Below are 72,089 nucleotides of genomic sequence, written 5' to 3' on the forward strand. Positions count from 1 at the left end.
CCGCAGACAAATTCCTTGTGTGTTTTCTGGACATAATTGGCAAATAAAGATGATTCTGATTCTGATTCTGAATGAGGCATTTTTCTTCTGACTTAGTAAAGGTGCGTTTCTTGTAATAGGAGGAGGTCTGTTTTAAGTTTAGTGGTATAATCCATAACCTTAATTCTCTTTGCCTGCGATCGAATGCCATTGACATTCCAAGACACGAATGTTAAGTGTGACATATAATGGGTGTGTGTATCATAATTCTAAATAGATTTGGTATGATGCATTCTTTGTTGTTGTTGTTTTTCTGACAGTTTCCAGGAGTTTTTTTTTTTTTTTTTTTTTGGTATTGTGTTGACGAATGTTATTTAGAGAGGTTGATAGAGATGCTATATTTGAGTACTGCAAAGCCAGGGTACATAGAAGGGTAACGAGTAAACACTGAACAGAGGAAACAAAGTGACAAGGGGATAATATGGTGTGTAGTGGTGGTTTGTGGTGCGCAAAAAGAGTTTGGAGCGACTTGTGCGTTTAGTGTGTGTGGAAGCAAGCAGAGCAGGAAAGCAGAGAGATAGGAGTGAGGATTCGTGCTGGTGGCATGCGTGATTCCGTTTTGTTTTTGTTTGTCTAAGCAAAAGTGGAAAGAATGAAACAAATTAAAATACACTTTTGACAATTTATACCGACAACAGATCAAAATTAGAGCCAGGGCGTGACGTTGGCATCACGAAACAGACATGTAGCTTGTCGACAACTAACCACGCTCGTTTGCCTTTGTCACGGAAATTCTTCATCAACGGGTGTAAAACTCTACGGCTCTCATTAATCTCCTTGGGGAACTGGTCGTTCATTCCAAACGAAGGCCCTTTAAGATCCCGACATTTGGATTTTACAAAAACCTTTTGCTGAAACTGTTCAAACTTTGCAATGATGGGATGTGGTCGGTTTCCTGGACGAGGGCCTCCCAAACGGTGGACACGGGGAAAAGTAATCTTGTCGACTGTATCTTGTTGTATCTTGAGCGCGGACATCATCAAACTTTTAATCCGCTCCTCGGGGCCTTCCGGAGCATTGTCTGGAATGCCTGAGAAAATTAGGTTGTCACGCATGCTTCTTGATTGAATGTCCAACGTGGTTTCTTTCATGAGTTTATATTCCAGTCTAAGAGTTTGTACTTCTGCTGATGTTGACATCATGTTTGATCGAAGCGCAGTCTTATCTATTCTTAGCTCATTCACTTGTTGTTGTGAACACAACGTAACACGACAGCACAAAAAGACTAAAAAGGAGGGTGAGACCAACAAGCAAACAACAAGGCAGCTCAACAAGCCCTACGCGTTTACGCAAAGTTTGATCAACAAGTCCTCTTTCTCTTTTTTTTTTTTTTTATTCATTTGTTTATTTTTTTTTTAATTATTATTATTTTACTCCAGGTCAACTTCACCCTGTCAGAACCTTGGAGTCCAACAAGGCAGAGACACTTCCTGTCTCCTTTCCTGTGGATTGCGTGAGTCATGCTAATGCTAGCACACATCCTGTTATTCCCCACGCATAGGAAAAGCCAGCAAGGTGTCAAGGTTTTTTTTTTTTTTTTTTTTTTTTCCTCACATAGCTCCTTTATGTAAGCGCCCTAATAAGATGAGAAATGAGAAGAAACTAAAAAAAATTCTTTCATTGGGTCAGTAGAGCATGAAGCATCCAAGCCATTCGTTTCCAGTCATATGGATTAACACAGAAATGCAGAAATAAGAGCACATTTAATGCTGCGATCATCGTATGGACAACAAAGTGTCCCAGAATGAACACACCCAAATCTCAATGTTGGTCTTCTGCAGCAGCAGGAAAGAACAAAGTACAAATGCTTTTTTGCATCCATCCATTTTCTGAGCCGCTTCTCTTCACCAGGGTTGCGGGCGTGCTCGATCGAGCCCAGCTACCATCGGGCAGGAGGCGGGGGACACCCTGAACTGGTTGCCAGCCAATCGCAAGGCACATACAAACAAACAACCATTCGCACTCACAGTCATGCCTACGGGCAATTTAGAGTCTCCAATTAATGCATGTTTTTGGGATGCGGGAGGAAACCGGATTACCTGGAGAAAACCCACACAGGCACGGGAAGGACATGCAAATGCCACACAGGCGGGGCCGGGGATTGAACCCCGGGCCTCAGAACTGTGAGGCAGACGCTCTAACCAGTCGCCCACTTGCTTGTGCCGCTTGCTTTTTTGCATTTAAATAAAAATTTCAGAGATCTGTTCTTTTTACTTTTACTCACTTTTGATACCTCCGCCTCTCGCTATAATAAAACGATGATGAAGTCTGTACCTGTATTTTTATTTATTTTTATTTTTTTTAACTTAAAGGACTTACAGTGTCTTGATGACCTATACAGTATTTCACTAACAAGTTCTCTACATGTATTTTGTTGTTTAAGAAAATGAAACTGGCGGTCACTTTCAGTAATGTCAACCCTAATTGCCTTTGGAACGCCCCTTTTTCATCGTCAAAAGCGAAGAGCCCCCACGTCTTGGTGTGACTTCAGAGGCAGAAGTGGAGACCAAATGTGCAACACTATAAAGTGGCAGAATTTACTCAGATTTTATATATGGTCGCTGTCGGGCAGAATCCCCACAGCCTCCAAAATAACAACTTTTCAGGGGAAAAAAAAGCATCTATCTTGAGTTTCTCAAACATCGCTTTGTTCAAGTTGGTATGGTCTCCAGTAAGAAAAAAAAAAAAAAGTATTCATGCTCGAAGAAGTATTAATTTAACAGTATGTTTCTTGTTGCCTTTGTACTACATTACTTTGGGAGCTGTTTTCCAACATTTTGACCATTGTAGACCAATTTCGACATAAAAGTTAAAATAGGGTAAACAACTTAACAAAGTAAGAGATAATTAAATATCAGGGACGCCGGGTGTGCGTCACTCACTTAGCCAATTCAAAACAAACTTGTTTGCTAAATGGGTCGCAAAGCAGACAGCTACAAACTAAATAGGAAGCTACTCGTGCCTAGCACATGCCCTACTAGTTGGACATAGTGTTACTAGTGCAGCAAAGTAGTTTAAGGTTGAATTGTGTACGAGTAGGCCAAAAGGGCCACTCGTAGTGAAAAAACCTTAGGAAAAAAAACTTTACGAGTGCACTGAATCCGCTTATTAGCGAGCGCCAAGAGCGTAATCGTACATGGATTTTAAGATGGACATTAAGGATATTAAGTAAATGCTCAAACGTCTTCTCATAGTGTGTGTGCGTGTCCATACGATCGACTCTTTGGTGCCAACACGCGCACGTGCGATCTCACTTAAACGTAATTGCGATTGCGAACCCCAAAGCGTCTCAGTCCCTTGGACAGCCAATGGCTGCCAATGGAGGCGACATGGAAGTAATGCTAATGGGCCTCCAACTGTGTTCCTTATTTCTGGGTGCTGCGTCTAATTGGATGAGATGCCCACGAAAGTGCTGCTGTGCGATGATAACAAAGCCTCATCTGTTGCCTTTCCTGAGAACTAGAAGCCAATGTCAATAACCTACATACAGTGTCGTACATACAGTACCGTGTGTGTGTGCTAAGGCACATTTTGACAGGGTCCAAAGAACAGCACCAGTCACACTGTGCTCCTGATTGGAACCCATTATCTGTGTGTGTTTGAAATGTGATCACCTTTTACAAGGTCCAAGAGCACAAAGAGTAAAAACTAACTATTTAAATGATTTTAAGGTGCACAGAACACGCTGTAAATGCCCAAAAAAATGCGTGTAATGTAGTTGGATTGATATTTGGAAAGAGTACACAGTTATTACAGCGTGCGAAACTGGCTGGACTATATGGATGTGAGGGGGCGTTACCGGAAGTGGTGGAACAGATGAGCTGTCAATCAAGCCAGGAGCGGAAGAGGCGGGTCAACAATCACACAAAACAAGAAGCGACATTTATGTACCGCGCTGTATTGGAGGAAACGGTGTGGAGGAAGAGGAGGGCAGTCGGGCCACGCTTCGGTTCTCTTCGGTTCCGTCGTGTTCGGAGATAGGAAACAAAGCAAGCGAGCGGAATGTGTTTTGGTGGCCTGGCTTGTTGACCATCTCCCGACTGTCGGCCGGGTCTTTGTCGGCTTTCGAACAATGGACTACGAGGACGAAGAAGTCGACCCCCGCATCCAGGTAGACACACGCTCCCTGGCATTCATATAATGTTTCTCATTTCAAACCTACGACGTCAAATATGTTGGAAATTGTCTTTTGCTGTGACTGACGACATCTGTAAGCCTTTTCCACACATTATTGCCATCCATTTTGTATCTGCTTCTAAAATACCAATGAATTAATATTATATGTGAAATCTGAATGGCAGCTGACGATAACAAAAAAAACAACAACGATGTTTTATGTTTATTTATTGAGTTATGTTATTACAACAACAAAACATTATTTGAACTTTTAACACTGTTCTAAAATATTAGAAAATAGAAAATACGTTCACATAAAGGATATACTTGAAATACATTTTATAATTTTTTTTTTTCAAATAAAACAGTTCTTAAAGATGGATTGTACATGGATTGTACTTACAAGTTAAATACAACTGAACTGTACTAAAATTATCCTGACACAATCAAAATTGACCAACAAAAGGTTCCTCCAATTTTCTTACAGACAAAGACACGTTTTTTATCTTTAACCGCAGTATATGAACTTTGCAGTGTAAGGTATATTGTCTTTTTTTTTTTTAAACAGGCACGGCAAAAAAAAAAAAAGTCAAATTTAGTTATGAGAAAAAAAAATATAAGGGCAAGTTGAAATAAAAAATTCCTCTCTGTGGTCGTCAAAACAGGAAGCGCAAACACACCTGCCAATTGAACATTTCTATATTTAATTCTTTATCATCAACAATTGACAAACGTGATCTGTAAAATTCTTTCACAGCAGAAAAAAATGGTTCTGGCATGCAGCTCGACAGAGTCGTCGTTCAGAATTCACTCTTCCCATAATCAAAACAGAACAAATCTATTTTCCAGCAGAAATGTAGGGGATCGTAAAACCGTTAAGGAACATTCTTAAGAGTCTACAAGTGTAAAAAAAAATAATAATAAAGTCACATTTTATCTTCACTATGGCGAGACTAATTAAAAAAATAAAATAAATAAATAAATATATAAATATATATATATATATATATATATATATATATATATATATGGATAGAGAGACAGAGAGAGATTTACTTATCCCACACACTAAACACATTTACACTAATTAAAATACCTTTTAAAGTATTTCTTTCTGCCTGTTGCCACTCTTTCGCTGTCGACCTGAGTGCTGCCTGGCATGTTGTGGCGCAACATGGTACTACACTGACAGCACACAACTGTAAATTCCGACTTGCCTGTAAACTCTAAAAACCCATTAAAAAAAAACATCGCTTAAAAATCTATTTTGTAGGTCCGTGAACAATGAACCGCGATATAGCGGGGTGACGCTATTATTATTATTATTGTTGTTGTGGAGAAATTGTGGTGTGACGTGTTGGTCTGTGTGGCGTTTTGCAGGGCGAGCTGGAGAGACTCAACCAGTCGTCAGGCGACATCAACCGATGCGAGACGGCCATGGAGGTCAGTGTGTTGGCGTGCAGTGAGCCATGTGCTGTGTGTCTATTGTGGCTAATATAGCGCTCACACTGTTCCACACACTTTGGAAATGAGTGCAGTCCCTCAAATGGGGAATTTCCACATTTGTGTTGGTGATTCAACACATATGTGCTTTAATCCTTGAGAATTTAAATTTGTTTTCAATCTAAATTTTTGCTTTCTTGACCTGCATGCTCAATAAAGTCTCCTAAAAATGACTACGAAAGTGTAATAACACCTGGCCACCTCATTAAGTACAAAAAAAGGTATTTATTTACAATATGCTTTACTATTTAATGTGTAGTATTTCATTTAAACTGCCCAACCCAGTGCCGTTCCCAAGGCCTGATAAATAATAAAGGGAAGATGTGACATTACAGTTGTAAGCTGCAAAAATTCAATGAGCCATTTGTAGCCATTTGTCGGTCAACTCAATTACAATTTTGATGATAATGACTCGCACCCGTGATTGAATTTTTGACAACTCGAGTATTTGAATCTAAAATGTTGCTTTGCTTTCATTGGCATTTTTTGCAGCATGAAATTAAATTGTGAGGGGGGAAATGTGACTGTGCACATTAAGAAATCCTATTTTCAATCAACGTGTGAGCAATCTGTGCCACGTCTTACTTTTTTATCTGGTTGTAGGTCAAGAGACGTCATAAAAAAGGTGAAAGTCTCACTCGTCTCTTTTATTACCAAATGATGTCTTGGTGAAGTCAGCAAATAGAGGAATCTCTGTCTGATGACGGGATTCTGTATTCACATTAACCATAATGAGCAACATTAAAATACTTTCAAATAATATTAAGTATGGGAAAACACTATACTTAAATAATTGTTCATATAAAATGTATTGCACATTAAAATTAAGGAATATTTGCACCTCAATATTTGAGAACAAAGTTCTAAAAGATTAAATGTATTGTACTTAAAATGTAAATACAACTGAACTCTACTTAACAAATGTGCTGGATTTAAAAAAAAAAAAAAAAAAAAAAAGACATTGTAACAGTTAGATTTATTTCACTTTTGGAATCACCAAACTCAACCGTCTGCTTTTTCAGGACGCCAGGCAGAAGTTCCGCTCGGTCCTGGTGGAGGCCACCGTTAAGCTGGACGAGCTGCTCAGCAAGATCGGGAAGCCCGTGGACGAGTCCAAGCCGTACTGGGAGGCTCGGCGTCTGGCCCGGCAGGTCAGTTATTTTTAATTCTTTTGTTCTACTTTGAAACAACATGCTGGCGCTTTGACTTTTAGCACCTTCATTCTTGTGTAAATGCAGGAATGTTATAACTGGAAAGTCCACAGTAGTCACTTCCTTTTTCTCAGAAACAGTTCATATGTTTATTGTGTACTGCATAAACTGTACAAGGGTTGCAGGGTATAATGATACTACTGTAGTATCGCGCGATACCTTGCCGTCGGAAATGAAAAGATATTTTTTGTAGCGTACTTTTGTGCAGTTTGGCAGATAGTGAACATTTCTCCCAAAAAGAGGCTCAGCGTTCTTGCTTGGCGTGCTTTATTCAGCCTCGTCTCCCACGCAACAAAAGCACGACAAGCGCGAAGGGACATCACCTGAAGCAAAAAAGAAGACAAGCGTCTCATCCACAGTACGCTTCAATTCCCAGTTGAAGTTGACTTTATGATTCTGACACCTAAAACAAGGAACTAAACATTTTACAATAAATGTTGTCACCAAATTGTTGAACCAAAACATCTCATTTCGGCAAACGAAAGTCCGCTAGCTTCATGCTAACGTATAATGTGAAACACCATAGACAGGCTGGCGGACACAAATGCAGCCTAAGTATGGATGAGTTGGTAGACAGACATTTTCTCTTTAATCAGACAGGATGAGTAAGTCAATAGCATGATTCTGTTGTAGATTGACTGTCCTATTAAACTTTTTTTTTTTGCTCTTATTGCTGACATTTTATGGTTGTCACCACTTGCCCTTGTAAAGTACTTTGAGGCCAAAGTCTTTGAAAAGTGCTGCGTAATAACGTTTAACTGTTTAACAAAGAGGATGACTAGATCAGAGGAGTGGCGCCGTTTAGTTTTATAGCCACTAAACGAGGACGTTACTGTGTCACTTTGAGCCTTCAAAGCTGCACTCAGATATGAGTAAATAGTCATAATTCACCACGTTAACTTGAATAGAGTCTCTGCAGAAAGTGGAGCCAGTCGCTGACCTTGTGCTGACCTTGCAGAACACTTGATGTGACGTGTGCAGTAAAAGTCAGGAGACGCTCATCGTGACGACGAAGTCCTTTTGATTGTGTGATTGCGAGTTGTGTGTGTGCGCTATTTGGATTAAAAAGACTGTTGTGCGCTGATGTCTTTGATGGTACACACGGCTTGGCACAAACGATCCTTGACACAATTAGACGCGACTCCCTGATGCTGTTTGCATCAGATAAAAATAGATTTGCCACAACACTGATGCTCCTTGTCTCTGGGAGATAAAATCAAGACTGGTGTTTTTGCATAGCAGCTTCTGGCTGCCAGGAAATTGGCGATTGTGAGTTTCCTTTGGGGGAAGTCAACCTTGAACTGTGTTTGAATCTTCGGAATTGTCACTGGCGGAAACTCGTGGAAGTAGCGGTACAGACTTTGTAGAACGAGTGGAATCAACCTCAGTAACTCATTTGAAGGAAATCTGAGTTATTTCGGCTATACATTTTTGCCTGGAGGAGGCCCTTCAAGGCGTTTGGTCAAGCTCTGATATTTTGGAGTTGCCTCAGAGATGATGATTCGTAATGACGAAAACGGAAAAAAATCTGAAATTGATTGCTATCCGTCCAATATCGTTAACCTAACAGCGTAATTGCTGGAAAGTCATTTTTAACTTAGTGGAACAAGATCAATAAAAAATAGCAATGTGCTTCCGAAAAATGTTTTTTTTTTTCTTTTCTTTGTATACGATTGTCAGTCATCCAGGGCGTGGTAATCTGCAAAGGTTGAATCGAGGCAACTGGACTCGTTTGTTGAATTTATTGTTTTCCTAAAACATAAAAAAAAATGACTTGGGCAATTATGCTGTTAGGCTAATGGTCAAATTTTGGCAGGAATCGAAAAGAATCTCTAGGGATAAATTGTTTGATCATCATGACCCAAAAAATGGCCACTTCAAACCAAATTGTTGCAAGGTTAAACTGGCTTCATGGGCTGGATTTAAAAAAAAAAAAAAAAAAAAGTTAAAAGTAGTTGAAAAAGCTGTTTTTGTTGTAGCTTAATGTTAAAATGGCTACTTTACTCTTTTCGGACAAGTCTTCTTAACGTGTGTATGCAGACATGCAGACTAGCTAACGCTTTGCCAGTTAACAGCCAGCCACTAACCTGCACTCACTTGCAGAGTCATCCCCCACCACATACACACACACACACACACACACACTCAAAATCAAAGATTATAGTGTGGAACTTGAGGATGGGACCCTAAGTAGACAACAATACCCTCACCTCACATGTGCATTTTAGTTTTTAATAATGCAAAATCCGTTTTTATCTGATGACTTGATTCATCGATGGGTTAATGGGTAGAATAATCAGTTCTAAAAATATTGGATAGCTGCAGCCCTCGATGAATGTACGGAATGAATATAAGCAATTCTTAACATTATAAAATTAACTGCCGTATTTGCAGTGTGGTTCGGTCCCTATCCCCACCAAATAGCGACGGTTTACTGTGCTAGAAAATGTCACTAGGATGAGCACACACAGGGGCTCTATTGAACTGCGAGATTAGCATTGGGGTCAAGTGTGGTGCATGCTGGGGGAAGATGCGAGGATGTGAGCTGACTCATTTAGGTCAACGCGATGAAGCTAAAAAGTGAAAATTCTCTTCCCAGGCTTTGTTCTGGAGCAAAGTGATGAGTGAGCTGCTTTCACTGCCATGAAGTTCCCATCCCACTTGCTCCTTTTTTCATTCCATTTGACCTTTTTTTTTTTATCTGTGTGTGTGTGTGTGCGTGCTTGCATCACACTGATAAGTCATGCTAGCAATAACAATCAGTAGATACAAAGTCTACACACCTGTGATCACCTGCCAGGTTGATGAGGAGGGAAAAAAATGAGACCAATATAAATCTTTTCAAAACTTTTTCCACCATTAATGGTGACCTATAACCCACTGATTAACACCAAGTTCAGCTCTTCTAGTAGACCTTTTCTGACATGTTTTCACTTTCCAGCAGAAGGTTTTGTGCTCACACTGACAGACTGATTGGTATTTGGACCTGTTCATAATTGGCCTATTTCCACCTGAAGAAAAACAGCCCCGAAGCATCAACCAATCTTTTCCCTTGTTGATTATGAACACAGAATTTATGGTCTGAAGCTAATGTGTCACTGTGAAGGCAAACTGGGACAAAGCAGAAAAATCTAAGACTTTGTCATGTTGCATTTGCTTGCTTGTTAGCCAAAATAGTTTTTTCTTATATTTATACATGTAAGGATCTGATTATTAAGCAGAAAAACCGTTTCTGGTGGCCAAACAGTAAACAATGACGCGGTCACGCTGAAATTTGACCGCAGCCGACCTCGCACTAGCACATTTTGAGATGTCAGCGTTTGCGTTGAGACGACAACATCAGCTGGACGAGGGTCCGCGGACACAACAGCGGCGAGTGTAGATCCCCTCCGACCACATGACCACAACAAGGCAGCGTTTGTTAACCAGCGACGCTAATAGAGTTGCCTGGAGCATGCGGCGATGTCAGTGTTTTGGCTGTTGAGGGAGTGATTCAGTCGAGATTTCGTTTTCTATCGGTAAATTTTGATGCGACTCCTCCAGGATGGTTAGAAACGTGATCGCCTGCATTGAACCTGGACAGCAGCACGGTGAACAAGTGGCTAGCACGTCCGTCTCAGAGTCCTGATGTTCGTACATCCACTATACTTGTATGTTGCAGATTTTTGTTGAAGAGTGATTGTTTTTATGGATTTTTACGAAGGATGCATGAGTAGCGACACTTGGTATCGTATCAGGCCGATACAGGCCCTATTTCAAGGTATCCGGTACTCGTGAAGGCTGCCGATACCGGCTAAAAATTCTGACATCGAGTAATACCTCAAGCACGTATTGAGCGCGGCCACCATTTGCATGAAAGCAATCAATCACTTGAGAATTAAACGAGTCCCTCGTGTGGCCTCCAGGCCCAGCTGGAGGCCGAGAAGGCCACGCAGAACTTCCAGAGATCCTCCGAGGTCCTGCGCGCCGCCAAGGAGACCATCTCGCTGGCCGAACAGCGCATCCTTGGATGAGGACCGCCGGCAGTTTGACTCGGCCTGGCAGGAGATGCTCAACCACGCCACGCAGCAGGTGAGCCTTTGGGCTCCTTTCGCCTCCACGACTCAATTTTGTACCGAGAACGGGCCAATGAGCTCCGATTGGCTGTCGCAGGTGATGGAGGCGGAGCTCGAGAAGGCCCGAAGCGAGGTGGCGCACAAGGAGACGGCGGACAATCACACGGCGGCCAACGCTCGTCTGAAGCAGCTGGAGAAGAAACTCAAACGCACCATCAACAAGTCAAAGTAAGAAACACGGCCGCATGACACCTAAACAGTGAAAGCGATTTCATTGAAAAGTACAACGAAGAGATCAACACAACAGCATCCCAAAATCATGTTCTATCGCTAATTTGTCACGCTTATAGCTAATTTATCACACCGTTATTGATTTAAAATGGTAGACTATGGCGCTGGCGCAAACGACTGTGGTTCTGTCATCTCAAAATATTTTTCAAAGGTCTTAAAGCAATGAGAGATGCAATAAATACAGTGTTGAGCTGACTAACACGCCAAATAGGCGGAAATGAATCTGTACACAGTTTATGTTGATGGCTGATTGTTTCTGCACCAAAGCATGACAGCAATCTCTTTTTAAGAAAATAAGCTTATTAAAGTGTATCCAACTTATTTTCACTCTGTCTAAAAAGACATCCAGGCTTTCAATCTTGAGGCGCCATAATGCCACATGTCTCCCGCAATGTTTTACAACACTTCTCAGAAAGTTCCAGCATTTGGAGCGTTAATAGATTTGTTATCAAGCTATTTTCAAGACAGACCAATGGTATTGATTTGTGAAAAAAAATGTCAAATTGGCCATATTTGGACATACAAGGTTTCTGCCCGACAGCGAGAATAATGAATAAGAAGAAAGGGGAAATATTAGAGAAAAGGAATGTTTTGCATCCAATTATGTTGTACTCTTTTGTGTTTTCCTCCTCTGATGTCTTTTCCTCCACAGGCCTTACTTTGAGATGAAGGCCAAGTTCTACCTGCAGCTGGAGGTACGTGACACGGGCTCTGCATCATTCCTTTCGAAACTGACCGTCCGACTGCCATGTTAACACATTTTTTTTCCCCGCGCAGAACCTGAAGAAGACGGTGGACGAGCGTCAGGCCGAGCTGTCACAAGCCAAGGCCGCGTACAAGGCGGCCCTCGGGAACCTGGAGGCCATCTCGGACGAGATCCACGAGCGGCGTCGCAGCTCGGTCATGGGCCCGCGGGGACGGGGCGTCGGCGCGGAGGGCGACGGCCTCGGCGGTGCCGGGGACCAATCGTCCGATGGCATTTCCGGTAAGAAAAATATAAGACGTTACCTCACTACAGTGTAGGCTTGCCGGGGTGGGGAATTTCCGGTAAATGTTCGTAAGTCAAAATTGGACGTATCCGCAAGCTTCAGATACGCCACTGCCGTAGTGAAGGGGGAAAAAATATTGAGCGATAAAATGCTGTAATGCCTGCGGGAAAGGAGAGCTGTAGTTGCAGATGCACGTTCAGCCGTTTATTGAATGGGACAAACAGTCAAACAAAATGAAAACGCTCGCAAGGAGCAGACGATCGCAGCGAACTAACTGGCCGCTTGGCTTGTCACGGCAGTTCCTGATGTCACTCACTGGGCCACGCCCCCTTAAAGGCACCCACACACAAATGCAACCATATGGACAGTTATTACACTTTATAAAACCAGGTTGTTTCTTTACATTGTCTTTTATTACATTTTATTGTGTTTTTTTTGCCACACAATGCTGTTTTTCTTTTCTTAATTACAAACTACGGATGTACAAATTTACTGATACTGAGTACCCATACTACTAGTACTTTTGATACATAAAATGTCAATGAACACAATGACATATAATTGTGATGCATTTTTTCAGACGCACATGATGAGTAGCGCTAACTACTGGCGAGGAGGACCTATTCGATAATCCGATTTTTTTGTTTAGTTTTAAGTATCGGTGGCTGGTATCGGCAGCCCTCATGAGTACCCCATACCTTGAAATAAGGTACCCGGTATCGGTACTCGTCCATCCCTATTAGAAATGTGTAACCAAAAAAAATGGTGTTTGTTTTTGGGGGTCCGGATCGCATTCATGGAATTTAAATGGGGAAAATTGATTTGAGTAAATTGAGTTATAAGCTTGTTTACAAAATGAATTCAACTCTTAAGTCAAGGTACGTTGATGGCGTGTGAGACTCTTAAGGAGATTTAAAATAATCACTTTGGCATTTAGCCTCCATTTTGTGTTCTATGTCGCTCATGACGGTGCGTTCAAGGGCAGCTGGGAAAAAGGAACAGATGACGATTCTCACCGTTTTTTTTCTACATCCTCTTCTTTTCCTCTTTCTTCCTTCAACTCATTCTCTGCGGCGCCCCCTGCAGTGATGTCGGTGTGTTTCGACGACGACGCGTGCGGCGTTGGCAGCGTGGCGTCCGAGGAAGACTCTGAGACGCGTTCCACGTGCAGTCTCGGTTCTTCTCCCAGCAGCCCGCAGGAGTTCCGGTCGCCGTGTTCCTTCGCCACCTCCTCCTCTTCCTACCGCGCCTCCTCCTCCTCCGCCTGTCCGTCACCGACTCCGTCGTCCTCCTCTTCCTCCTCCTCGCCTCCCTCCAGGCCCTGCAGCCTGGACCTGCCCGGCTCCGTCTCTCTGTCGGACTTCGGCCTCATCTCGCCCGTGCTGGGGCCTCGCAGCGATTGCAGCGGGGCTTCGTCGCCCGAGTGCGACCTGGAGAGAGGTGAGTGACCTGTGGTCGGAGGCAACTTTTGCTCTTTGTTTTGGTCCAAACTCGACATTTCTTGTAGGTGTTCCTAATACTATCCCAAATGTAACGTTTAACTTCCTCAAAGTTTCCCATTGCTTTTGTCCAACCTCAGTTTCTTTTTCACTTACTTACTGTAGGCGTCCTAATACTTCTGTCCACCTCCAAAATTGTTTTCCATTTCCAAATTTTGGTACAAACTCCACATTTTCTTCACTTCTCATAGGTGTCCCAATACCTCTGTACAAAATTCCACATTTTCTGTACTTTTATCACATCCTGTAGCCTTTATTTACCTTTATTTTAATTAATTTTGTAATTTTCTCTCGGCTTCCCGAACACTCAGTAGGTGTAGCAGGCAATACCTGTGTCCAAAGTCCACTTAAAACATTTTAAAAAAAAAAATATATATATATATATATATATATATATTATAGGGGGTGACCTTAGTTTCACATAGTTGGCACCTTATTACCAAACTTTGTGTTCATGCCATTTGCGGTCTGTGACATAGGAGCCCCAACCTTTCTCTCCTGCGTCGCAGGCGAGCGGGCGGAAGGCGCCGAGGTGACGCTGGACAACGGGCCGGCCGCCATCAGCAACAACCAGAACAACAACGGCCGTGTGACGGCCGCCACCAAGAGGGGCTTCAACCTGGAGGCTCGCTTCAGCTTCCTCAACCTGCGACGCCAACGCAGCGACGCCAACAACACGGACAACTTTTCCCAGAAGGCCGTAGTGGTCAAAGGACTGTGAGGAACCACCACGAGAACATTTGGATCGCGTCGTCATCTTTTACACTCCATTCACGAATGACTTGAACTTTTTGGCCTGATGTTTGACTCTCAATGATGGAGACTGGTCGAAACAATACCATACTTTTTGTCTATTCCTCTTCAATAGAACTGAAATGGAAACAAAACTCTTCCTCATCCACTTTAGTATCTCTTCGTCCTTGTCGATTCCTTCCACTTCGATGGAAGGTGACAGCGAGCTTAATGACGTGTTAGTGAAGGTGTCACGTGTGGGAATGTTGAATAAAGAAAATGTTGCACTGTTGAACCATCCTGTTGAAAAAAAATATATATATTCACCCACTTGTTGATTGTAGTTGTGTTTGGAGAACGAGAGGTCGTAAATGTGGCTTCCTTCCAGCTGGAGATACCCTCGGTGACCTCTTCAGTTCCCGGAGTTGAAATGTCCCAATACTTTTTTCAATACTCTACATTTTCTTCTCCACTTTCAGGAAGTGGAAAAGTGTTATCAGTTCCTCTCTCTGTCCCAATAATTTCTTCAAACTTCTCATTTTCCTCCAGTAGGTGTCCCAATACCTTTGTATAAACACCTCAGATTCTTCACGAAGACGTCTTCACTTCTCGCAGATGCCCTGCACTTAAGACCAAAGTACCGCAGCGAAACGTTTCTTTCCCATGATGACATTGTCAGCTTTTTACAGCCTTGATGAAGCATCTTCACATTTCGCGTGGATTCCGTGCTGAGAGGAATATTTACAAAATATGTCAATTAGATTGTATAGGCAACTCAGAAGACACTTGATTAGGTACACCTCACTACTGGACGTTAAGGTGACAAGATGACGGCAGAAGAGACTTCGGGATGTTTGCATCGGTAATGAGGTCAATTTGTTGTTTCAAAATAAATTAGGGTTCTTAACAAGGGTTGTGGTTTCAAAGTAGGGTTTCAAGACGGAGCTCAGTTTTAAATTACGGTTTCAAACAATGGTTTCAGAGTAAGGGTAAAAAGTAGGGTTTCCAGTCAAGGTTTGGAGAGTTTCAAATGAGAGTGAGAGTGTGCAAGTCGGGTTTCAAGGTAAGGTTATGGTTTAAAAAGAAGGTTTCAATCCAGGGTTTAGGTTTCAAAGAAGAGTTTCAAAAGAGGGTTCAGGTTTCAAATTAAGTACCCTTTGCTTGAAACCCTAACCCTGTTTTGAAAACCTTACTTTAAATCCTTAACCCTGTTTTGAAACCTTAAAACTCTTTGAACCCTACTTTGAAACCCTAACAATGTTTTGAAACCTTAATTTGAAACTCTAAACCTGTTTTGAAACCCTAACTGTTCTGAAACCCTACTTTGAAACTCAAACCCAGTTTTGAAACTCCAAAACTCTTGAAACCCTACTTTGAAACCCTAACCCTGTTTTGAAACACTACTTTGAAACCCTAACCCAGTTTTGAAACCCTAAAACTCTCTTGAAACCTTGTTTTGAAACCCTAAAACTCTCTAGAAACCTGACTTTGAAACCCTAACCCAGTTTTGAAACACTAAAACTCTCTTGAAACCTTACTTGGAAACCCTAACCCAGTTTTGAAACCCTAAAACTCACTAGAAACCTGACTTTGAAACCCTAACCCAGTTTTGAAACACTAAAACTCTCTTGAAACCATACTTTGAAACCTTAATTTGAAACACTAAAAGTCTCTTGAAACCCTACTTCAAAACACAAACTTTGTTTTGAAACCATACTTTGAAACCCTAACCCAGTTTTGGAACCCTAATTTGAAACACTAAAACTCTCTTGAAACCCTACTTTGAAACCCTAAGCCTGTTTTGAAACCCTAAATTGAAACCCTAAGCCTGTTTTGAAATCCTAATTTGAAACCCTAACCGTTTTGACACCACACTTGGAAACCCTCACCCTGTTTTGAAACCCTATTTTGAAACCCTAAAACGCTCTTGAAACCTTACTTTGAAACCCTAACCCAGTTTTGAAACCCTAAAACTCTCTTGAAACCTTACTTTGAAACCCTAACCCTCTTTTGAAACCGTACTTTGAAACCCTAACCTTGTTTTGAAACCATACTTTGAAAACCTAACCCAGTTTTGAAACCTTAATTGGAAACCCTGAAATTCTCTTTAAACCCTATTTTGAAACCCTAACCGTTTTGAAACTCGACTTTGAAACTCTTAACCCAGTTTTGAAACTCTAAAACTCTTTAAACCTACTTTGAAACCATAACAGTTTTGAAACTCTACTTTGAAACTCAAACGCAGTTTTGAAACTGTAATTTGAAACCCTAAAACTCTCTTGAAACCTTACTTTTAAACCCGACTTTGAAACTGTAATCCTTGATTTGAAACCATAAGCCTGTTTTGAACCCCTAATTTGAAACCCTAACCCTGTTTTGAAACCTTACTTTGAAACCCTAACCCAGTTTTGAAATCCTAATTTGAAACCCTAACCGTTTTGAAACCACACTTTTAAACCCTAACCTGGTTTTGAAACCCCATGTTGAAACCCTAACCCCTGTTTTGAAATCCTAATTTGAAACCCTAACCATTTTGAAACCACACTTTGAAACCCTAACCCGGTTTTGAACACTTCTTTTGAAACCCTAACCTTGTTTTGAAACCATACTTTGAAACCCTAACCCAGTTTTAAAAACTCTAATTTGAAACTATAAGCCGTTTTTTGAAACTCTAACTGTTTTGAAATCCTACAATTGTCTTTAAACCCGAATTTGAAATCCTAACCCTGTTTTGAAACCCTACTTTGAAACTCGAACCTGTTTTGAAACCCTAAAATTCTTTCATTCTAACCCTGTTTTGAAATCCAACTTTGAAACTCTTAGTTTTGAAACCCTAAAACTCTTGAAACCCTTTTCAAAGTTTTGAAAACCTAATTTGAAATCCTGAAAATCTCTTGAAACCCTAACCCAGTTTTTAAACCCTACTTTGAATCCCTAACCCTGTTAACTCTTAGAAAGCCTACTTTGAAACCCTAGCCCTGTTTGGAAACCTTACTTTTAAACCCTAACCCTGTTTTGAAACCCTACTTTGAAACCTTTACTTTTTTAAAACCTAATTTGAAACCCAGAAAATCTCTTGAAACCCTACTTTGAAACCCGAACCGTTTTGAAACCCTAACCCTGTTTTGAAACTCTATTGAAACCCTAAAACGTTCTTGAAACCTTACTTTGAAACCCGAACCCTCTTTAGAAACCCTAACCCAGTTTTGAAACTCTAAAACGCTCTTGACACCCTACTTTGAAACCCTAATCCTGTTTTGAAACCCTGACCCAGTTTTAAACCCAAATTTGAAACCCTAACTCTCTTGAAACCCTGACCCCAGTTTGAAACCCCAAGTTGAAACCCTAAGCCAGTTTTGAAACCCTAGTTTGAAACCCTACCTCTCTTGAAACCCTAACCTTCTTTTGAAAACCTAACCCAGTTTTGAAACCCTAATTTGAAACTCTAAAACGCTCTTGAAACCCTACTTTGAAATCCAAAGCCAGTTTTGAAACCCTACTTTGAAACCCTAACCTTCTTTTGAAATCCTAACACAGTTTTGAAACTCTAATTTGAAACCCTAAAATGCTCTTGAAACCTTACTTTGAAACCCTAACCGTTTTGAAACCTTACTTTGAAAGCCTAACCCTGTTTTGAAACCGTACTTTGAAACTCTAACAGTTTTGAAAACTTAATTTGAAACCCGAAAATTCTCTTGAAACCCAAAGCCAGTTTTGAAACCCTACTTTGAAACCTTAACTCTCTTGAAACCCTGACCCTGTTTTGAAACCCCAAGTTGAACCCCTAACCTTGTTTTGAAACCATACTTTGAAACCCTAACCCAGTTTTGAAACCCTAATGTGAAACACTCAAGTCTCTTGAAAGCCTACTTTGAAACCCTAAACCTATTTTGGAACCCTACTTTGAAACCCTAATTTGAAACTGTAACCGTTTTGAAACCTTACTTTGAAATCCTAACCCTGTTTTGAAACCCTACTTTGAAAGACGAACCATGATTTGAAACCCTACTTTATAATAGCTTGTGTGTGAAATGACTCGAGTCCAGCTGTGTAAGATTATGACAAGTACATACATACGGATTTATTAATACGTCTCCATAATTCATGATAATAATAACACGTCACGATTGTGGGCAGTTTGTCTTTAAAAAAAGTGGTTGTCAGGTAAACGTTTGGCTTGATGACACATTGAGTCCACTTGTGATGTCACCATTTTCAGCGTGTGTGTTAGAAGCTCATTGCAGCTGCGCCACTTTGAGGGGGGCGGTGCTGGCGAAGTCCAGGAAGAAGGGTCCTTCCTGTTTGGGCAGGAAGGTGGTGGGCACCACGTTGTACACGCCCGCCGGGACGTGCTCGGCGTCCATGTAGCAGAAGCCGCATCTGCCGGGAACACACGAACGCCACGTGAAAAAGAAAGAAAGAAAGAAAGAAATAGCGTGTCAAAGCTTAGAGGAAGAGCAACGAATGGGATGCGGGTCCTTGCTCTTGTTGTCGTCTGACAATCCTGAGAAACCCCAACGTTGGTTTGAAACCCTCATTTGAAACTGGAACCTCAGTTTGAAACCCTAACCCTGACTTGAAACTTGAATCCGTTTTTTAAACCCTACACCTTATTTAAAACCCAGGCCCTAGCTCAAACACCAAATTTAAAACCCAACCATCTACCGGTATCTGAAATCTGAACTCACACCCGACATTTTGAAACCATAACCCTTTCCTAAAACCCTCATTTGTAACCATAACCCTTGTTTAAAACTCAGACCCAGGCTTAAAACTCTCCTTCAAAATCGGAACCCTGCCTTGAAACCTTTAAGAAACCATAACCTTTGTTTCAAAACGACATAATGAAGAAAGGTGCCCGCATCCTTCGAGTGTGGTGTCACGTAGCGTACCTGTAATCTCCGCTGCCCCTCTTGGGTGAGGTAGTTGAGCTGGAGTCACTTGTGGTCGACACGGTGACCATCTCGAAGCCTACGCTGTACTGCCTGAAGATGTACACACAGCGACTGTCAGCACACATACTGCACATGTCACACGCACACTTTTTATTCTGTTAGCCTGTCTATGGCGTTTCACATTATATGTTAGCATTAAGATAGCAGACGTTTGTTGAGGTTCAGCTGAACGTTTCGGTGTTTACATTTTTTTTTTTTAAGTAAACTTCAAATGGGAGTGTCAAACAGCTTGAAGCAAACACGCTTTACCTCTTTTTTGGAGAAATATGCAAGCAAGAGTGCCAACCGGCGTTAAGGATGGGAGACCACTCAAAATCTTGTTGCACCACAGAACAAAATAGTTTAGATCGACAAGGGCGACCAAACAGGCGCTAATTGGGGACATACGGGGGGTCTTGAGTGGGTTGTTACATCGCAATGTCATCTTTTGTTCCCACTTGAGTGGCGTGCTGAACAACCTACTTCAGCTACCGACCAGCCTTCCGCGTCACCTGACGACCAGCTCGGCTCTTGCTAGCCGGCGTGCCTTTTCTGGATTCCACCGCGGTGGACAGCGTCCCTGACACCAGCCCCCGTCACCCGGGCTTCCTCCTCACTCACCTTACTGTTCTTGTCATCTGATTAGTGGAAAGCGTCTGAATGTCTTGCCATATAGGTTTAATGTATTCTTACTATTATTATGAAATAGAAAGCTTTAATAATCACCTTAGAGACAGAAGGAATGATATGTATCTCTACGGATATACATTTATTTTAAATATGTGCGCTTGTTTTCATGTGCTTGACTGACACAAAAATTAGCCGTTAGCGTTAAGATGCTCGTGAAAGCTATCCCCACGAGGACGTCAAATCACTCATGAGTGCGTTCACTGTGTAGTACGTCTTTCCTTGCACAAACGAATCACTCATCTTACTAGTACATCGCTCCGTAGTGGATTGAACAAAAACGGTGGCGCAGTCCATCTTAGATGAGCTCGGGCCCAGAGAAGCCGGCGGCGTTTCTGGGTGTTTGGTGATAAATGGCTTTTGATTTGCATAGTAGAGTTTCAAGTTGCACTTACGGATGTAGCGCCGGACTGTATTTACTGACATTGGTTTTCTGAAGTGTTCCCGTTTACACATTGATGTCGTTTTTTGAGGCAATTCCGCCTGAGAGATCGAAGGTCACGGGCATTCAATGTTGTTTTTCGGCCTTGCCGCTTACATCCAGTGATTTCTCCAGATTCTCTGAAACTTTTGATTATGCACCGTAGATGATGAAATTTGGGAGAGCACTGCAAGCGCAAAATTGACTTGAAGTGATGGAATTGAAAGTGTTTGTTGACGACAAACAAACACATTGTAATATGACTGAGTTACTGAGTAACAGAAAATAAATTGATCGCTGATCATTCTAGGCAAGCATGCGAGCGCATACAAGGCACGCTTTGTCTGATTTAACTCGTCCCAAGCGTGTGGCAAATGGATGTAGCTGCCCATCCTGCGTTACACTGCGTTTAAAACTTGGGACTTCACACCCAGAAAAACTGCTCTGGGAGAGGCCGGGACCAATTGTCACAGTGCGCTAAAATAACCCAGACGCATGGAATTGCGGAGTTAAAAGAAGTTTCGTCATAGGTGATTGGCATGACCCCTTCGTGTGACTGGATCAAAGTCTTCCCTTAGATCAGCGTTCCCCAACCTTCTTTGCACGGCGGACCGGTTAGGAATCGGCATTTTTCACACGGACCGGCTGCGGTGGCGTGCGATGCACGAGTGGGGGTCGGAGTTATTGTAGGCAGCCGGACCAGACTGCAGTTCCGTAGCTCCTCAATGAAAAGTAGACTTTGAACTCCGTAAAAGTAGTTCTGCCTTTGTCGAGCAGCAACCTACGACTGTATCTGTATCAGAGCGGACTTGGCGTGTGAGAGTTAACTGTTGCGATAAACCCGCATTTTAAGTAGGACTCCTGATATAGTGTTGTTTTGTTCGCGAACATTTCGTACAAAAGAACAAATCTTTTCAGTAAACGTAATGAACTGAATTAGTTTATGAAATGATTTCGTTCTTTGAGCTCTCCCGCCGTTAGGCAGCCCGCTCGGACCGGAAACACAAGCGTTCCGAGTCTCGATACGTCAATTGAGACGCGCAGCTGGTGCGGCGGAGAAGATCCGGTCAATTTTCCAAATAAAACACATTGACACGCAACTTGCAATACAACAGAAATTATATAAATTGGTCATTCTTTCTCTGCGGCCCGGTAACAGATTCCTCACGGCCCGCGGACCCGTGGTTGGGGACCACTGCCTTAGATCATTCAGAAGCTGTAAAATTAGACGATATGTCGCAATGATTTTTGTTTCTTGCATTTCAGGTGAAAGAGTAAGGTTTCTTTCTGCCGGTCACAGAAGAAAATGTGAACTCAAAAACAACAAAGCATTTACATAAGACCACTTATGTAAATGTGCATGACGGGAGTGTGAAATGCACTATGCGCGCACACACAATTTGATAATTTGGAACTTGTTTAACTGGGAGAACAAGAGCCTTATGATAGATGATTCAGCAACTTTATGCCCTTGCTTGGGTCACAAGAGTTCTGTCCTTAATGTCTTTATATGACACAGTACATCACCACCACCTTTAAATGAGTTCATATAGTGAACCTCCGCTATATGGAGAGTTCAAGGTTTGTGCCTGTCACAATATGGCAGTTTAAAAAAAAAAAAAAAAAAAATTTCATGGGTTTTTACAGTAAACAAGTCCAAATTTAGAGTTGCGTGCCTTCATTATAGTATCACGTTGATGCCGTAACATGCCAGGCAGGACTCAAGTCTACTGGAAGAGATGCAGCATAATTAAAAACAAAAGGTTTTGCTGTTTTAATATTCAATGTTCGTTCCTCCAGAGTAGCCTGCAAGTATAGACGTTAAGTCTGTTTGAATGTGTTGCTGCTCCGTGTGTGTTAAAGTAGCAGTTGTTTGATAATTATTGTAACATTCATGCAAATTTCCACAAGCCCGTCAATGGCGTTTCGCATTATATGTTAACATTAAGCTCATGGACCCTCAGACAAAATTATATGGTTTGGTTGAACCTTTTGGTGTTTAAACAGACAATGTTTACTTCTTTTGTTTTATGCACCCGTTTTTCAGAAGTGAAACTGGGAGTGACAAATAAATAGCACGCTTTGCACTTTTTAGGAGAAATGTAGAAATGTAATTTTACTAGTTATGTGTAATGCTGCTGTTTTAAATATTGTGTCTGTATTTGTTCGTCTGTTAACTTGATGTTTTTTTTTTTTTTTTACCTGATGTCACATAGCCATGCTCCTTCTGGTAGGGGAACTACTGATGGAAATTAGCCCTTTGGCTATAAGTGGGTGCATTTGTATTTTATTGTGTCAATGTTTATTAATGTACATTGTCCCCTGATAACAAATAAAAGAAAGAAAGAAAGAAAGATAGTGCGGGCAGCGACCCGCCAGATCTTGGAGTCATTAAGATAAAAGCTTGTATGTGCCAGTAAACTCATTACTGCCACCTATAGTCCTGGAGTGGAAGAGGATTGCCTGGCATATCATTGACGCAACCGCATTAAAGCTTATATATGCTCCCAAATACCGAAGAAGAAGAGTGAGGTTTTGGAGCACAACAAAGATGTCGACGGCGGTGTAGCAGGTAGCACAAACTGACCTGGAACCTCGAAGTTCTATGAGCAGCGGACCGGGCCGCTCCAGCTGCAGCTGGAAGATGGGGTTGTTCTGGTACGAGTCCTTGTAGTTGCCGCAGCCGCCGGCGCTCGCGCCTTTCCACTGGCCGTTGATCTGAGCAGCACACACAAGGCGTTAATGCAAACAACTGCAGAAAAAAACACAACACACACGTAAAAGCATAACACAAACACAAAAGCAAAAAGAAAATCACAAAACACACAAACACAAAAAGACAAACACACAAAAGCTCAAAAACACACTATCAAAGACAAAAGCACAAACACACGAAAACAAAGATATACACATTAAAAAACACACACACGAAAGACACACACACAAGCATAAAACAAACACATAAAAGCACAAAAGCACAAACAAAAAGAGAAACACACGAAACACAACACTAAATATGTACCCAAAACACACGCACAAACGCATATACACAAAAGGACAAAAACGCACACAAAGACAAAAACACAAACAAAAGAGAAACACACAAAACACACAACAGTAAATATGGAGCTAAAACTACACGTGCACAAACACACACACAAAAGGACAAAAACACACACAAAACACAAATACACGCACACAGAAAGACAAAAACACAAAATTACCCAGAAAAACAAAAAGACATAAAAGTACAAAAGAACACAAATAAAACCCCACACATAAGGACAAAAATACTAAAACACACACAAAACGCAGAAAGACACACAAAAACAAAATTACACACACAAAAACAAAAACACACAAAATTACAAAAGCACACAAATAAAACCACACACACAAGGACAGAAACACTAAAACACACACAAACACAGAAGACAAAAACAAAATTACATTCACAAAAACACACAAAAGTACAAAAGCACACAAATAAAGCCACACACAAGGACAAAACACTAAAACACACGCAAAATACAGCAATACACAAAAATTTTATTAAGCACACAAAAACACAAAAAAAACAACCACGCGCGCGCGCACACACACACACACTTGTTTGTGTTGGTGGTGACGTACCCTTTTGGTGTGTGTGAAGGGATTTGGGATCTTGGAAAAGTTGAATTTGCAACCAGAGTAAACCTGCAGAAACGAGACAAAGACAAAAACAATCTGTCAGTGATTCACACTAGCAATTAGCAAAGCAACAAAGCACACCATAGACAGCCCTTTGCTGACTGAAGTGTTGGGACTCCTCTCCTCTGCGACTTTTATCATCCTTTTGATCCATTTTGTTTTTTTTTAATATGTCAGGAAGTTGGGAAATGTTCTTTTCTACACTCTGGGCTCCACTTACGCAAGTAGAGCCGCCCGCCTTGTTGCAAAACCCTAGTTCACCGCCGGTCATTCTGGTGAAGGAAGCTGGACTTGCGATTGACCCAGCAGTATTTTAAATTGTGAAATAGAATAATGTGAATAATACCGTGATCTTTCCTGTTGGAAGGAATGACATGTTTGTCGCTTTCATTAAAATAAAACAACAACCAAAAAAACAAAAACAGCCTAAATCGTGTTTATAAAACAGAAAAAACAAGGTCTTGGTTGCATGTGACAAACTATGCGCATCTTGGAATTGATTGGCGTTCCATGTGAATAAAAGCACAAAAGCAACATGAACAGGGAGAATTTCTGGAGCACGACAAATGTTATTGGACAAGGAATATTTGTGTGTTTTTTAACCAAATCTGCAAAGAAACACCAGACTATAAACCTTGCCTCTCACTTTAATATGCATGCAGATGTCAGTACCAGCGAGATTTAGTCTCAAAAACACTTTCTACCTAGACAAATCCAGAGAAGACGACGCTTTTGAGAATCCCTCTGGAGATCTAGTCCCTCTTCTCGACACATTTCATATTCAACTAGGTTTGTGTCCTGAAAGATTCCTGATAAGTCATGCGGAGAATTGCACACGAACTGACTTTTTATGACCTCAGCCTTGTGCCAAATAAATGGAGTTCTTGGGCCCAGCATCTGAAAATGTTTACAACCGCCTATATTAATAGTTTACACAACATGTTAAACTCATATGGTTTCACAGTCATATCGGCTTTCGAAGGGAAAACATAATTACAGTTTGGCCCGTGACAAAAAATGAGTTTGACACCCCTTAAACCGTTCATATACCACAAACTATGATCCCAATACACTTTAACATATTAATTTCAAACTCATCTTACAACATTAACCTTGAAAATAAATGGCTTACATATGATTTGATTATGGAAATAAATGCAATGGAAGTGCATGTGCACGTGCAAATGTGGCAAAGACTCTCGGTAACTTCCACTGACAACCCAGGCTAAACTTAGCTCTTTCCCGACATACAAAGTTTGCCTCTTGGACGAGATGTATCACTTCCACATGCAGTGGTACTTTGACTTATGAGTGCCCTAACTAGTTTTTTCAGGTTACAAAGAGTTAATTTTTTTCTTTTTGTGTTGCGAGCCAAAATTTGAGTTTTGAGCAAGGTTTAGATACAGCGCTGCTTGAGTGACATGACATTTTTTTATTTAACTTATCAGGCCACGCCCCTTAAAGGCAAGGCAGACATGCAACAAACAAATACTACAATATGCACAGTAATTACACTTTATAAAACCCGTTTATTTATTTTAATTCTCTTTTATTATGTCAAATACAAAGCCGTGCTATGTTTCATCATTAAAATTGCAACAAAAGTATTTTTTACCAGTTGTAGTGCAAATGGTGACGGTGATTGGAGAACCGCATCAGAGTGAAAAAACTGTAATGGAATTTCAATTTCATGGGGAAAATATATTTGATAGTCAACTAATTTGAGTTACAAGCTTCGTCACGGAACAAATTAAACTTGTAAGTCAAAGTACCACTGTACTTCCTTGACACAGATTCCTACTTTGACTGGGCTTTGGCAGCAACTTAGAGTGCTTTAGAAAGACCACAAGGTTTTTTCAACGAATTCCTTCGGCAGGAAAAAAAATGTGAATAGGTGAATTTGTGAATGGTCAAGAGTGAGTATGCAGGGGATTACAGCTGCGGCATATTGTCTCCTACCCTCAGCGTGTAGTTGATGGTGTTCTGCTTCTCGTACTGCGACACCACCAGCGTGAAGGTGTGCGACCCGGCGCTGGTCAGACGGACCTTGGTCAGGTAGTGGGGGCTGTTGATCCGGATGCCGTCGATGTAGGGCGGGGGCTCAGCTGCATGAGCAGAACAAGAATCATGTTGTCTCCTAGTGAGACGAGACTCGCTGGACACTTTATTCGTTACATCATATAATGACAGCCAATACGCATGGACAATAATGCTCACTTTTGATTGGAACTAATGAAATGATGTGCATTACTGTGGCTGTAGTTTGCAGTGGTGCACAATCAGGCTGGGACAAAATAACAAAGCTTCACTTAGTATCAATAAACTAGCACCACAACATTTTTTTAAATTAAAACAATGAATATTTTTTCATTTTTATATATATTTCGGCATATGCTCCTTCATGTGAGTTCAACATAGCATATCCAGACAACCAATTAAAACATGATTTATCAGTTTTTTTCCAGCGCCCTTCCAAAAATGAATTGTGTCAAATGTATGTTATTTCTTGTGTCATATTCACGTGCCATGTATGGTGCTATGCGTCACATTCCTTTGCTATGTGCTATGTGTCATATTAATGTTCGGTTTTCATAGTAAAACAATGATTGCAAAATACATTTCTGTATTAAAATATTGAGTTTCGTGTTTTTTTAACGTCTAATATGCGAGAACACCGTTTCCACAATTTTGCCCTTGATAGATCATGAAAATATGGTGAAAATATCATATATGGGAACAACTGCACTGCATCAACAGTTTCTAATATTTTGGTAACGACAACCCGAATTCCAATGAAGTTGGGACGTTGTGTTAAACATAAATAAAAACAGAATACAATGATTTGCAAATCATGTTCAACCTATATTTAATTGAATACACTACAAAGACAAGATATTTAATGTTCAAACTGATAAACTTTATTGTTTTCGCAAATAACCATTAACTTAGAATGTTATGGCTGCAGCACGTTCCAAAAAAGCTGGGATAGGTGGCAAAAAAGAAAGTTGAGGAGTGCTCATCAAACCTGTTTGAAACATGCCACAGGTGAACAGGCTAATTGGGAACAGGTGGGTGCCATGATTGGGTATAAAAGGAGCTTCCCTGAATTGCTCAGTCATTCACAAGCAAAGATGGGGCGAGGTTCACCTCTTTGTGAATAAGTGCATGAGAAAATAGTCGAACAGTTTAAGGACAATGTTCCTCAACGTACAATTGCAAGGAATTTAGGGATTTCCTCATCTACGGTCCATAATATCATCAAAAGGTTCAGAGAATCTGGAGAAATCACTGTTTGTAACCGGCAAGGCCGAAACCCAACATTGAATGCCCGTGACCTTCGATCCCTGAGGCGGCACTGCATCAAAAACAATGTGTAAAGGATATCACCACATGGGCTCAGGAACACTGCAGAAAACCAATGGCAGTAAATGCAGTTTGGCGCTACATCCGTAAGTGCAACTTGAAACTCTAAAGCAAAGCAAAAGCCATTTATCAACAACACCCAGAAACGCCGCCGGCTTCTCTGGGCCCGAGCGCATCTAAGATGGACTGATGCAAAGTGTTCTGTGGTCCGACGAGACCACATTTAAAATTGTTTTTGGAAATTGTGGACGTCGTGTCCTCCGGGCCAAAGAGGAAAAGAACCATCCGGACTCTTATGGACGCAAAGTTCAAAAGCCAGCATCTGTGATGGTATGGGGCTGTGTTAGTGCCAATGGCGTGGATAACTTACACATCTGTGAAGGCACCATTAAATGCTGAAATGTACATACAGGTTTTGGAGAAACATATGATGCCATCCAAGCAACGTCTTTTTCATGGACGCCCCTGCTTACTTCAGCAAGACAATGCCAAACCCCATTCTGCACGTGTTACAACAGCGTGGCTTCGTAGTAAAAGAGTGCGGGTACTAGACTGGCGTGCCTGCAGTCCAGACCTGTCTCCCATTGAAAATGTGTGATGCATTATGAAGCGTAAAATACGACAACAGAGACCCCGCACTGTTGAATAGCTGAAGCTGTACATCAAGCAAGAACAGGAAAGAATTCCACCTACAAAGTTTCAACAATTAGTGTCCTCAGTTCCCAAACGTCTATTGAATGTTGTTAAAAGAAAAGGTGATGTAACAGAGTGGTAAACATGATCCTGGCTCAGCTTTTTTGAAACGTGTTGCAGCCATAAAATTCTAAGTTAATGATTATTTGCTAAAACAATAAAGTTTATCAGTTTGAACATTAAATATCTTGTCTTTGTAGTGTATTCAATTAAATATAGGTTGAACATGATTTGCAAATCATTGTATTCTGTTTTTATTTATGTTTAACACAACGTCCCAACTTCATTGGAATTGGGGTTTTATATCAGAAACACCTCTTTGTATGATGCCATTATGACACAGCTGTTGTATTTTAGGCTTTTTGGGTGGATGCATACCTAATATGTTGCCTATTTGTTTGTTTGGCAGGAATTTCCAGAGCTAAAACATAGCACCTGACTCTTCCATTTTCTATAGAAAGGTGTCAGACCTGGATAGTAAACCTTCTTGCCGTCCGTCTTGTAAACAACCAGCGTGATGAACTCTCGGTTCTGCGCAAAATCCTCCTGTAATATGAACGATAAATCCCATTACGTATTCTGATCCCCATGAGTGAGATGAAGTCATTGTCTCCCATACATCTGACCTTGTCAGTGATGTGTCTGGAGAGCAGCACCCACACGGCGGCGCCCCCTGCTGGACACTGCACCTCTAGCTTGTACTGCGGGTTGTTGGCTAGGCTGTAGACGTCCTTGACCGGGCCCTGCTTTCCATCCCAGCTGCTGCGTGACACACAAGCACAAGGCACACTTCAGGCCGTGGGGGTCCGGATGAAAGTCAACATGAGCGGAACTCAAATATTCTGTTACGTTGACACACAAACCTGTGGATGCAGGTGGATTCTTGAAAGAGGGCGGGGTTCCAACTCAGGTAGATGACATCATAGTACTGACACAAGTCCTCCCAGGCGATCCAAAACACACCTAAAAAGACAAAACGAAAAAGACTAAATGTCACTCGCAACTAGCAGTGGGACTATATGATATAATTTTGATCTAAATGACCAAAAGAAAACAAGTTTTCCTATGTACTGTGGCATATTACGCAGTTCCACCTTAATATAGTATATACAAACATACAGTACAACGTCCTGCGATTTGTCACGGTCATATAATAATATATCTGATGCTCTAGGTTGCCATGGTGACAAAAGCCGTACTCAGCACCGAGTGATTTCATGCAGAGTGTGACAAGTGGATGTCAAGTGATCTGTAATTCTTTATCCTTTGTGCACTTTGATTGGATTTGATTTGGATTTTTTTTATGTTTAGTTTGACATTGAATTTCAACTTGGAGTGGCAATAAACAGCTTGAAGCCTCTTTTTCTCATTTTCTGCCTAATAGTTGCTTGTTCCAAAGTGAGGTGAGCAGGTGTGACTATGTGATTTTGATTCAGCGCTTGTATTTTGGATTTTGTTAGACAGTGCAGGTGTACCTACTGTTTTGTCTGGTTGGTTGGAAGAAGATAGGCAGTAGATACTTCCATTGAGTTCACTGTATCGTGATATTGTAATCAATCAATAGCAAACAATCGTGACACAACTGTATCGTGAATTAGTCTGCGATTGTCAACTCTGCTATCAACCAGTCAAGCAAACTGTCATTTCCCCCATACCGTTATCAAACTTCTGTGCCGTCTTGGGGTCAAAGTTGAGGTATTTGAGGAGCTCGGGAGTCCAGTTCTTCTCATCGCGCTCGCTGTAGCGCCCCTTCCAGCGCAAGTGGCTCCACGGGTTCTTCAGCTGAAGGAAGCGCATGTTCTACAAGAGACTGCGGGTTAGAAGCAGGACTTTAATGCTAATGCTACTTTGCGCAGGCTAACCTTGTATTCCCTGATGTCGAGGACCGCGTAGGCGTGAGTTGGCACCAAGCCCCACTGTTCCCCTTCTTCCTCTGTCATCACGCCGGTTGCCGTGGTGATGAGGACGTCGCCCCTGTGGAACCTGTGAATGCAAAGGCACCATATTTTAGAAAAAAACAAGGTCACAAAGAAGGAGTTGAAGGTCAACACTGAAGTGGAGGCCACCTCTGGAAGAGCATGCGGAAAGTGTCATCCTTGCTGAACGACTGATTGTCCGAGTGCATGGCGATGCGTTCAGGGATCCAGCCAGTGAGCGCGTGAAGATCGATGTTCTGGAGAGGAAAATAAAAAGGAACACGAGCAATATAGTGGTGCCTTGAGATACGAGTGACCGGACTTACGAATTATTCAAGATACGAGCCGTCGCTCAGCCATAATTTGTGCTTGCACTTGCAAGCGCAAACTTAAGATATGAGGGCTGTACGGTGGCGGCAAACTCCACTCGCTTCACAATAAGCAGCAGTTTGGCAGATAAGCCTGCTTTACCTGGAGCTTTGTATTCCGATTAGAATCGGTTCAGAAGCCCAAACCGAATGAAAATGCTTCATATAAACACCTCAATTGGAATAAACCGGCTAAATCCAAATGGAATTTCATTCCGATTCACAAGGTTGGAGGAATATTCCTTTTGCCAATCTGATCAGAAGTAAATTTTCGTCATTTAAAGCGTGAATCGGAAAGGAGCCGGGCTGTGCTTGGTCTGTGAAGGCTGTCTTGACATAAATGCGCGGTGATGTCATCATGTACGCATTTGAAAATATGGCAGCTTCCTACCAGAGCTGGTCTGCGACTGAGATGTTTTAACTAATTTAATTTGTTTTTAATCATGCTGTTGCTTTAATAAAACATGTGATGTTTACATCGATTCCTGCATGTCAAACCATCTGTAAAACGGCTGTTGCAGACCGAAACATAATAGCACTTCCATTCCTTTTAATTGGCTCAAGGCACTGTACATGTAGGAGAAGATGAGGAGCATGTGTTAAAAGAGCATGAGGAGGAGAACATGAGGAACATGTGCAGAAGGGAGGTGAGGAGAACCCCTAGAAGAAGTATAGGAGCACGTGTAACGCCACCTACCGAGTTGGATCCCGGGAAGTCGTACCCTCCCATCACCTTCATGTAGGCCTTCTCAATGAGCGACACCCACAGCTCGTTCCTGTTGCTGGAGTACGAACAGAGCATCTCGCCGCCGCGATCCACCGGTAGAAGGTCGTCGATGATCACCTGAGTGAGGAGACACACCAACGTCGTCCCTTCCCGTCTGTCTTCTTTCTGTGCGAAAGCTTTACCTTCCTGGGCACGCCGTTGATGTGCAACTTGACCATGTACTTCCCGCACGGGTTGTACTCGGGCTCTCCTCGTCGGTTCTGAGGGTAGATGATGCTGAAACACATCAGCGCGCCACATCAGGATGTTATGCCTTTTATTGTGGTCGCTTGCTACTTCCTGTTTTGTTCGCAGTCGTACTAAGGCACATCAACTTTTTGTCAACAAAAGGCTTTCTTTGATTCGGATCGTCTGTGACAGGTGTGGCGGTGCGTTTGAGTTTATCTCGGTGTTGCTTCTGTTAAGCCATGGTTAGCACTGTTATTGGTTTTGTTTTGTTAGGTTGCTACTTCTTGTTTTCTTTCTTACTCCAATTTAGTCTCAGGCAACCTTTGAACAAAGGGTATAGCTGGGCAATTTAGCCTTAAAATGAAATCTCTGATTTTGTTTTCACAGAAATCCAATTTCGCTTATAGGAAAAGCAAATGACAATGACAGCATTTAATACAAGTTTTGATTTGATTTTTTTTCTGGGATTGGCTTTATTTCTCCTGATACGAAAACTAGCTTTTTTCCCACAACCAGTTTCATTTCCAGTATTAATGTGCATCAACGTTCAATGAAATAATAGAAATACTGTTTTCCCACAGATTAAGTGCAAGTAAGTGCATCCTTTGAGAAAACAATTATCTTTTTTCAAAACATATAGGAGTATATTTTTTTTACAGCTCCCAGGAGCGTCCGCATTAGCATGATCGTCATTTCTGTACTTTGCAATGTAGGAAAAGTTGACTATGATTCAAAGTGGACCACAACACGTTTTGTATGTCCGGTGCCATCGGCTCTTGTCGTGTGTTTTTATTTTGGGTGTTTTTTGGATTTTGCTCCTCATGTTATCTGTTTTTTTTTTTTTTTTTTTGCAGGAATTAAACTCACTAGTTTTTGGAAAAATAGTCGCTAGAGGAGTTGGAAAAGTTGCTAATTTGCCAACGCGGACTGTGTTTTAAAAAAATATATACATATATTTCCCCTCTGTTGGCTCCCACGTTGTTAGTGTAAGCAGTTCAAGTGAGCTACAGAAACTGAAAAAAAAATTTTTGTTTGAAAAGTCATCCTCAGCTATAAACCCAGCCACTAGCTAAGTAGCTGCCACATGCTTGTCACCAAAAGGTAGAGTATCTTATGTTCAAACGTTTTATGTTACAATGTTTAATGGCCGCACGTTACCAGGAAGGGCTTGTGCAGACTAGTCGACTTTACTACTCCACGTTGACGTTTATAGAGCGTGACATCGACTAGTCACTAATCACGTGTTTTTGCCCTGCCTGAGCAGCAACAGACAAATACACTGAATGAAATAAGTCTGAAGCCTTGCAACCCCATCAGAACATACAGTACCTGGTGATGAGCTTCTTATTGTACCGTCTCTCGTAGGCGGCGCTGATGGCGAGCGAAGCCACGAAGGAACAGTCGGACACCACCGTCTGCACGTCAAAGCGCTCGTATTAAGCCAAAACCAAATTTGAGTTTTGAAGAGAAAGCGAAAGAGAGTCAATCGTGCGGACCTGCTTGATGCTGAAGCTGGACACGGACATGATCATGGTGGGACTGGTGCAGATCTCATCAGGTCGGACCCAGCGGGAGAAGATAGCTTTCTGCTTGGGCGACAGAGCCAGGTTGCCCGTCTTGTCCCTGGACAAAAATAAGACATTTCAAGATCGAACATATGGCGGCGCTGAAGGCTGTTGAAGATTTGACTCACGAGAAAGGCACAGGAAAGGCGAAGCGCTCCTTGAGGTCCACGCTCATAAAGGGAACGTAGGCGATGCCGTTGATTGTCGACGTGCTCCTGCAAACGCGCCAGGACGTGAACGGCAGAAAAACAAACAAAAAAAAAAAAATCCATCAGGAGGAGAACATGAATTAATGAAGAATGGAAGAGAACATAAGGAACACATGTAGAGAATGTAAGGAAGGCATGTACATAAATGTAAGGAAAAGATGCAGAGTAGATACAGAAGAACACAAGAAGCACATAGGCAACATGTCGAAGAAAGTAAGAAACGCAGAAAAGAATGTGAAGAAATATAAGGAACTAATTTAGTGAAACACAAGGTACAGAAACACTTGTTAAAGAATGTAAGGAACAAATGTAGAACAATGTAAGAAACATGTAGGACAATGTGAGGAATACTGTACATGTAGAAAAACATGCAGTAGACAAGCAATAATGCAGATAAGATGTAGAACAACACGAGGACAATGTGTAGAAGGACATAAAGAACACGCAGGAGAATGTAAGGAACACACAGAATAACACGATGAAAACATAGAAGGATCTAAGGAACAGATGTAGAATAACATAAGGAATACATGTTGAAGAACACACAGGAACATAAGTAACACACGTAGAAGAACATAAGGAACAAGTGAAGAAAAACAAGGAACACGAGGGCGAACACTGGGAACACATGTAGGAGAACGCATGGAATAGATGCAGAGAAGACAAAGAACAGAAAGAACAGGTGTAGAAGGACATGGGGAGAACATGTTGAAGAAATTGTAGGTGAACGTAAGGGAGACATATGTGGAACAAAAGTAACACGTAGAAGAACAAGCAACACATGGAGAAGAACATGTAGATGACATATAGAACACATGTAGAAGAATGTAAGCAACACATGAGGAAGAACATGAGAAACAGCACGTAAAAGAATATATTAGGAATATGTCCGAGAATATGAAGACACACATACATACAGAAGAACATGTAGAAGACCATGAGAATTACATAAGTCGAACATGAAGGGACACATGTCAAAGAACACGAGCAGCGACTCACCTGAGGACCTCGATCTCGTCAGACGTGTATCGCTGACCGTGCGGTTCACTGGATTGGACTGCCCTCACCGGCTGAGGCTGCGGGCGGTCGTGGAGGGAAAAATCGGGACCCAAAGGAAAAAACTGCCGGACGGGTCCCGACGAGCTGGGCTTAACGCCTGAGGGTCCCGCCCTGTCATGAGTCTGTGACGGACCAGACTTGGACTGTGATTGTTTGAGACCTTCGGCCCTGAAGGAGACCGTAGGACTTTAGTCACGTGACACTGAAGAGTGCAGGAACATTAAACAGCGTAGACCTTTTCACCATGACGTCACATGTACTTCCGGGTGGCAAAAATATATAAATAAATACATTTAAAAAATAAAAAGCTTTCAAAATCACTTTCCTGCCACCTGGAATTATCCTGGTGTCGGTTGTTTACAAACATTCCAAATTGGTCAATTAAAACTTACCTGTCTAAAGCCTGATGGGCCAACTGCTTCAGCTTAGTCTGCATAGCCTGGTCAGATGTATCGTTGGACTGTCAACACATGAAGACACACGTGGAAGAAAACATGAGGAACAACTGGAGGAGATCATGAGGAGACACGTTAAAAGAACGTGAGAAGCAAGCATTGGAGAACATGAGGAGCACATTGAGGAGATCCTGAAGAGACACAAGAAAGAGAAGATGAGGAAACATTTTTGGAAAACATGTGGCACACGTAGGAACACATGAAAAACACCTTTGAAAGAAAATGAGGAAGACATGTAGGAGAACATGAGGGACAAATGGAAGACCATAAAGAGATACATGGAGGAACACAGTTAAGAGAACATGAGGAACATAAGGAACCAACCCAGTCGAAGATGAGAGGAAGACACAAGAATGAAAGGAACATGACAAGAAGGTGAAGAAGAATTTGCGGTAATTTGGAGAACAACATGAGAAACACAAAAAGAATAGGAACACGTGCAGAAGAACACGAAGAGACACGTAGAATCACATGAGGAACCACATGAGAAAAACATGAAGGACAGCACGTATAAGAACATGTAGAAGAACATGACGAGAACATTCAAAACAATAAGAGGAGGCCGTGAGGAGAACATGGAGAGGAAAATGAAGAATACATGCAGGAGAACGTGAAGCGTCACGTGTAGAAGAACACGCAGGAAAACACATAGAAGAAGACGAGTATACCGACCGTCCTGATGCACAGCTCCACCGCTTGAGTGTAGAGCTCCACGGCTTCGTCGTCATTTCCCTTGCCGTCCTCCTCAAAGGCCTGCGTGACCAGGAAGTGGGCGCGCTCCAGGTCCACCTGATGACGAGACTTGAGCGGGTCGCTCTGCTGCGCCTCCGCTGCGCTCACTGGGCGGGAAAGGTCGGACATTTTACCACATGAAAAATTGTATCTGCAAATGGCATCAGGCTTATATAATATTGAACCTTATTTTGTGTTACCAAACTGGGGAGCAGTTTCCATTTTAATTTAAATACTATTTTCATGACCATCAAAAAACTCGCTAATATTTGCAAATAAATGCGCTCTTCTTTAAATGGTTAAAATTAATACACGTACTTTTAGCAACATGCTTTCATTTTTCGTCAAAACTCATAGCAGGAAAAGTTGACTGCTACAATAAAAATATGTCATCACACGGGACACACCCTGTTTCCCGACACACACACACAAACAACCAAATACATAGCGTGTGAGTACAGTCGTGGAAAAACAAAGACATACACTGAACAAACACTTCCTTGTGAGCAAATCTTAGGAATGTCACCGCTAACATTCACACACACACACCAGCTTACAAACATAATTGGAAGATAAAAATATTACATGAATAATTTACTATTAAACTGGGAACTAGTACACATCTTTCACTCTATAATTCTTCACATGCATCCACACAAATGAGAGCTTTCCACTGTGTGTCACCATTTGTAATGTACAGGTGCACAACACATAAGATGCTACAAGTACGGCAAGCGGTAAGGGAGAAAGCTTCGCAAGTGGGTGTAATATGCTGTGTTTATGTGTGTTGCAAGTGGATGTAATATGCTGTGTTTATGTGAACTGCTATGTTTTGAAGCGTATTTCATCAACTTCTAGTGTTGTTTGTGTGTGCTTGACATGGACTTACACGCATTGTGGAGGGTCTGCACTCGATCCAGGTACTCTTTGACTTTGTCCTGGGTGCCTTCCAGCTTGGAGCCCGCCATGCCGGCGTAGATGAGAGCCTGAGCGGCCTCCTGGAGCGAACGAGTCAGGCTTCTTAAACTCGGGAGGTGGTTGACTCATCCACGTTTTACACTGATTGACATTCAGGTCAGGGACGAGGAAGCGGCTGACATTCGATCCACGTACTCACCTTATAGTAGAAGACAGCCTCGTTGTATTTGCCATTCTGGTCGTAGGTGACGGCCGTTTGGGCAAATTTCACCGCGTCGAGCTCCAACGCTGTGCTGTCCATTAAGTCAACACAACTTGTTGACCAAGCTCGTCGCGAAAACACACTAATTTCCTTCACGTTGGACCGCAGGTAACTTCTCGGAGGGGGACACAACACGGCGACATAATTGCGTTCATGTAAAACAAATGTCAGCGATTTTAGGGTCAACGGTGCCCGGTTGAAGTCATTGCTTCTTTGCCACTTTTGACAAACGTCGACCGGAAAACCGGACCAAAACAAGCGGGTTGCTTCCGGGAACGCACCTTGTGCATGCGCAGTAGGGGAGGCCCGTCGAAACTCCATGTGACGTTCAGGAACTTCAGGTAGAGTAGAAAACAATAAAGTTAAACCTCAGTTACCAACACAAAGGTTGATAAAAGACGGCAACATCATGATGTTGATTCATTTATTTAATGTAACCTATCTCATCGCCACCACTTTACAGTTTAATTTAACATTTCGTTTTCGCTTTCTGCACCAAAACAAACACGGGAAGGCAGCTCGCATAGACGCAGTGGGGATGGCAATAGAAACTGCATGTGGCGTTAAGGTACAGGAGGTACAACAATTGTAATTATCATAAAGTCCGAAAGGGTTCTCTCACTTATAAAATTTCTGTAGGATCAGATTTTACGTATGCAGATACATAACAGCAGACTTTTTATTTATTTATTTACAACAAATATGTTCAACAGTGGTTGGTTACGAAATATTCTGCAATGAAGCAGCGAAAGCAATGATGTCACGGCATGGGAGCGGCATAGATCTTGTTGCATGTCCTATCAGCCACCAGAGGGCGTGCGTGCATTGAATATGCCTATTGCTATGGTATGGAGAGTAGGCCTCTTGTTTTTAATTTCGGAGTTTTTGTGTATTTACACTTGCAAGAAAAAGTATGTAAACCCTTGAAATGAGCTGGATTCATGCAAATGTTGGTCCAAAAATGTAATCTGATTTTATAGATAAAGAAAGATACGGAGAGACTGGAAGAGTCACAGAAAGGCATAGAAGCAGACGTTGTAAATAAAATAACAAAAAACACCTGTGAAGTGAATTTTGGTATTCAGTTCCCTTGAGATCAAAATGTTTTTCAAAAAGTACTGAAATATTGAACATGTGCATTCAAAAGCTTAGAGAATGTCAAATTTAAGTTGACCTGTAAAGGTTATAGTGCATTTTAGGTTCATCCTTAAAAAAGGACCCAGAAGCCAAATATCCCGAACTTTGTGTGATACCACGGAGATGTATTATCGCGGTTCGGTAGCTACCTCGGTTTTAACTTCTTGATTCAGTCCACTTTGGGTACAGTAAGGGAACAAAAGGCAAAACAAACTGCTTTATTGTTTGTGTCAATAGGAGCAATTTATTGACACAGCATAAAAGGAAACATCAACAGCTTAAATCTTTTCTTTTTAGGTGAGTTCAACCTCAATAGTTTTGTCTTCTCTTTAGGAAACGAACGATGCAGATGAATGCATCAGTTACAATAGGAATTATTATGCGTGTTTATTATTGTTTAGGAAGTTATGTGAAAGTTTTTGTTTGAAAATGTCCAGAATTCCAAGAGGGTGGGTGGGTGCTGCTGCGCTGAGGGCTGTGGGCCCAATTTATAGCGATAATGGCATCTTCTTGCAGATCCACTGCTGTCTTTCGGAGCATTCAACCGCCTTCAGCTTTTCTTTGGTCACAGAGATGGCGCAAAGTCCGTTGCAGACTTGACACTGCGGTATCCAGGACCTGAGGGTGCAGCACAAGCAAAGGTCACACAAACGGGGACTTTGGGCTTGGTTGACATGCTTGAGGGAGCTTCTGTTTGTTTGTCTGTTTGTTTGTTTGTTTGTTTAAACTTGGGCAGTGGTGGGAAGTAACCAGGAATCTGTACTTTACTTGAGTCTTTATTTTACTGACACTCGAACGCAGATATTGCAAGCTGTCGATTCTATTAGCAAAGCTATAATGTATATAAACATAGTAGCTGAATTGAAAATGAAAAGAAGAAGGTCAGCAGAATACTGTAAATTTAATTTTGAGGGAAAAAAAATGTTTCCCTGCATTTTCAAGTAAATTTACACCCACAACAACAGTGTTTAAAAATGAATTTAAAAGGATGTTTTCAAATCTTAAAAAAAAAAAAAGATTGAAATGTAAATATATTTTAAATAATTGGAAATTGTAAATATGTAATGTACTGCCCTGCAGTTCGGCTATTGGAGCCTGAGGGGCGCTTCTCGGTCCTCTCTCTCCGTCCTCTCTCTCTCTCTCTCTCTCTCTCTCTCTCTCTCTCTCTCTCTCTCTCTCTCTCTCGCTCTCTCTCCCCCCTCCCTGCCCCCCCTGTTTTCAGCACCTGTCTTCAGTCAGCCTCATCACCACCGGTGTATATAAGCCTGCCTGTTCCCGGAAATCCTCGCCTAAGTATTGCAGCCTCTCCGAGCGGTACCACGGCCCACCTTACTCAAGTCAGCCACTTAACTCCTCGTTCCCTTGTTAACTCTTGTGTCTCCTCGTTCTCAGTGCTCCCCTGTGTTCCTGACCCACGTCAATCCTGCTACCAAGCCGCCTGTTCTGTCCGCCGCCTGCCAACACATCCAGGACCACCTCCATAACCTTTCCTCAATAAATTGTTCATTATGCATCTGCCTATACATCAAAAGGAAAAATAAGGTTCAAGTTAAAACGTACTACATTAGTAAAGTGAATTGGTTGAATTGTATAGACAAAAAGTGCTATACAAATAAAGTTTGTTTGATTGATTGGCTGATCGGAACGCATTGATTTTGAAGGCATAAAAGTCGCTTTCTGTTCTCAGTATGAACACTTTAATTAATAAAAGAGATAAACTATTTTGTTTTGCCAAGTTATCAAAGCGGTTATTATGCACAATTGACAGGAAAAAACTTTTACTTTTGCACTGAAGCACATTTCAGAGTCTGTACTTTCTGACTTTTACTGGAGTTGAATCAGTACTTGTACTGATACCAGTCTATTATTTTTTTGAGACAAGTGTCTGTACTTCTACTGAAGTACTGAGTGTGAGTACATTTGCCAGCTCTGCTCCAGGTTCAGCTCGCTGCCATCGAGCCACTTCCATCGTCCGGCTTCCGCTTTCAGGCCGAGCCAGTAGCCAAAGGTGCCTTGGCTGCCCCAGCTGTTGTGTTGGATGTAACTCTGTGAATAAGATTATTGACAGAATGAAACTGGTAGCCATTTTCAATAATATCAATCCATTTTGAAGCAATCTGTAAATAACGTAGTTGCTCTGGGAACGTCCCTTTTACATCGCCAAAATCGATATGCCGCCATGTCTTGGTGTGACGTCAGCGACAGAACTGGAGACCAAATTCGCTGCATAGCTGGTGCGGACAAAGGAATGTACTATAATATAACGCGGCAGTATTTCGTCTTATTTTATATATCGTCGCCGTCAGATGGAATCCAAAATGACAACTATTAACACATTCACTGCCATTGACGGCTTTAGACGTCAAATATCCATGTTAACTGGGAAGGCTGGCAGTGAATGAGTTAAGGAAAACAAAAAACAAAAACAAACAAACGTCATCTTGCTTGAGTTTCCCAACACGGCTTTATTCAAGTTGGTATTATACCTGATATTGCAATCATAATACCGTTCCACTCTCACATCAGCACCCCAAAAATTATGCTCAATTGCTAATTTAATATGCTAAAAAGAATTGCTTATTTGTTACACTGTCATTGATTAAAATGGTACGGAGACGGCGCCGGGGACGTCCGCCACGGTCACACGACGCCACCGACCGTACAAAAAGCCTTTAACTTCACAAAAGCAAACGGCTGTGTGACGTCATCTTAATTTCTTTACCTTCAGTTTAATGACGTCATAACTGTATGTTTTTCTAAATTGTAATATTATAGAGTGCTATTTTTCTTATTGAAAAACACATGACAAGCATTTTTTTGGGGGGGGGGGGGGGGCTGGAATGGATAATTGGCATTTCCATTCAATCCAATGGGGAAAGATGATTTGAGATACGAAAGTTTTGAGTTCACACAAGAAATTGAGTTCACTCAACAAATTAAAATTGTATGTCAAGGCACCACTGTATTTTAGTATGTACTGTATGTGTTTTGGTTTACATTTCTCGCTGGATAATTTATCTTCAGCAATGGTAAAAGGGTAGAATTTAAATGTTATTTTGCTTCCTACTCCTAGTAACCAGTGTTTCAGCATTGGATAACATTTATATTGTAATTATTCTTCTTCTTTGTTTTTGTATTGCCTGTTCAAAATAAACCTTCAGTCAATCCAATGTTCAATCAGTTGAATGTGAAGAAACACAGATAACACACATGTAGTTTTCTGTACCATTTCTCTGGCGTTTTCCACAACCACCAGTTGGGAATTATTTTCACTGCATTCCCGATATGCCTCTTCCCAAGTTTTCAGGTAAGGGCTGTCCGCATTGTTGATGAGATAGCAGCGGGACTCAAAGTATAACCAACCATTTTCACAGGCATTGCACGTCCGGTTCGATCCTGAAATCACCAACACATGCTTTGAAACTGTTATGTTGTGCGTCAAATTGGGATGTTTTAAAGTTCAACCCTTTTGCTGGCTTTAATGGTCAACGCGAGTCACTGTACATATAATCATCCAACAATATTTAAAAAAAAAAAGGATACCAGGCAAGTTGAGTTTTTTATATTTGTTTTAAAGAGAAGGAAAAATAACTTTAATTCTGTTTTTTTTAATATTTTGTTCTGTATGGTGACCTGCATTTTCTAAATATTTGTAAAAATATAAAAATAATTACTATTTGAAAATATTTTAATAAATAAATAATGCAAATATACGTGTTTGATTTTTTTATATTATATTTTGAAACATAAAAACTAAATTGGAAAATAAAAAGGCCAGCAAAAGTTTTTAAAAAATGTCTTGTTTTCTAGATTTCAAACAGTGAATTAGACTCACAACATTGAGAGGTAAATCAAATTAAATACATTTTCATTTCAAAAACACTTCTTGAATACACGCACAACAATTGTTTTTACAGTAGAATGATTGGCGATTATCAACAGTAAATCAAAATTGTATTCAATTTAAGAAAAATAGTTTTATTGATTGTATAATGTCAATATACATGTTTAATTTTTTAAATTCCTTTTATGAAATGAACAAATGAAAATGCAAAATCAATACCGCCAACAAATTTAAGTTAATCAAAATAAAAAAATAAAAAAAGTATTTTTCTTGATTGCAATTGTTGAATTGGACCTGCAACATGACAAGACCCCTAATATATAAGTACAGTAAAATATAATACAATTTAATTTCAACCATACAGTTTACATACAACAACAAACGCTGTAAGGGCAATTCATGATCAGCAATTGTAAGTATAACTTTTTTTAATCAAAAAATAAAAGGAAACTAAGCCCAGCAGAATAAATGTAATAGAAACAAATGTAAATGGTATTTTTCTATATTTTCAAACAATACAATCTGAATACAACGGTAGGGTTAAAAATAAATTGACTCCAATATAATTCAAATTTTTTTTTCAAAAGAGAAAAAACTAAATGTAAAAATATTTTAACTAACTGGATAACTTAAATATGCATGTTATATATTTTGAAATTATGTTGAAAAGTCAGAATTTTATCAAAACTTGTAACAGTCCGTCTAATATTTTATTACATTTTTAAAATCATGTTTCATCTTTATAAACAGGAAATTAATAAGGCTTAAGTTTAATATTGTGTATTCCTATTATTTTACAAATTTTATTTTTGTTTTTTTTCAAACTTTGACCCATACCACGTTTACGGTATTGCTTGACGGTAACGTACCGTCTTCTTTCCGAGGACAGTAATTGTCGAGGGTCCACTGAGCCCGACTGAGGTTGAATTTGTTGAAGTCGTTTTGCCGGGCCTGCAGATTTTATCGCGTTAAGGTCCTCATCTCGCTCTCCAGCGCTAAGATCTGCATCCTCAGTTGCTCCGTCTGAGCCGTCAGGTTCTTGCTTTCCGACATCAGATTGTCGTTTTCCAACTCCAGTTTTGTGACTCTGCTCTCTGGGATGGGACAGGCTTGCGTCAGATCACATTGACACCGGCTAAAAAAAAAGTCAGCAATTGGGAGTTTTTGGGCCCTGATGGCCTCACTAATTACGATGAGGATCCTGAAATTGCTTTGTTTGCTTTTTTGTTATGATTTTTAGTCCACTTTGATGGCTTTTACATTACTCATTTAAAGGCGTGTTCACCTGGTGAAAATTTACATTTTGCATTTGCATTTTGACACTGACAAATTGGCTTAGTAGCCTTGGAATTCATGGAAAATTCAGCGCCTGAAGACAGTTTCACATAGCAATGTGAAATTTGAAAGACATGTCTAGCGTGGGTAGACCTACAAAATAGTCTCAAGAAGTCATGCCTGAACGCGCACAGGAAATCCACCATTTTTCTTTGTTTTTTTTGAAGTGGACATTTTCGGGTCTTTTTCCAAGGGTCCTTCAAAGACAATCTTGTCCGAGAGATTTTCTCCAACTGCTACCAAATTTGAAGCATGTTTCCTAAACAGATGAATGAAAGTAAATTGCAAAATATTTGCGTTTTCATCTTAATGTGCGGGCGCAGTATGATGGCAAATTTAGTTGATTCTGGGTAAAGCATCATGGAATGTTTTTAGAAAATTCAGCCCCAGTTTAAATTAGCAGCATGCAGTTTGTGTCGGCATGTCTATTATGAGTACATGCACAAAAAAATCTCAAGAAGCCATGCCCGAAAAGACACAGGGAGTAAATGGCCGCATTTTGGTTTGAAGCGGACATTTTAGTGCTCATTTTCAGGGATCCGTCCAAGACAATCTTGACAATCTCCAATAAAGACACAATTGTCTAATTTTGACGGATTGCAATCAAATTTGAAGCATGTATACGAGACAGATCTGCAACTCTAAAAACAGCAAAGTTTCATAACTCACCATAAAACACAAAACTGAGCTCAGCAAGGTTAGAGCTTGATTCAGTGGCGCTCCCGACTAGCAGAATTGTGTAGAAGCAGTAACTCACGGTATAGAAAAACGGCCACGGCAGTGAGTAGTAGAGTGATGCAGAGATGCACAGCACAACATGCCAAACGTTGAGAGTGACGACGACGTCCGCCAGCTATGCTCTCCGCCACCAGCTTGGCCGAGTCATCGTTGTTGTTCTGCTGCTCTCTGCTGGAACGCTGCTCTGCATTAATTATAATTTTGAAGCTGTGTTACACTAATGCAGAACACTTCCCACGAAGTGTTTTCCTTAATTTCACCTACCCTTTTCCACACTGACCTCGCCGTACAGTGTTTCTTCGTCCGTCTTTGCTTGAAAGACACAATTAAAGTATAAAAGCTTTGTGGGCAAGCGGTGAGGAACAAACGTCTGCAGGTGGGAGTGCGTGAGGCAGACAAGCAGAGGAAGAAGCTTTGCGAGTGGAGCAAGTGGGTGGTGTGTGAGTCAGGAAAGCGGTGAGGCAGAAAGCTTTGCCAGTGGATGGAGTGAGATTAGTGAGTGGGGCAAGAGGGTGTGCGTGCGAGGCAGGCAAGAGGTGAGGGTTCAGGATCTTGAAAATGCTTTCAATTTATAAATATTTTCTTGTTTTTCATTTTCAGGCATTTTCATGCCTTTTGCTTAGAAGCATTTTGTTTGTAAACGGAAACTTTATTGAACATAACATCATTGAAATCTTGTGTTTATGAAAAATAATACACATAGGTGCATTTGTATTGAAAGCTTGTAATGACTGGTCAATGGATGATTTCTTTAACTCCACAGTGAGCAAAGCTGTAATGATAACTACAAATATACAATAAAATAACTCTTCAACAGTCACTCCTACATTTAAATTAAATCAACGTTATTGCAGTATAAAGTTAACTTTTACAAAGGTGGAAATGAGTTAAAGCTACGGTACCTCTGGATGGTGACGACTTGTCACTTCTGAAGACCACCGAGGCGTAGTTGACGTCCGGCTCCTGCGCCATGGCTACACCAAATGTACATTAAAAAAAGAAAGAAGAACAAAGCATAAGGAGAAGTTGTGTGGTCTTTTTTGCCATCATGCTTGCGACATCGACTTCTTCTTTCCAGCTCACTTCACCTATGAAAATAAAAAGAGTGAAGAAGTGAACATGCAGTAATGACAGCAGAGGTTGTTGTTTGCAGATGTATGCAATATTAAATGTAATAGTTCACTGACATGCTGTACCTCGAGCTTTGTTAGCATTATTTGGGGTGTCTTTGAGACAACTAAGAGCTGCTTATATTTTTGTGTGCCCTTATTTGGCTACATGGGAGTGAAAATATTGGAAATAAGAGAGGACAGGACAGGAGCAGTACACCCTGTGAAAAAGGGATGCAATGAGTCACAAATAGGACAGGATGGAACAGGGACAGGACAGGGCAGTACTGGACAGGACAGGAAAGGAAGTGCAACAACAGCACAGTAGCAACCAGTACTACACCATGTAAAGAACAGCCGTGACGGACACAAATAGGACAGCATGGTAGCGGTGAACCAGGCAGTACTACACCCTGTAAGGAAGCGATCGGACAAGTAGGAAAGAGAACAGGACATAAGAGGACAGCAAAGTAGGAGTGAGTCAGGAAGTGCTACACTGTGTAAAGAATGACTAGCAAATAGGACAGGTTGGGTAAGAACAGGACAAGCTAGGAGTGGTGTACTCTGTAGTGCTACACCCTGTAAGGGGCGCGATGACTATCAAATAACACAGCATGGGACAAGACTGTACCTGTGAGTCAGGAATTGAGCGATGAAATGAATAAAAAATAGAACAGGACAAGACAGGAGCAGTGAACCGGGCAGTGCTATGCTCTAAGGGTGAGACGCAACCCGTAGCAAATAGTACAGGATGGGAAAGGACAGAATAGTACAGGACAGTAGAAGTCAATCAGGCAGTAAGATAGAAAATAAGACAGGATGGTATGGCGCAGGACAAGACAAGACAGGAGCAGCGAGTTAGAATGTGCTACACTGTGATGAAGGAACATGACGACAAGCATGAAATAGGACAGAATTGGACAGGGCAGGACAAGACAGGACAGTAGGAGTGAGCCAGACAAGTAGAAAATAGCGCAGGACGGGACCGGAAAGGACAAGACAAGACAGGAGCAGTGAGACAGGCAGCACTACACCTAGTGAGGAAGTAGCAAAGAGTACAATGCGGACAGGACAAGACAGGACAGGAATAAAGAGTTTGAATTCAAATAAGAGGACAGTCCAAAAAAATAAAATGTCCGGAGTTGCTGTGCAGCTGGCACAACGAGGACCCAAAAAAAACAAAAACTATACTGGGTCATAGCAGTGAAAGAGTTAACTTGAGAGATGACTTCACCCCCCCCCCCCCCCTCGCCCACGACCCCCAACACCCCACTGACCAAAGCCCCTCTGTCCAATCCTCCTTCTCCATCCTCTAGTCTCCTCCCTCCACACACACACACCCTCCTCTTTCCCCCCTTCATTAGCTCCCCTGGTCTCACAGCAGCCTCACTTGTCAAGTCCTTCCCGAGCTTCCACCTCTTCTTTCACTTCCATCCCTCCTATGATGGATCTGCACATCCCCGCACACTCCCGCCACGTGGCCCAAGAGAAGCACCAGATGCTAGACCTCAACCGCCGCCTGCAGAGCTACCTGGGCCGGGTCAAGCTCCTGGAGGAGGAGAACACGCTTTTGGCCCAAGAGATCCAAACTCTGCGGTATGGCCACCGCGGAGCCTCCGTGAGGGAGAAGAGCTTGAAGGAAGATCTCCATCGGGCCAGAGCGGAGCTGGACGAGGTCTGGAGGGAGCGGGTCTACGCCCAGATGGAGGTCTGCAGGATGAGCAACGAAATGCGGATGGTGGAGCGGACCTGGCAGAAGGAGGCTCAGGAGCAAGTGGAGGTCAGGGCGAAGATAGAGGTGAGCAGGAAGGAGTTGGAGAAGGAGCACGGGGCTCAGAGGTGGCTCAGCGAGAGAATCAGCCAGCTGGAGCAGGAAATGGAGCACCTGGTTCGGAACCACGAGGAAGACGTGGCCCACTTGGAGGTTACGCTGAGCCATTCGGCACCACCGTGTTTCACTCCGACACCGGACTTGTTTCAACTGGAGCAGGAGCTCTGCCAGCGGGCCTCCAGGGCATGGCAGGAGACGGCGGAAGCCTACCAGGGACAGCTAGACCAATTGGAGGAGAGCCTGAAGGAGACCGGAGCCCGTTTGTGTGAGACGGAGCGCCACAAGAATAAGTACCAGGCCCAGCTATGGGCCCTGGAGAGAGAGAGGATCTCTGAAGGGGATGTTAAGAAACAACTGGAGGAAACAGGCGGTGCAGCAGAGGGAAGAACACAGACAGCAGATAAACACACTTCAGGTAAAGCAAGCATAATCATCAGCATGTTGTAACATTAGCGTCAATCAAACGGGAGCATTTGGAAAGAACTGAACTTGAGGGTTATTTAAAGCTACAGGCAGTAAAACGTATAATACAAAAACCCTGCGCTCAGGACCAGCAAGAATTTTTTTTGTCCAATCAGATTTCAGTCTTTATGTGTTGCCTGTAAATCTAGTTTACCCGGACCTTCAAAATGAGTAGTGATGGCCAATGTTCCTTCACCTTTAATGTATACTGGGATGTTTTTTTTGTTTTTTTTTAATGCACTCAGATTTCAAATTCATCCTCCCAGGACGAGCAAGCTGGCCCACAATAACATCAGCATGTTCCCATCCTCTGATTGGTTGGTCAGAGCAAAACATTAACAACCAATTTCAACTAGAATTTAATCTGTAGCGATCTGCACACAATAATACCTTTAATAATCAACATCGCGGTCAGTATGATGTATTTTATTTTAAGAGGTTGATTAAGTCTGTTCAGTCCCCACTGCAACAAATGAACTGCCCGCCACTCGCACCCACATACATAGCATCAGCTGCTAAGTTTATACTTTCTGTCTATGAGAAGTGGGCAGAGTGTCCTATTGTGAGAAGTTGTGAGTCATTCCCAGCTGTCGTCTTCCTCTTCAGTGGTTCCTTTCTGGCCTCTCAAGAAGCCCAACAAACAATCACACTTTGTTCTGCACGACTCCTGAGTGTCTGACAAGTGACCAGCAGGAATAACGTAACCAAATTAAAGCACTTTTAACCTTGTCACTTCCTTTGTTGTGCACAGGAGCACTGGGAGGGGCTAGAGAAGGAGAAGCAGCAACTGGGCCAGCAGTTTGACCTTCTGGTGAAGGAGAACCGAGGCCTGCTCCAGCAGAAGATGTCTCTGGGCCTAGAGGTGGTCACCTACAGGTAAAAGGAAAAAAAAACACACAAAATACACTAACCTCTCCAACACAATCAACCTCCGATTTGTTATGCACGATTTTCGTGCAAGCGCAAGGCTCGCTGCGAGTGTTTGAAAATTTGGCAGATAGGTCTGCGTCAAGCTGGGCGTTACAGTGCGGCGAGGGTGAGTCTTTTGAGATGCGTCTGACCGAGTGATAATTTGGTGGCAGAAAGTCAGTGTAAAATAAAAAAAGTCACGTGTAAGGCAGGCTAGACCGCTGGTCTAACACGGTTTGGGTGAATTTGCTTGTGTCTTGATGTACCAACAGAACGACCTCATCTGCAAAAAGCAGAGAAGCAATACTGAGCACCTCAACACCTTGGCTGCGCTGAGAAATTCTGTCCATAAAAGTTCGGACCGGGTGACAAAGTGAAGCCTAATCTCTCAACCAAGTTTGGTGTCCCTCATCAACAATACAATGAATAAGCTAGATCACTTTCAGCAGAGGGGATTTGTCTTGTTCTCTGTGCCAGACGATGTCCCCTGCAATAGAAATGACATATGAATCATAACCGACCGTGTGATCAAGTGTGATCGAGTCGCTCCAATCCAAACTGGATCATCTCCAGCCAAACAACATTCTAGGTTGCAGCTGTTTGGGCTTCAAGAGTCATGTCCTTCAACCAGCACCAGCCTGAGTTGTCCTGCTGGAATCGCTGACTTCAGTCCGTTGTGGAGCACTAAAGCCCAGCCCCTGCAGGATGTATTGACCCACACTGCTCATACATTTATGAGCTGTGGGATTCTAGAATAACAGCAAGGAGGGAACACATGACATGAACACTATTAACTAATCAGTCCATCTAGTATTACTACAGTAAACTATGACTCTATCATCAGACTTTTTTTTTTTTTTTTTTTTAGCTCCTTCAACATCCTGATACAGTTGGCACACACCCTCAAAAAAAAGGCCATGTAAGAAACTCTCGAAGCCCATTTTAGAGCCTTTTATGTCTTAACTCATGCAAACAAGAACAAAATGTGACAAAATAGGTCATGCTTATTTTATTTAAACTTTTATTTTGTGAATAAAATATAAATATAACCTGTGAAAACACAGCATAAATGTGTACTATAGTATATATCTATTTAGTGACTTTCTTTATTTTTAAACATGCAGACAAAAAATAAAAAGAAACACAAATTAAAATATTTATTATACCACTGTTAACCTTGTGCACCTGCTTAGAGGGCTTGAACGCACCGTAGTTTGGGAATCCCTGCAATAGAGGGTGACCAACATTAATTAGTGCAGCTGGGTCTGCTAATAATATTGCCAGTCATCGTGGGTGTGCGTGCGCGTGTGTGTGCCCCATCAATAGGGGGGGGGGGGGGGGGGGTTCCTTCATTACCATAACAACAACGAATGGGCACTCTCATGTTTCGCTGCTTGTGCCCGAGCTGAGCGCCTTCTTTCTTGCCATCTTGACAGAGCTTTGCTGGATGGCGAGAGCCTGCGACGGGACGATCTCGCTCTACCGAAAGAGTCCAGAAACATTTCACTTAAAGGTACACATACAAGGATGTCATTGCCTCCATGTTTACAGCAGCCACTCCTTCTGTAGTATTTTCATAAAAGTAACATTGTGTTACAAGACTACTGTACTCTCGGTTCATCTTTAGTTTCATTTCATGGACATTCATTTACTTCCCAGCAAAATTAACCCGCAAGCATATGCAGCAAATCCAAATAACTGCTTGGAACATTTTCCCTTGTCATTTGTTACTGGGCAAAATTGATTTTTAATGAGGAATAGAAATCTATCAGTGACACTTGTTATTCTGTTTCCATGGCAAATTGGAGCAGAGGACTCAACTGTCCTTTTAATGAGGGAAAGGACAAGGATAGACGGCTCAACAGGAGGTTATAAAGACACCAAGTAAAGAAAGTACAACAATAGGAAATACGAGAATATGTTAATTTAAACACAAATCACTTTAAAATGAAACCCCAGAAAGTTATTATTTATGTATGTTTATTTTGATAACCTTTTCCTTGTCGTTGATTGGCCGGGACAAGCCACAGGGTCGTGTTATAGTATGGCATCCATTTTGACTTCATTATTTGGTACATTTAATTAATTAAAGTGCTCAATAAAAGGCCTACATGACAATTAAATCACTAGTCTTGTGGCCCCAAAAGCAAAATAGTCACTAATATTATATCAATGTAACTAATAACCCTGCACTTTGAGTCCCACCATTTTGTAATGATTTTATTCAAATTGGGGATGGGTGTGGGTGCGGGGGGGTTGTTTGTAATCCAAGAAGCAGCAGAGGACATACCCAAAGCACAAAGCGCCACAAGCTTCTGGCTTTCCCGTAAGAAAGGAAATGGCGATCAATAGCGTCCATTAGCGTGCGGCCTCCGTGGAGGATATGGCTTTTAACAATGGTTCCCCTGCGTGGAGCAGAGCCAGAAAGCACGTGAGACAAATACGTCTAAGTTGTAAGAAGGGCATATTTTTAGTAGTCGTATATTGATACATCTTCTCCCCCACAGATGCGCCTGTGAAGCCTTTACGAGCGAATTACCAACTACCTGCTCACTCTAAGACCCTCACGTCAGTCTGGAGACCACCTATAACTTCAACGACGCCCTTGAGGAGCAAGCCCATAACTGTCAGCCAGGCTCAGAAGGATGAACATACAACAATGCGAGTCGCCAAACAAGAAAGTCTGTATCCCAAAATACTGCATAATGGAGCCATGGAAGAGTTCAGAGCGCAGGAGGTGGATGAAAAAGTGATTTACGCAGAGCCTCTATCGTCTCCGGGTGAGGAGGAACGTGAGGAACGCCCTGCTGAATGTACAGATGGTGGTAAAGTGGAGGAACATGGTAGGAGAAGTGAGGAAAAAGCAACTGCCAGCTTTCAACTCGAGTCGGCAGCTCCGCCACTCACTAAGGATATCACTCATTACAAATCAGGAACCCAGGAACGGAAAACCGAAATTCTGGAAGTGACAGAAGAGACCTTCAGTTCCTTGACAAGTGTTCCAGTTGAGGCATGGATGGAGGAAAATATGCAAGAGGAAAAAGCAGCTGACGGTTTTCAGCTCCGGTCAGGAGCTTCACTACTCACTAAGGAAATTAGCAACCACCAATCAAACACTCAGGAACTGACACCGGACATTCTGGGAATGACAGAGAAGACCATCAGTTCCTCGGTTGTTGACTGCTATCAGGAGCAGTCAACATGTCTTCCGGTAGAGGATAAAGCAGCCGCCGGCTTTCAGCTACAGTTGGAAGCAATGCCACTCACTGAGATGATCACGCAGCACCAATCAAACAGTCAGGAACTGAAATCAGAACTTCTGGGGATGACAGAGGATACCTTCAGTTCCTCGCCAAGTGTTCCGGTTGAGGTGCGTATGGAGGAAGATGAGCAGGAGGAAAAGTCAAGTTCTGGAACGGAAGCATTACTGCAAGACACCCCGGAACCCAGCCGTCTGTTTTCCCAGTGTGAGTTCTACCCAGTGGACACTACTGAGATCAGTCAGGAAATAATCTACTCCACCTTGGGAACGACTGTGATGGAAGGAGTGGACGTGCTGTATCCAGATGGAGAAGAGATGGACACCTGGGACAGTGTGATTGATAAGAAGGTCCATGTTGAGTCAAGTGAACCCAAACAAGAAGCGAAAAGACAGTATGCAGAACCAGAGGAGGACATCTCAATAAGAAGGTCTGAGCCAAGCCGAGAGGAAATGAAGAAGCAAAAAGATGAGATTCAGCTTCAACGTGAAGAGCGTTTGCCACATCCTGATGACAACGATGAGGATGAGGACTCCCAAAACGTCTCTGTGTCGTGGAGGACCGAGCTGGAGAGCGACAGCTACGCTCAGGAGAACACGCTGGCTGACACACGTCCGCTCATCAGGTACACCAGCGACGAGATGGACGCCAGCACACAAGCGTCCCATGTGGATGAGAGCGAGTCCAGTGATGGTGAGCAAGACGGGAAGATTAGAGAGTTGGGTGGAACTGCCTGGAGTGAGAGCACAAACAAAAACTTTGGAACCATGGAGGATCTTTGTGAGGATGTTGAAGAAGAGGTGGTAGAATATGATCTGGAATATTCTCACACCGACCTGGAAGCTTCTGGACTGGAAAAAGAAACCTCGAAAGTCAGTGAGGACAATTTGAATAAAGAAGTTGCTGCAGATGTGGATAATGTGGAGCTTGAGACTGACCGACTTGTGGAGCAGGAATTGGAGAACCTATCCACCGACAGATACGCTTTCCACTTTGCTCAAGCGCTGGCCGATGAGAGCCATGTGGTGCTTCCTGAGGATGAGGATCATGGAATGATGACCATGGAACAAGAAATCGTCATGGAATCCGACGTACAAGTCACACGCAAACTGGAGCTTAGGGACACCAGGCAGCTTCAGAGGTGGCAGGAGTTGCAGGAGGAGATGAAGATTAAAGAAGAAGCCCTCACGGAATATAATGTCCAAGTGGAACGTGAACAGAACCGAAGGAGTTCCGCACAGCCTCAGTGGGACTCTTTGGATAATGATGCCAAGGAAAAGGTGGAAGAGAAGGAGGTCCAAGATGGAATAATGATGAGGGAACAAGAAGTAATCACAGAATCTGATGTCCAAGTGGAATGCAAGTTGGACTTAATGGATTCTGTGCAGCCTCAGAGGTGGCAGGAGGTGGAAGAGGAGGAGGTGGTCCTGGATGGAATGATGAAGATGGAAGAAGTCATCACAGAATCTGATGTCCAAGTGGAATGTGACCAGAACATTAGAGATTCCATGCAGCCTCAGTTCTACTCTCAGGCTCATGACGCCAAAGAAAAGGTGGAAGAGGAGGAGGTCCAAGATAGAATAATTAATATGGAAGAAGAAGTCCTCACAGAATCTCATGTCCAAGTGGAACGTGATCTTGATTTTAAAGATTCCATGCAGCTTCAGTTGGACTATCAGGCTCGTTATACCAAAGAAAATGCAGAAGAAAAGGAGATCCAAGATGCAATCATTACCATGGATCAAGAAATCATCACAGAATCGGGCATCCAAGTGGAACGTGAGCTGTACCGCAGGGATTTGGCTACGCCTCAGTTAGACACTGTGGACGATGAGGAGAAGGTCCTGGATGAAATAATAACTATGGAACAAGAAGAGGGCGACAAGGGGAAATTGCCATCCGGCAGGGATACTTATCTACATGGAGAAGACAATATGGACCTTGGCGATTCCATCGTGTCTCAATTGGACATTACGGATGATGAGGAGTTGGAAAAGATGGAAGAGAAGGAGGCCCAGGATAGAGTGATGAAAATTGAAGAAATCATCACAAAATCTGATGTCCAAGTGGAACGTGAACAGGACCTTATGGATTCCATGCAGCCTCAGTTGGACACCCAGGCTCGTGATGCCAAAGAAAAGGTGGAAGAGGAGGAGCTCCAAAATGCAATAATGACCATGAAACAAGAAGTCATCACAGAATCGGGCATCCAAGTGGAACGTGACCGGGACCAGAGGGATTTGGCTCCGCCTCAATTAGACACTGTGGATGATGAGGAGAAGGTCCTGGATGAAATAATGACCATGGAACAAGAAGAGGCTGACCAGGGGAAATTGCCATCATGCGTGGATCCTGATCTCCACAGAGAAGACAATCTGGACCTCGGGGATACAATCGTGCCTCAGTTGGACACACTGGCTGATGAGGATATGGAAGAGCAGGAGGTCCATGATGGAATGATAATGACAAAAAAAGAAGAGGCCAGTAGAGTGATTTTTCCATCACACATGGATCCTGATTTCCAAGTAGAAGAAAACCTGGACCTTGGGGATTTTGTGCAGCCTCAGTTGGACACACCAGATGAAGATTTGGAAGAGGTCCAGAATGGAATAAAACAAAAAGAGGAACAGAAAGTGTACATGCTGTCCTGCAGAGAATCTGATGTCCAAGTGGAAAGCAATCTGGACTTGGTGCAGCCTCAAGTGGACTCTCCAGATGATGACTCAGAAGAGATGGAAGAAAAAGAGGTTCAAGATGGAATGTTGACCATGGAGCAAGAAGAGGCTAACAAAGTGAACCTGCCATACATGGATCCTGATGTCCAAGTAGAAGACAATCTCAACCTCGGGGATTGCATCCCGCCTCAATTGGACTCTCCGGATGACTTTGTGGAAGAAGTCAAGGATGAAGTGTTGAAACAAGAAGAAGCAGAGAAACTTTACCTGCTGTCCTGCATGGAATCTGTTGTTCAAGTGGAACGCAATCTGGACTTGGTGCAGCCTCAACTGGACTCTCCAGATGATGACTCAGTGGAAGAGATGGAAGAAAAAGAGGTTGAAGATGGAGTGTTGACCATGGAGCAAGAAGAGGCTGACAAAGTGAACCTGCCATACATGGATCCTGATGTCCAAGTAGAAGACAATCTCAACCTCAGGGATTGCATCCCGCCTCAATTGGACTATCTGGATGACTTTGTGGAGGAGGTCAAGGATGAAATGTCGAAACAAGAAGAAGCAGGGAAACTTTACCTGATGTCCTGCACAGAATCTGTTGTTCAAGTGGAACGCAATCTGGACTTGGTGCAGCCTCAACTGGACTCTCCAGATGATGACTCAGTGGAAGAGATGGAAGAAAAAGAGGTTGAAGATGGAATGTTGACCATGGAGCAAGAAAAGGCTGACAAAGTGAACCTGCCATACATGGATCCTGATGTCCAAGTAGAAGACAATCTCAACCTCAGGGATTGCATCCCGCCTCAATTGGACTCTCCGGATGATTTTATGGAGGAGGTCAAGGATGAAATGTTGAAACAAGAAGAAGCAGAGAAACTTTACCTGCTGTCCTGTATGGAATCTGTTGTTCAAGTGGAATGCAATCTGGACTTGGTGCAGCCTCAACTGGACTCTCCAGATCATGGCTCAGTGGAAGAGATGGAAGAAAGAGAGGTTGAAGATGGAATGTTGACCATGGAGCAAGAAGAGGCTGACAAAGTGAACCTGCCATACATGGATCCTGATGTCCAAGTAGAAGACAATCTCAACTTCAGGGATTTCATCCCGCCTCAATTGGACTGTCCGGATGACTTTGCAGAGGAGGTCAAGGATGAAATGTTGAAAAAAGAAGAAGCAGAGAAACTTTACCTGCTCTCCTGCATGGAATCTGTTGTTCAAGTGGAACGCAATCTGAACTTGCTGCAGCCTCAGCTGGACTCTCCAGATGACGAGGAGAAAGTCCAAGATAAAATAATGACCAAGGAAGAGGAAGTGGCCAACAATGTGAACTTTCCATTCTGTATGGATCCTAATGTCCAAGTGGAAGACAATCTGGACCTCAGGGATTTCGTCCAGCCTAAACTGGACTCTCCAGATGACTATGTGAAGGATTTCCAGTATGTAACGATAAACCAAGAAGATGCCATCAAGATGAATTTACCAGTCTGCATAGATACTGATCTCCAGATTGAAGACAATCTAGGCCTCAGGGATATCGTCCAGCCTCAGTTGGGCTCTCCAGACAAGAAAGATACAGATGATGAGGTGGTTCAGGAGGTCTCAGAAGCTCCAGAGAAAAGGGAGGACTGAGTTTGAGCTCAACGTTTCAATGGTGACGCATTCTGATGAAACCTTTAGTGAGTTTCTCTGTGGGCCCGACGTGCAAGAAGAAGACAAAGAAGAAGAGTGTCTAGAGAAGCCACAGTCTGAATATCAAAACCAAGAAAGTCTCCTCCAACAATATACTTTTTCCGTGACTAGAAGATGTTGCTGGCCATCTGGCAGATGAATGGAATGTCCTGGGGAAGACCAGTGAGGACATTGACATCAGGCATCCAAAAGATCAAAGAGACTCTGTTGTGAGTCATTTTCGTGAGGAAGGAGGCGATGGCGAGAGTTCCTCCACATTTGACGAGGACCCCGTTGAAATCTCCACGGAGAAGTTGCCCGAGGAAACCGTCATCATTGCTATGAAGCACTCATCGTCGGAATTCCACAAAACCAATGGCAAAGACAAGCGGGACTTTTGGGCCTCGTCCTTGGAAGTGGACACTGCTTATAGATCAGACATCCCCACGGTAACGTCCGCGATTCACGACGTGGAGTTCGGCAGCGACCTGGACTGGGGGAAGGCGGTCAACGGGAGTTCTGCACACGAATGCGCCGCTAAGAAGGAGGAGCACGTGACAGGGGTGTCCGTGCATTCCGATGAGTCGGAAGTTGAAGGAGGAGCCTGGTCTTCCGGGGACGAATAGTCCAGTCTACAAGAACGCGGGTGTTTTTGTAAATTGTAGGAATTTAGTCTTTGAAAACATTATCACAGTTGTCTGTCTGGAGTGTCTGCCCATCCATCAAGTTTCAAATCCAACAAAATCAATCTTATATTATCTTAACATTGCTGAAAATAGGTCTGTGAGTGAGACATTCTGAATTTAGCTGTATTGTGAAGCCCCAACTAGGGCTCATTTCCATCATACCACCCCAAACCAAGTTTCTCTGGGGCAGGGCGAGCAGTGGCTCACTTGCATGACACAGGGCCGCCCCCACAAAACAGGCTAATTTCAGCTAGCTGGGGGAAAAAAAGGGGTTGTGTATGTAATTGTTAGTCATTTCGAGGAAAACATGTCACAAACCACCATGTTATTATGACACCTGGAAATTCTTTCAAATTGTGAAAAAGCCCATAATATATCTCCTTTTGTACCCATACTCCAGTACAATACAGTGAACCTCCGCTATAATGTGGTTCATTGATAGTTTTTTATGGGTTTTTACAGTATGCAACAAATTTAAATTGAGAGTTTTGCACCTTCAGTGTAGTACCAGGTTGCGCCACAACATGCTGAGCATCACTGAGCTCTACTGGAAGACACGCAAGCACACTTTGCCTCTTAATTGGAGACCCCCGCCCCCCCCCCCCCCCCCCATTTCTTGACAGCGAGGGGAATAAGTGTAATTTAATAAGTTTTAACACATTTACATCTGTTAAAAGTATGTGGGAGGAGTAAAACTCTACAAACGGGGGTTCACTGCATTAAGGATCAAAGAAGTAAGAACATGCAATGTACGGGGGATAGATGATTAAAATGTATTATTATATATTATGTACCGCTATACAAATTTTAATCACTCGAGGGAATTTGATTTAATAATTTGAATTGACCAAAACGTCTCGAATTTGCAATTTTATGACTATATTAATAAAATTAAGCACGTGGTTATGCTAAAAGTGATGCTACATGCTAAAAAAAAGGCTGCCATGCTAATGATCCACGTTTGTTAAAGGTTTACAATTGTGTCTCTTTCACAAGCAAAAAGCACACTTTTGTATCATAGCATTAGCATATCGTTAGCATCACATGTTACCAGTCTTTATATATATGATCCACTTAGTTGTTACAGCGCCACCTGTTGAACCATTGTTTTAAACCATCCGCACCCTCGTCTTGCCTCGCCACCACCACCACCAACGTGGCAATTTTATGCGTCCAAGTTGTTTGCTGGATGTTTGCCGCGTCTCCTGTTAGCTTCCGCGCTAATCTTAGTCCTTCAAGTGAACCGTTGATCAGCTCTTATTGATCCAATTGAAATGGTCACATTTCACTTCCTGGAAGAGATCAATATGAACGGATCATGCTCATGACTGATTGATTGTCATGTAACCAAAAACTCATGCAGACGGGAAATATTTGTTTTTTGACCAATAAACGTTTTTTTTTTTTTTTTTTTTTTTTTTTTTTGCTTGATTGATTGTTCGATTGATTGGATTGTTTAGTCTTAGGTACTAATAAATAAATCTAATAAATAAACTTGATGACATTTTTGTGTTCTGATGCCTTTTTTATAATCCAATAAATGCCCATGAAGTACTCCAGTTTAAAAAAGAAAAAAAAAAAAATTTTTATGGCCATCTCAGCTCAGATGTTAAAGTTAATGAAAATGTGATTTTTTTAATTTAAAAAAACACATTTTTTTATGGCCATCTCTGCTCAGATGTTAAAGTTTATGAAAATGTGATCAATAAACGGCAACTAATTGTCTTATTTTGTGAGCAGTAAAACACGTCAATAGTTAATTTAAGACAGCTGACTCATTTTTTCAATGTGTATTACTTTTTTTTCTACTCATAAATGAGTCTATAAAACTGGAATTATTAATGTTAACACAGCGAGAGTAAAGGTTTTACAATGCATTTATATAATAATAATAATGTATTATCATATATTATGTATGCAAATTTTAATCCCTCAAGGGAATTTGATATAATAATGTGAATTGACCAAAACATCTCAAATATGCAATTTTATCAATCTATATGACAAAAAATAAATACAATTAAACAAAATTAACTTAAACACAAATTAATCTAAAATATGAAAATAATATTTTTGTATACATTACATTGGTAAAGATTTGTGTAAAAATGAAATTAAAATGTATTTTTAAATCATCTAAGGCACATCTTGTCTGTTTAATGCCATCTAACTGTTGTTTGGAAATGGAATATTTTGGGGTCATTTAGGAAAATAGAAACCAAATTTTAAAAACGGTTTTGATGAGCTTTTATCAGAATCAGAATCATCTTTATTTGCCAAGTATGTCCAAAACACGCAAGGAATTTTGTCTCCGTGCAGCATGGCGAGACAACTACAACTACAGTACAACTATTTTATAGATAAATACATATGTTATATACTGTATATATATTTTTTTGAAGCACTAGTGAGGCAACCCAACATTCCATAAGGGATCAAAAGTCCCAAAAAAGAATAAACAATGCGTGACCTCGCCTCTTTGACTTCCTGCCCCCCCTCCCACGCACACCAAACCACCACTAAAGACCACCATTACCCCCGACTCTTCCTCCTCTTCATCATCATTCATCATCAGTCCAGTTAACAATGGCCGCTAACCTCCTCATTTCCTTCCTTCTCGCTGCCCAAATGTGTCCAATGACAGGAAGGAAAAGGCCCAGTGAATGAATGAGAGAGTTTTCCCTTTTAAATGAACAGTATGTTAATTTAATCCTTTTTTTTAATTTAACATTAAACAACTGAATGAACCATAAACAATACTTAATCATAAATATTCACGTCCTATGTGTTCCCCGTAAATAGTGCAACTTGTGGTGAGATATAAACGGAAACATTGCGGAGGAACACATGCGGACTGAGGATGTTAAAATCCTACCTCGACAGTTTTGCTGCTCCCGAAAAAAATTGTCAAAAATAAATATATAAATAGGAGCGTTCAAATGTTTATCCAATCGATTAGCAAAACAGTACACGGTCACGCTAAATGCTAACGATGCACTTTAAAAAAAAAATATATATATTAAAGTTGTGTCTTTCAAGGTCTAAACCACACTTTTGACTCCTTTGTGTCGTTAGCATTAGCATCATGCTAGCATCACACGTTACGGGTTTCTATATACTATCCACAAAGATAATTCTGAGGTTAGATTCATCCTTAAATTTCACCCCAAAGCCCAATGTCCCCGACATTTTGTGTATGTTGTCAAATGTGTTCAAATGATCATTCTAAAGTGTTGCAAGTCAGACAAAGCAAAATAAATTGATATTCCGTTTGAGCTTTATGGTTTCTTCCGCACAGACGTTTTGAAGTTGCAGTAGGGGACCGATGGTTTCATCATGGAGTGCGACGGTTTTAAAAATAGGCGAGGTTGCGCGGCGGCATGCAACCAGCATTTCGTTTATGTTGGTGACAGCTGCACATGACTCAGCTGAGCCTCCGCAGCGTTCATCCTCCCTCCCGTGACAAATGCTTCACTTCAACGCTTGCTTTAATTTGTATTATTCTTTTTTGAAGCTGTTTGTGATTATTACATCAAAGATACAATCGTCCAAATATTTTCTGCTGTTGTTTTAAGTAAGTGATGATGATATTCAACTCAAAGACGACAGTGGTCAGTCAAGCAACACCATCGAAATCAGCTTAATTCAAAGTGACAGTAGCAATGCTTTTTCTCAAAACAATCATTCAACTTTGAGGCTATGCTTCGCCCACACTAGGTAAAAATAATAAAAAATAATAAAAACATGCTTGGCAATTTAGCGTAACCAATCTGTCTCGGATTCCTATTTCTGATTTGGCCTCATTTGGGCGAATTCCCCAGTAAGAGTTGGACAAAATATGAGCATTGGAGTTGGCCCCAAAGAGCTCTTTCGAACCAAAATCACCGACTTTCTGTTCGATTTCAACCATGGGCCCTTGAGATTTTTGTGTGCGCCCTGTTATGATAAACCTTTCAACCCAATTTCATTTCACCCAGTAAAACTGGTGCTAGGGGGCAAATTGTTTTCAAACTTTTCAGGGGAAGCTGCCGTTGTGGGGTTGTTGTGGACACATTATTTTGAGACCAGGACACGCAATTACACATGCTTCTTTGAGGCGTATAGACAATCGCCCCAAACACGATGGTGGCCGACGGCATGAGAGGAAGGAGACTCGTGTCTGAGTGGGCGAGGTTTTAACCAAATTAACGTGTGTGTCAGTGCGTGTTTCTGCGTGAATGTGTGTGTGTGTGTGTGTGTGTGGGAGCAGATGTCCACTGTCATCTAATCAGTATGTGGAAAATTGAATTAGTAAGATGTAAGGGCCGCGCAACACACACACACACAAAACTACAATCATGATATGGTGCCCTTTTAGCATTCCCCCCCCCCCCCAGCATTTTAATGCTAAAAAGCAGCTTGACGTGAATGTTTCCATCAAAAAGGAGGAGGACAAAAAAAAAAAACAAGATGGGGGCAGCAGCTGCGTGTGATTCCATTGAAATGAGTTTCAAGACAAACCTGCTGTCTGCTGGTGTGTGTGCGCGCGCGCGACGTCAAGCAGGCAGCTGACACAAGCAGATGACACCCACCCAACAACCTCAGTGGTGGGGGGTAAGCAAGTACAAATACGTTGCTATTGTCCTTAATTGGATTTCAAGTGACTGTACTTGACTTTTTTAAATTATATTTTTTTTGGATGGCTTTTTACCTTAACTCCTTACATGTGAAACTGAAGCTGTACTTCCAATTCCTTACTTTCTCAAAATAGCTAAATCGTTACCATAAATATTATGTATACAAATAAGGTGTATTTCTTTTAGATTGTTATCATTAAATATTTTTTTTTAGTTCACAAGGTTAGCAAAGCTAGGAGAACACTTGCTTTGATAGCTTGTCTGATAATTGTTTTCCTCCCAAAACGACTACTATGTAACAAGTTTAATAAAAGAAACTAGTCTAGTATTGTCTAGTAATGAACGTTTCCTTTTCGTGTCGTCATTGAAACGCTGTCAGTTTACGCGCTCGTTATGACGTCACAAACCGCCTGCCTCAATCGTCATGTGATGCTTCCTATCTGGTGGTCAAACACAGTACTGCGCCCACATCGCATCATGGACTAATACAGTACTATACAGTCAAGAAAAACTCAAACTCAAGAACCCAAAGACAATATTTGAAAATATTATATGTAGTTATTGTATAAGGTATAATTTGTATTTATTTTATCTACTATGGATCGTTAGAAATCTTTCCATGCATCATTTGGTCCAAAACGAAACAAAATACATTTTAAATATTTAATTTCAGCACTGTGTTCCCGCAAACGGGTCAATTTGCAAATAAATACAATAATAATAATAATAAAATCTATAAATATAAATCATAATGTAATACAATGAATTTTAAATAGTTCCAAACAATGACATGAAATGTAAATATTTAATATTTACGTGTTCATTTATAAAATCCATCAAAACTGAATACAATAAAGACAAAAATATACTTGCTGATGAAATATAATTGTAGTTTAAAATTTGGAGGAAATATGCTGAATAAAAAGGATTTCACTTTCATTTACCCTTTTCACTCAATCCAACAATACAGTAACTATTTTGAATTCATCATTTTCAACATTTGAATAACACAATTATAATACAACAAATATAATTAGTGACTTCATCATATATGAAAAATTGTATTTTTTATTTATTATGGACAATTTTAAACTTTGGTGTTAACCATTTGGTGCTAAAAAAGCACTAACATTTAATATTTAGTCACCGGACAACAACATGGGAACGACATGGAATTGTTCCAAGAATTCCAAATAATAGGCGGAAATTTTCTTCAATACAATAAATTAAAAGCAGCAATAATAATTAAAAAAAATTAAATTACCAACACACTCCAGAGCACCCTCAAACTGCCGGAATTTTGTCAAGCAAATAGTGAAGCTTCTTCCGTAAAGGAAAAAAAATATATATATAAATAAATCTCTCAAAAGGTTATACATTCATTTCATGCACTAAATCAATGCACTTACCAATCACTGAATGAGAAGAAGACCTTTCCATGTCTGCTGAACTTAATTACTGGATACAGATATGTAACAATGCGTTTAGAATGACAATTTACAGCTTATACAATATAAAGTGCTCCCTAGAAAACACTTTACTCAGTACACTATGCATAAAATGGGTTTCTCCATTTAATATATGTGCGCAATCCACCCAAAAATACCACAGACATCTATTTTCATGCGATATGGGAATGCACACCAATTCAATGCTTTTGGTCTTCAGTTGCACAGAATATATTTTTCTTAAATTTTGAATTTCAGGTTTCCACTTTCTCCGAGATTGTGCATATTTGGCGGCTTAAGCACAATCGACCTTCATAAGAAATGTTCACAATCGTTACTCGTCGCGGTAGCTGCCGCTAAGAAAACAATTCTATTAAACTGGAAAAACAAATAAGCTATTAAGATCAATCAGTGGCTAAATCTCATCATAGAATATATTGCGTTAGAAAAAATATCAGCGGAACGAAAAAAATCTTTTACATATATACGTAGATAGCTGGTCACCCTTCCTCAACATGCTAAATCTAGACTCTTGATTCCTTTGCCTGGGTAGTGTGCCATCTGACAACAACAAGACTATTTTGTAAGTGGAAAAGTCAACTTTTGACTTCTGTATTCTTTGTTGTCGAGGTTGTTGTTTTATTTGTATCCTATTTGTCATTATCTTTATTGTTTCTTATTCATTTATGTACTTGTGTTTTTTTATTTGTATTTTTTTGTTATTCTTTATTTTTCTTCCCCCCCTCACATTGTAGACCTATTTGCATGGCGAAAGGACTCATGCACGGAGTGGGGATCTTCTCTTCTTGTCCCTGTGTTTGCGGTTCCGGCGTCTGTGGGGGCGGGACTTTCTTCACTCCTTCCCGATCTTGGGGGTGTGGGGTGGTGGGGTCACTGGATTGACCTCCAGGAGAGCATTGATGGTCTGATGGTGACTCGCCCATGTTCTGTGGGTGCTGGGGCGGTGCCACCTGGCGCCCGCCTGGGTCCCCCGCTATGACTACAGGTGGGGCCCCCCTGTCGCTCCTTGGGCCTGCTTTCCCTTCTCTCCGTTCTTTGCGTTCCGCTGCGATCGCCTCTTCCTCTTCTCGTCGGGGGGCCGGGTGGCACTGCCTGGTTTGGCGGGGGGGGGACCACCTCCCACACTTGGGGGCGGGTAGTGGGTGCTGGCTGGTATGTGGAGGTGTCCCGGGGTCGGTGCTGCGGGGCGGCCCTCTTTGCCTGTGGTTGTCCTCCCTCATGGGCCCGACCTGCAGGAGCTATGCCTTTTAATCACTCACCTAGCACACACTTACTGTATATATTTTTCTCACTAGTCATATCTGGGCACACATACATATCCAGGGGTCCCTGGGGGACTGGTATGGGGTCGGGAGGGCGTGGAGATCGGACCGGGTTTCAGCCCGTCGGTGCCGTTTCCCGGTCCGGGCGCCCTGCCCCTCCGCCCTGCCTGCTCCCCTGGATTTTAATGTTTCACACAGTCACCGGATTCATATTTAAAAATAGAATTCCCCCCCCCAAAAATAAACCTATCCATAATTTTCATTTGGTAAATATTCCAATTGATTTGTACTTCTAATTATAATAATAATAAAACAAAAACACTGGGTCGAAAATAAATAAACGACCAACTTTTAAAATTGGGGTAAATTGCCTTTTTTCATGTTTAAAAAGAATGCAATGAAGCACAGAAAAGAGCGACAAAATGTGGTAGGTCAACTTGTCTATTTAATATATAAAATACGGTAAAACATACGCAAAAGGGGAGCGAGGGTGGGGGCGCAAGAAGGGTAGCATCAGATACTTTGGTACAATAACAAACACTCTTTTTTTTGTAAAAGCAGTATAGATTTTGTAATAACATATCAGTGCATACTTTTATTTATGAAAATATACACAAATTGTATATCATTCTCCAACAAAAGTCTCTTTACAACAAAAAAACCAGACTAGCCCAACACAATATATTAGCTATGATTTATTTACTCTTTTTTTTCTTCATTTTTACTTTCATATATTTACGTGTGACGACGGTGTGTTGATATTACATTTTATTCCCCTTTGCTCTTGATCCATGCAGCAGTGACATCCTCGCTTAACTTGTGCGTCGAAAAAATCGTGCGATGTTTATTCAGAACACAACAACAACACAAAAAAAAAAAAATCCCCCAAACGAACAAACAAAAAGATATTTATAGATATTCATCAAATTAAACTAAGCTACACAAAGAAAGTCTTCATCGTGTCGATGACCTCATCGTGATGCTGATGATTCATATTTATTATAAGAATAATATCACCATAAAAAACAGACTGTCACCAGCACAAATGAACACCGGAAAGCGAGCGTGTTAGCTTTGGTGGCCCGCGGACGGAAAGCCGCTTGAGCGTTTATTTGAAATCCTTCATATCCAGCTTAGGATCCAAATACTAGTATGTTCTTTGTCCTCACTAGGAAGACAATTCAGTGCAATAGTAGGAACAGCTAGCGCCCCTGGTAGTGCAACTTTTGCCCTACTAGTGCGACATCAAGGATACCGAATGAATGGCGTTTGCGCATTTATTCTGTATCCATGATGTCCATTTACTAGTATGCTCTATGTGCTCACTAATAAGACAATTCAGTGCACTAGTAGCATGACTGTGTCTTACGAGTAACATTTTCCCCCACTACTACTACTACTACTCATATTTCTGCACTAGTAGGACAACTTTGGCAAACAGTAGGACAACTACATGTTACAAGTGAGGCAAAACTGTGCACTAGTTGGCACCTGAGTGCTACTAGTGAAGCTCCAGATGTTAACTCGTAGAATTTTAGAGTGTCACTAGTAATACTGGTACCACACAGCTGTCAACTAATGCACTGTTTTGCTTCACTAGTAACATGTAGTTCTACTAGTGTGCAGAATTGTCTTACTCGTGAGGACAAAGAGCATACTAGTAGATGGACCTAATGTTGGATCTCAAGGATATTGAATCAGGTCCTAGTACTACTACACTTTTTGTCCTCCCTAGTAAGACAATTCAATGCCCTACCAGGACTACGGTGCACGACTAATATTCTTTCCACTACTAGTATATAGGAATTTGTGCACACTAGTTGGAAAACTTTGTTACTAGTGAGGCAAAACTATTAGTGGGCATTTTGGCGTGACTAGTAGGATCCAGGAAGCTACTAGTGTGTGACACATACTTACTAGCTGGGTCTAGTAGTGTTACCAGAGTAACACAGTAGTTTACTAGTAAGGTTTCATTCCATACTAGTAGGTCTAAAGTGAAACTAGTAATGGAAAACATGTTACTACAAAGACAGTCATTCTACGAAGTGCGCTGAATTGTCTTACTAGTGAGGACAAAGAATGTACTAGTGCATGCACCTTAAGCTGCATATTGAGGATATGGAAAAAATACTCCAAACAGCTTTGCAAGGTGGGCGGGTTTGAAAATGATTGTCTTTTCGTGATTACGGCGCCCCCTAAAGGAAGCGCACAGTAACAACATCCATGTCGCGTATGGCTTGAGGCAGACTCCTGTAATCATGATGACAATGATAATGCCGCGGAAAATCAATTGTAAAATGTTCATTTACCGCAGCAAAAATACCGTATCGCACATTTTCCCAATAAATACTCGTCAAAATAAAAAGATGTGGCGCTAATCGATGCTAGCTGCGTCGTCACGGCAACAGAAACCATTTTGAATGGGTTTGAATGCAATACGTTTAGAAAAATTCAACTCAATGGGAAAGGGGATGATGTCATCAAAATGATGACTGACCGGCCATTTAAAGTGTGTGTGTAATGTCATATATGAAATACAGTGGGAATGAGTGTATTATATTTTCAAATATTGTTTAAATTTGATTTTTTTTGCCCCCTTTTAGCCATTTTCATTTTTATATATATATGATCATGTATGGGGAAGTGTTGGAAAAAAGTAATGCCCAAAAATTTCAATAAAGGACAAATATATATATATATATATATATATATATATTTTTTAAATTTGAAAACAGGCGGGTTAATTTGACATGCAACAAAAGCGAACTGATACCTTTGGGCAACATAACTGAATAATAATAGGAATATTACAATTTGCACTATTTGTCACTAAAACCCCAAAATCACCAAATCAGCAATTTGCTGACTTCATGATCTAAAAGTTTAACGTCAAAAAGTATAAAAACACGTGGACGGATTGAATCTTTGCATTGATCTTTGTCTGTGTGGATGTGTGTGTGTAAAAAGCGCGCTCCACCATCATCATCATCATCATCATCGAGGCCCAACTGTCCCTTTTCTGCCCCACAGCGCCCTCTGGTGCATTGTCAACAAACTACACCTTTATACTGTACACACAGCCATAAAGAATTATTTAAAAAAACAACCAAAACAAAATCCACTGAGAATCTGTTTTGTTCTTTCCTTACTTCCTGCCAAATACTGAGCTCCTATGTACAATCCCTGTGGCGTGCACGTGGTTGTCATCTATTATTATTATTTATATAATTATTATTACTCAAACTTGTCACCCACACACACACACACACACACACACACACGCGTTTATGTACACCCCCCCAATGTGGTTCATGTCACAAGTGGCCGCACGCGCGCGCACGCACGCACACACACACACGCGGTTCATCGTCCTCCCTGATTCTATCGTTGCCGTGGCAACAAATCATTCCGACAAAGGCTGCTTTCCCACCTTATTTAGCTAATTACTTAAGTCATTCATGAATTAGTTAGCGTCTCTGCTTTCTGGTTTGTAAGCAACGTAAGTTAGTGTTCACACGGTTATAAAAAAAAAAAATAAAAAAAAAAACGCATGGCGACAAAAACTTTTTGGTTGTTCTCTTCTCTGATTGATTAAAAGCGTGCAAACAGGAAGACGTGGTGCTAAATTCTGGGAAATTTGTCACGAAAAGGTATTGGGTATTTGGGACAAAATTGAATATACAGTATAGGTGGCCATTTTGGGGGGGACTCAAGATTGTGATTGAACAGGAAGGCGGCCATTTTAGGCGAGTCGTGCCTGAAATTGAAAAAGTCGGCTGCTCGTGCCTGAAGTCTAACATGAAGTCGGCCATTTTGGGGGGGACTTATGTCCCAAATCTAACAGGAAGTAGACTCATCTCTTAAATTATGGAAGTCAGTTGTCTTGGTTTGAAGCGGCTGTTTAAGGGGAATTGTGCGTGACATTGAACAGGAATTTTGCCATTCTGAGTGAATTGTGTCCCAAACTGAAAAGGAAGTTGGTTATTCACGGGGACTCATCTTTGAAACTGAACCGGGATTTCTAGGGCTGGGCTATTTCCTGGTGTGCATTTTGTGTTGTCGTCAGTCCAATAAACCAGCATTTTGTTGACTTTCTTTTGACCAATCAAAGAAGAGAGCTATGCCACGTGGTTTGTTGCGATGCATTTTGGGAAACTTGGACTCAAAACCACCTCACTCACAAACCGTAAAGCGTTAAAGCAGTCTAAAACTCGTGAGGGTCGTCAGTCTTGTATTGGGGGGGGGGGGTCTTCTTGACCGTGAGAGTGGGGCACACTTTTCCTTCATTGTCTTGATAAACTCTGGAGACACGCAGACGCAATAGTGGCACACGCAAGGCATGCTGGGAAACCTCATTATCCCCTTTAACACTACTCATTAAAACTGGCTTCTTCCTGGCTTGCCGTCGCATGTGAAAGGTACCAATACGGAATAAGGGGATAGAAGTCTACCCGCAAATGTGATCACAAAAACTTATATTGAACTTTAAGGTCAAATGTCAGGATGAACTTAAAACGCATTATAACCTTTACAGGTAAATCTATTTTGACCTTCTGTATACTTTGAAATTTCGAACTGTTCAATGTTTCAGTACATTTTTGCACAACCTGCTGTTCTGTAACAACGAGCTGAAGAGCAAAACTCACAGGTATTTGAGCCACATTTTCAACAATGTACACTTCTATGCCTTTCTGTGACTCTTCCAGTATCTTGGTTGCAACCGATTGATAAGATCAGTAACCATAGTAATCTCACCATAGTAAACTTGTAATTTTACAGTATTTTTTTTCTCCCAGAAAACAAAATTGTATTAAAAAATACAAAATAAAAGTTTATTTTTAGAATAAAGTACAATAAAATGTCCACTTTTGTCTTTCCGTGACTCTTGCAGTCTCTCTGTATCTCTGTTGCAACCTGCTGATGACTATAAATTTACTGGCCAATAAAAAACTCACCCTAGAATAGTCATAATTGTAAGTTAATTTCTTTATCATTCTTATCCGAATAAAATCATATTTATCACAATAAAACCACATCTTTTAAAGTTTTATTTCACCAAGATTACTTTTAATCTTACAAGAATAAAAATATTTGATTGTTTTTGTTGTTTAATGAGACTAAAATATATATTTTCTTTCGGTCAATGAGGCTTTAACATTATTTTTTGGGAGGAAAGTATGGTAAGCATACCTGAAAAAAGTCAAAATCTTACACATGAAAAAAGTCAAAATCTTACACAAATAAAGTAACATTTTTCATTTTACGCCATTGCTAGGCTTTAAACAGGACGTTCTCAGAGTGAAGTGGCCACTTAGCTGTGACCGTCATACAGTGTCTTCAGCACGTTGCAACGGAGAGACTGGAAGAGTCACAGAAAGGCTTAAAAGTGAATGGAATTTCAAAAACAAAACAAAACAATAAACACAAAATTCAGCTCCAGGTTAGGGAACAAAAAGTTTTGCAAAGAATACGGAATCAATGAACAGTTGGACATTCGAAAAGTTCGAAGGTCAAATTAAGTTCACCTGAAAAGGTTATAGTGCATTTTAGGTTCATTCTGAAACTTCACGCCAAAGCCCTTGCTGTGAGTAGTGACTGTGAACGTTAGTGTGTGCAAAAGTGATAAGCATGCTTGTGTGTGTGTGTGTGTGTGTGTGTGTGTGGAGGAGTTCTGGGGCTGGTGTGTGTTAATGGGGGTTTGGGTACGGGCCTCAACTGGTTCTGTCCGGCCCAGCCCGGCATGGCATGAGCGCTTTATGTGACCCACGCGTCCAACCTCATCCTCTTCACGTTGTCCTGCTCCTGAGGCTCGGCCGAGGCGGGCCGCAGCAGCACCATGGTGGGCTGCTGGACGCCGGCCTGCTGGTGGAGGTGGAAGTCCGGACCCCCGCCGCCGCACACTCCTCCTCCGCCCCGACCCTGGGCGGCGGCGTCGTCCCGGTCGCTGCCGTCGTAGGAGCTGCCGTTACTGCTCAGGCTGTCGACGGGAGAGCGGCCTTGGCCTCCCGCCTCCAGGCGCAAGGTGGCGGGGTACGAGGGCGCCACCTGCCCGTGGATTTGAATGCCGCCACCCCCGCCCAAAGTGGGGCAGGGAGTGCTGCGGTCCCGGTTGGGTGACACTGGCTCGGACTTGATGTTGACGTGAGGGTTGGTGTTGATGGTCAGTGCCGTGCCCTGAGGGAGAGGAGCCATCGGCCTGTGTAACAGACAAAAAAAAAAGAAAAGAAAAACAAAACAGAGTGAGATGTTGCTGGAGTACAAGTAGCATTAAGGGCCACACTGAAGAAAAAAAATAAAAACTACGGGGAAAGAAGTTGCAATCTTTTATTTTTATTGATGTATTTTTAAATTGAAAATAAAGTCAATCTAACAAGAATTTTTGACAGTGAAGTTGTGATTTCTGAGACTAAAATCATATATATATATTTTTTTTTGTTCAGAAAAAAAGTCCTATTCTTATGAGAACAAAAGTTGTAGGTGGTGCAAAAGAACTTTTCTTTGGGGGGGGGGGGGGGGGGGAAGTCAATCTTACAAAAATAGTCATGATCTTAACCATATTTTTCCAAATCTAACAAGATCAAAATGTTATTTTTTTCAAGAAAAATGTAGACTTTTTACACAGAATAAACTCCTAACCTTACAAGAACTACTTAAAATATTTGGTACTTTTTGTAATCTTAAAAAACATATCTTTTTTTCCATCATAATACAAGGATAAAGTCATATTTTTGTGGGAAAAAGTCCCAATTTTACAAAAATAAAGTAATATTTATGTGACTGATATCATAAAGTTCCAAGAACAAAGTTCCGCATATGGCGGATTGGGTGAAAAAATTTGTAATCTTATTTAAAAAAAGTCACTTTTTTACCTGTTCATGGTGGCCCTGTAATACTGTACTACACAAAAGTAAAATTTCTAAAAAATAACCAATTAAAAAAAATAATAATAATCAATAGACAACACTGTAATGACACTGCCCCCATAACAAATTAAAAGCAGGCAAGGTGCACTGTGTGGAAGCACACAAGTCACGAGCCATGCTTCAACACACAGGACGCAACAACAACCACCACCACCATCATGTCCCCTTCTTCTTCCCATTCTTGACTTTTTCGCTATCCAAACACTGGACAGCACTGCCAAAAAAGCGCTACCTTTAACGTTACAACTTTTAACGACGGCTCATCCTTTGACGCTGTCGTCAGGACGTTTTCTTTCTCTTTCGCCTGCAGCTCCACGTGACGGACGCCAATTTCACGCTGCCAATTAGCGCCTTTGGCCGCCGTGGGGAACTTTCTAATATGTCTCATCAGCTGCTAATATCCACTCGTTTGCTGGCCTTTGCACGCATGCACGCACACACACTCTTTCCATCCTCGAGCCAAACATGGTAATGGGTGACGGCGTGCAAAAAAGGCCCGAGTCAGCGTGCCGGTGACGGTGATGGAGTCCAGAACGGCGGCCGAGCTCCAGCGCTAACGACACAGCGAGAAAAAGACATCTTACCCAGAATGCTTTGCTTCTCACTGAATGATGTGATGTACACTGGCTTGCCGCTTTTTAAAAAAAATATAGGTTTTAACTAGAGGTGCAACAATAAATCAAGAAATCGATTATCAAATGAATCGACAACTATTATAATAATCGATAAATCATTTAGAGACCTTGTTTAACTCAAAACTGTCCAAATTCTCAGAATTTCAGCCTCTCAACTGTAAATAAACTTGAACCCTAATTTGATACTCCAATTTAAAAAACCCTCAGCTTAATTTGAAACCCGAACTTTAAACACTAACTACTTGTTACGATAATTCAAAACTGTATTCCTAGTTTGATACTTTAATCCTAGCTATTTCCCCTAATTAAAAATAAAATAGTAAAATAGTGTATAATTCAAATCTTGGTTTTAGTCATGTAATTTAAAACCTTGTATCTAATTTGAAACCCAAACCATAGTTGATAGCCAAATTTGAAACGCTAACTTTAATTTAATACACTAATTTGACCTCGCTTGACACTTTAATTCAAAACCCTAACCTTAATTTGAAACCCAAATTTAAAATCCTCACCCATTTAAAACCTTGAATACTTGAAAGCCCAACCCTACTATTCAGGGGTTTCGGGACAAGCCGAAAGGAAATGAAGAATATACAATGTTTAATTCACTTTTGTTTTATCTGTCAGTTTTACAGTAAACTTCGATTGGGAGTGACAACTAAACAGCTTGAAGCAAGCACACTGAGACCCTTATTTGAAAAACAGGCACTAAGGAATACTTTAAAAAGTTTTTTGAAATAAATTTAAATGTGTTGAAAGCGCATTTTTGGAATGATGTGATATAACTAATCATTCATTGCAAATTATTTTTTCGCACCCCCAGGACGACAGCTCGTGGACCCCCGGGGATCCCGGTTTGACAACAACTGCA

The 72,089-nt window shown here is 41.5% G+C and overlaps 4 protein-coding genes and 1 long non-coding RNA gene across 10 annotated transcripts in view; 3 read left to right on the forward strand and 2 right to left on the reverse strand.

Moving 5' to 3' along the window:
* The first annotated feature begins 4,028 nt into the window (after positions 1-4,028).
* LOC133401564 (SH3 domain-binding protein 5-like) lies at positions 4,029-14,960 on the forward strand. The gene is given in 10 exon segments (XM_061674725.1): positions 4,029-4,150; positions 5,536-5,598; positions 6,681-6,809; positions 10,775-10,873; positions 10,875-10,940; positions 11,022-11,152; positions 11,868-11,910; positions 11,993-12,200; positions 13,291-13,644; positions 14,213-14,960. Coding segments are annotated over 10 exon segments (1,344 nt in total). The 5' UTR covers positions 4,029-4,111; the 3' UTR covers positions 14,425-14,960.
* A 3,526-nt stretch (positions 14,961-18,486) lies between these two features.
* capn7 (calpain 7) lies at positions 18,487-36,946 on the reverse strand. 2 transcript variants are annotated; one of them, XM_061674727.1, is made up of 21 exons: positions 36,600-36,946; positions 36,372-36,480; positions 35,423-35,589; positions 34,688-34,755; positions 34,236-34,463; positions 33,156-33,242; positions 32,959-33,085; positions 32,792-32,877; positions 31,417-31,510; positions 31,205-31,351; positions 30,290-30,396; positions 30,086-30,206; positions 29,879-30,023; positions 29,087-29,186; positions 28,850-28,985; positions 28,694-28,769; positions 26,127-26,272; positions 24,111-24,173; positions 23,065-23,195; positions 19,328-19,420; positions 18,487-18,815 (listed from the first exon to the last, which is right to left on the reverse strand). In XM_061674727.1, the coding sequence occupies exons 1-21, from the start codon at positions 36,699-36,701 to the stop codon at positions 18,671-18,673; spliced, it is 2,478 nt and encodes an 825-aa protein (XP_061530711.1). In that variant the 5' UTR covers positions 36,702-36,946; the 3' UTR covers positions 18,487-18,670. The 2 variants fall into 2 exon arrangements, with proteins under 2 accessions (XP_061530711.1, XP_061530712.1); XM_061674728.1 differs by having other exon boundaries at positions 36,372-36,541; positions 36,600-36,667.
* Positions 36,947-38,037: 1,091 nt separating this feature from the next.
* LOC133401566 (uncharacterized) lies at positions 38,038-39,341 on the forward strand. The gene is made up of 2 exons (XR_009768429.1): positions 38,038-39,113; positions 39,192-39,341. It is a non-coding gene; the product is annotated as an uncharacterized LOC133401566 (long non-coding RNA).
* Positions 39,342-46,223: 6,882 nt separating this feature from the next.
* Positions 46,224-57,718, forward strand: nes (nestin). The gene is given in 5 exon segments (XM_061675474.1): positions 46,224-47,012; positions 47,014-47,071; positions 47,870-47,994; positions 49,464-49,540; positions 50,535-57,718. Coding segments are annotated over 5 exon segments (6,060 nt in total). The 5' UTR covers positions 46,224-46,266; the 3' UTR covers positions 55,589-57,718.
* Positions 57,719-64,093: 6,375 nt separating this feature from the next.
* mef2d (myocyte enhancer factor 2d) overlaps positions 64,094-72,089 on the reverse strand; it is a 106,519-nt gene continuing 98,523 nt past the window's right edge. For all 5 annotated transcript variants that reach the window (XM_061674732.1, XM_061674730.1, XM_061674733.1 and 2 more), the window contains one exon: positions 64,094-69,856. In XM_061674732.1, the coding sequence (XP_061530716.1) occupies positions 69,415-69,856 (442 nt within the window). In that variant the 3' untranslated portion in view covers positions 64,094-69,414. The remainder of the gene's footprint in view (positions 69,857-72,089) is intronic.

The sequence above is a fragment of the Phycodurus eques genome, chromosome 4, assembly GCF_024500275.1.
Source record: "Phycodurus eques isolate BA_2022a chromosome 4, UOR_Pequ_1.1, whole genome shotgun sequence".
In the NCBI taxonomy this organism is placed as follows: domain Eukaryota; kingdom Metazoa; phylum Chordata; class Actinopteri; order Syngnathiformes; family Syngnathidae; genus Phycodurus; species Phycodurus eques.

What these genes read in the sequence shown, in the direction of transcription:
- capn7 (XM_061674727.1), bottom strand. Translation starts at nt 36,701, where the DNA reads ATGGACAGCACAGCGTTGGAGCTCGACGCGGTGAAATTTGCCCAAACG. An exon ending in CCAGCTTCAGCATCAAGCAG is followed by an intron (nt 32,878 to 32,958) that starts GTCCGCACGATT and finishes TTTGACGTGCAG; the next exon opens with ACGGTGGTGTCCGACTGTTC. An exon ending in AATAAGAAGCTCATCACCAG is followed by an intron (nt 31,511 to 32,791) that starts GTACTGTATGTT and finishes GATGTGTTTCAG; the next exon opens with CATCATCTACCCTCAGAACC.